Source organism: Triticum urartu, chromosome 7 (genome assembly GCF_003073215.2).
Source record: "Triticum urartu cultivar G1812 chromosome 7, Tu2.1, whole genome shotgun sequence".
Lineage (NCBI taxonomy): Eukaryota > Viridiplantae > Streptophyta > Magnoliopsida > Poales > Poaceae > Triticum > Triticum urartu.
In genome coordinates, this window is record NC_053028.1 from 544,157,360 (window position 1) to 544,229,448 (window position 72,089).

At 47.5% G+C, this 72,089-nt stretch overlaps 2 protein-coding genes across 4 annotated transcripts; one reads left to right on the forward strand and one right to left on the reverse strand.

Annotated features, from left to right (window-relative positions):
• The first annotated feature begins 33,245 nt into the window (after positions 1–33,245).
• On the forward strand, positions 33,246–35,779 carry LOC125519041 (phosphatidylcholine:diacylglycerol cholinephosphotransferase 1-like). Its single transcript, XM_048683929.1, has 3 exons — positions 33,246–33,876; positions 35,056–35,416; positions 35,649–35,779. The coding sequence occupies exons 1-3, from the start codon at positions 33,463–33,465 to the stop codon at positions 35,777–35,779; spliced, it is 906 nt and encodes a 301-aa protein (XP_048539886.1). The 5' UTR covers positions 33,246–33,462.
• LOC125521034 (phosphatidylinositol/phosphatidylcholine transfer protein SFH2-like) lies at positions 35,745–41,086 on the reverse strand. 3 transcript variants are annotated; one of them, XM_048686089.1, is made up of 11 exons: positions 40,803–41,086; positions 40,624–40,652; positions 38,383–38,466; positions 38,233–38,286; positions 38,045–38,122; positions 37,425–37,478; positions 37,138–37,197; positions 36,953–37,048; positions 36,656–36,757; positions 36,489–36,569; positions 35,745–36,366 (listed from the first exon to the last, which is right to left on the reverse strand). In XM_048686089.1, the coding sequence occupies exons 1-11, from the start codon at positions 40,855–40,857 to the stop codon at positions 36,082–36,084; spliced, it is 978 nt and encodes a 325-aa protein (XP_048542046.1). In that variant the 5' UTR covers positions 40,858–41,086; the 3' UTR covers positions 35,745–36,081. The 3 variants fall into 3 exon arrangements, with proteins under 3 accessions (XP_048542046.1, XP_048542047.1, XP_048542048.1); XM_048686090.1 differs by lacking the exons at positions 40,624–40,652; positions 40,803–41,086 and adding an exon at positions 40,172–40,210; XM_048686091.1 differs by lacking the exons at positions 40,624–40,652; positions 40,803–41,086 and adding an exon at positions 40,089–40,110.
• Positions 41,087–72,089: the final 31,003 nt, after the last annotated feature.

Below are 72,089 nucleotides of genomic sequence, written 5' to 3' on the forward strand. Positions count from 1 at the left end.
CGGCAAGTACAACGCCGAGCGGCAGCCTACACCATAGTCAACAGAGAGCTGGTCAGGCGCAGCGTCACTGGTGTCTACCAGCGCTGCGTAGAGCCAGAGCAAGGCCAAGAAATTCTCAAAGACATCCATCAAGGCGAGTGTAGCCACCATGCGTCTTCAAGAGCACTCGTCGCAAAAGCCTTTTGACACGGTTTCTTCTGGCCGACTGCCTTAGAAGAGGCCAAGGAATTGGTCCAAAAATGCAAAGGATGCCAGAAGTTCAGCTCCAAGCCGCACCAGCCGGCTTCTGCACTCAAGACCATCCCCATTGCCTGGCCTTTCGCAGTTTGGGGTCTAGACATGGTGGGACCATTCAAGACGGCACGAGGTGGCTTAACTCACTTACTTGTCGCAGTGGACAAGTTCACCAAGTGGATAGAAGCGAAGCCAATCAAGAAACTGAATGGTCCGACTGCCGTGACTTTCATCTCCGATATCACAATTCGGTACGGCATACCACACAGCATCATCACCGACAACGGCACAAATTTTCCAAAGGCGCCTTGGCCCGTTTTTGCGCAACACGGGGCATCCGACTGGACCTAGCGTCCGTCGCCCATTCACAATCAAACGGCCAGGTGGAGCGACCAAACGGCCTCATCCTGTCCGGCATCAAGCCCCGGCTGGTCGAGTCTCTGGAGCGCTCGGCTGGTTGCTGGCTCGATGAGTTGCCAACCGTCCTCTGGAGTCTGTGCACGACTCCAAACAAGTCAACCGGCTTCACACCTTTCTTCCTCGTCTACAGTGCCGAAGCCGTCATCCCAACGGACATAGAGTTCGACTCCCCGCGAGTCACCATGTACACCAAGGAGGAAGCAGAAGAAGCACGTCAAGACGGCGTCGATCTGCTAGAAGAGGGCCGGCTGTTGGCACTCAGCCGGTCCAGCATCTACCAGCAGAGCCTGCGCCGATACCACAACAGGAAGGTCAAGCCAAGATCTTTCCAAGAAGGCGACCTTGTGCTCCGGCTGATCCAGCGAACAGCCGGCCAGCACAAGCTGTCGGCACCTTGTGAAGGCCCTTTCATCATCAGCAAAGTGCTGGGCAACGACTCCTACTACCTGATTGACGCTCAGAAGCCCCGAGCACGCAATAGGGACGACTCCGACAAAGAGACAGAGCGGCCATGGAATGCAAATCTCCTCCGAAGATTTTACAGTTGATGCAGTATGTACCACGCTACCTTTTGTATTAAAGTACCAAGACTTCGGGCCCCTCGAGACGAGCTCGGGGATTGCCCTCTTTTGTCTATATGATAAAAGTTATGCCTACGAGTATGTTACTCTTTGTTATGCCGCTTGGCACCGGGCTCGACAGGTCGGCCCGGGGACTTGTCGCCTTGCACTATGAAATGCTTCCTGCAGCCGGACAAGTAGTGTGTGGCGCCTAAGCCATCTCCTGTCAGAAGCCGCAGCTCGCAGAGCGACTGTACGGTGGGCAGGAGTAAGGTAGAATGGGCATTAGCATGAAAAATGGCTAAGGACTCAAAGCATAAAACATAGCTTAAGCCGGCTTCCATCCTTCCTTTTTTCTTTTCGCAAACCGACTATTAAGCAGTCGGCTCACCGCCTTCTATTCAACTTGCTAAAAAACTCTAAAACGGCTAAGTACTTGCCTTCCCAAAGTAGCCAAGCATTTGATCCAACGGAAGTACGCACAGCGGCTGTCCGACTGGCAAGACGGGCAACTAAGGGAAAGCGGCAAAGGAAAAAAGCCAAATGAGCAATGAGCAAGAAAAAATAGAATTCGGATAAATATTTACATAGCATAGGCCCTTGGCCGAATCTTCGAGCAGAAGTTCAAAATACACCCCGCGGGTGGAATTGTGCGAACTAACAAGTTCTTCAGAGACTACTAAAGCAGATAAAATAAAGATAAGGCGACAGCCTAAGATGCGGCAGACGGATTCAGAGGGTCGGAGGAGGAGGCAGCGTCAGGCGTTGGGGTGGCCGGCTGGGCAGTCTTGGCTTGATCGCCTTCGGCGGCAGTCGGCTCGGTCGCATGCGGCTCATTGCTGGAGGCACGTCGAGCTGAGGCTGGCCGTCCGCTCCGTCTTCTGGTTCTTCCGTCTCGCTTCCGTCCTCCGCCTCGCCTTCCTCCTTGGCACTGGAACCGATCACCTCCGCCGAGTCCTCGCCGTAGTCTGGGATCATCCCAAACCACTCCGGCGGTACCTCCTCGCCGTCTTCAGACCGCTCGGGGACGAAGATGCTGGTGTCGGTGTACTCGGCGATCGCCGCAGCACGCTTGACGAGGGCGTCTTCCGCAGCTGCCAGCTCCGGCTGGGCCTCTGACCGGAGTGTGCCCAGCCGGTCTAGGTCCAGCCCCGGATACCACGCCTTGACGAACTCCAAGGCCCGGCGTGCTCCAGCTCAGGCCGAGGAACCTTTCCAGGCTTCAAGACGACCAGCCGCGACCTCCAGCCAGTCGGCAGTCCGACTGGGGGTGCGCGGAGCCTGCATGTCCGGCCACAGGGCAGCAATCACCTGGGCGCCGACACGTTGAAGCCGGCGCAGCATCCAGTGAGTCGGCCGAAGGCGAGCCTCGATGCTCAGGATATGCTCATCAAGGGTTCGGGGGGCGTCGGCGGCGATCTCTGCACCTTCCGCCCTCCGACCTTCACGGTCAGCCTCGATGGCTTGGATGGCGGCCTGCGAGTGCCCAGGGAAGAAGTCTGCCAAGACGGAAGAAACGAAGAAACAAGTCAAAAACCGGGAGTCAGCACGATTTATAATCGGCGGCTCGAAGAAACAAAGTAAAGAAGCTCACCATCAACAATGTCTTCAATCTCATGGAAGCCGGAGGCCAGCATTGCCTTGTCAGTCCAGGAGGAGCGCTCGCTCGCGAACTCGGCTAGGAGGGCGGTTTCCGCCTCTTCCGCCTCCTTCTGCGTCTTCGCAAGCAGCTCCCTCTGCTCTTCCAATTGAGTGGCCAGCAGATCGCGCTCTGTGGCGAGCTTGCTGCACTCCTCCCCCTTGGCGTGCAACACGGAGTTGGCTTCGCTCAGCTGCTGTTGAAGAACAACGTTGGCTTCTGAAGAGAAGGAAGAAAGAAGGCGTTAAGTCATTAGTAAAGAAGGTCGTCGGGGAGATCCGGCCCGACTGCTCAGCAGTCGGCCCGAATCTCGGGGACTACAGCCCGCGAGTGCGCCAGCGCGCCCCCGCAAAGAAGAAAAAGGACTCACTCCGGCTCTCCGACAAGTCGGCGGTCCGCTTGCCCATCTCTTCAACGTTGCGGTTGAAGGCAGTAACACGGAGGTTGTGGTAGTCCTGCGACAAAATATTTCAAACAAAAGTAAGTACCCGGAACTCACTAATTAGAGTTTCGGGCCGCCTTCTCAGCAGCCGACCCGAAACTCGGGGACTACACCCAGTGGGTGCGCTGGCGCGCCCCCACAGAGAGGAACAAAAACAAGAAAAAAAGAGGACCAAAGAGAAAGCATACCCGGACGGCCGCTCGCGACGCCAGGTATGCCTTGGTGCAATTCTGGATCGCGTCGCCCTCAGCTCGTAGCTTCGTCTGGACGTCCAGAAGCGCCTGGTTCAGCGGCCCCATGCCGCCTCCCCGCACCCACCCAACGGGCGCGGCGCTTGTCGCTTCGGCATCCGGGATCGCCGAGCTGGCGGTGCCGGTCTCCAGGGGGCGTGGCGCCGAGGTCGCTTTCTCAAGACGGTGGCACGTTGGTGAGCCGACTTGAAGGAGTAGCCTCGCCACGGCCTCGTCTTCAGTCAGTGGCACCGGAGGGTCCGCTGGCTATTTGCCTTGCGCGCTCCCAGACGGCGGTGGAGGCGGCGGCGAAACGATCACGTCCGGCGTGGAGGAGTCGCCGCCTTCCTTCTCCATGACGAGGTTCTCGCGGTCGGCTTCCCCAGTCTGCCCCGTGAATTCCGGAGGCGGCGGCGCAGAGTTCAGCGGGGTGACGAACACCGCCGATTGGCGGTGCGCGGCCTCCTCAGCCTGTCGCTTCGTCGCGACGACGGCTTCGGCCTCAGCCAGTTTCTTCTTGGCGGAGGCCTCCGCCTTATCGGCCTCCACCTTCTCCAGGCGGGCGGCCTCTTCCTCGTCGCGCTTCTCCTGCGCGTTCCGCTCCGTCGCCTCCCGGAGGTCAGCAGCGGGGTCAATCCGCTGAGTGGTGGCGGACGTCTCCGCTGACCCCATGACGGAGGCGGCGACGACCCTCTCAAGAGTGAGGGGAGCCCTGAAGCAAGGGAAGAAAGTAAAAGACTCAGACAAAGCCACAAAGAAAGAATAAAGCATTGAGACGGAATACTCATGCGGAGACCAGTGGCGGCTTCTTTACTTCCTTGCGGAAGCGGACGGCCTTCGCGGCCGCCTCGTCCCGCTTGGTCGCCGCAGCCGAACTCTTGGGATTCTTCGGCCGACTCCCGAACAAAGTCGGCACAGCCCTGCGCTTCTTCCCGATGCTTGGAGCACCCGGCACGGCAGAAGAGCCCGCGCCGGGATGGCTGGCTCCTGGCCGGGGGCGGGGGCGACCTCCTCATCATCGTCAGGCCAGTCCTCTAGACTGGCCCCGAGCCACAGGCCACCTCCTCCTTCGGCGTCGTCTTCCAAAGCCGCCGCCCCCAGATCGGGGTCGTCGACGTCGCTCTCCGCTCGGTCGGCAAGGAACTTGTGGGCCGGCCCCGAGGTGCCGGCTGGTAGATGGAGGAGGGGATTCTGACCAAAGCCGACTGGTCAGGTCGCACAAAACAAACTCGGCAAGAAAGAAGACAACTCGAAGAAAGAAAGGGCAACTCACTGTAGGTGGGGGGTTGGCGCGGGAGTACGGCTCCTTGCCGAACCGCCAGTCCTCCAGCAGCTTGCTATCCGAGAGGTAGTTCACCATACAGGCCACCTCCTCGTGAGGCATGTCCTTGGTGCACATCTGACTCGGGTCACGGCGCCCGCTCATTTGGCATATCATGTGGGGGCGGCCTTGGAGCGGGAGAACTCGGCGCGCCACGAAGGCGGCCGGCAGGTCCGGACCGGTCAGGCCCTCCGACTGCATCAGCACTCGGAGTCGTGCGACGGCGCCGGCTCCCGCAGGCGTCAGCAACTTGGCCCGGAACGACCAGTTAGGCAGTCTCCCAGCCAGCGGGCCGGCTTCGAAGGCCGGCAGGTTGACCTAATCGCCCCCCGCGAAGACGCTCTTCACGTAGAAGTACGATGGCTGCCACATCTTCACCGACTTTATCAGCTTGATGGTGGGGAAGGGGTTGTCGGCTCCCGATCTCCGCCCGGTGATGAACGCGCCGCATTGAGCCGGCACGCCTGCAGCCTGGGTGCCGAGCTTGGAGTAGAAGAACTCCCCCCAGAGCTCGAGGGTGGGGAGGACTCCGAGGAAGCCTTCGCACAAGGCCACGAAGGCGGACAGTAGCACCACCGTGTTGGGCGTGAGGTGGTGCGGCTAGAGGCCGTAGAACTCCAGAAAAGAGCGGAAGAAGCTGCTCGCCGGCAGCCCCAATCCGCGCAGGCAGTGCGAGTGGAAGATGACCCGCTCGCCCTCCTCCGGCGTTGGGGAAATCTCCTCCCTCGGCGCAAGACGCACCCGCATGTAATCTTCGCCGGGGAGCCGACGAGTCTTGCGAAGGAACTCGATGTGGTCATCGTGAACTTCTGAGCCGTCCCAGGTGCCGGAACGCACCGAGGGAGGCGCGGCAGCAGAAGAAGAACTCAGCATGAGCTGATCGCCGCGGCGTTCGTCAGAGCTTGGGCACATGGCGGGGCGAGGAAGAATAAGAAGGAGGAGAGCAAGGAGTAGTGGGAAGGAGGGGCGCGCGTGCTCTGCTGCGCCCCCTCCCCTCCCTACTTATAGCCTCATGGGCTGCGAAGCCGAGGGGGCGATCGTGGGATTTACTGCGCCCACGACCCCCACGTTTCCGCGACAAAGTTACTGCGCGCAGTAACTCCACGGGAATCCCAACCGTCCGCCTGGGCCACAACGGATCCGCTCGGGCGCCGAGGCACGGTAGTGGCGGGCCCCGCCTATGGGCCTGTCCCGTCACGCGCGTAGGCTGGCAGACTGGCCCGGCCACATGTTATCACGTGACAGGCCTGGAACGGGCAGCGGCCTGGAGGCTTAGCCAGCACGCTACTTGGATCCCACCGCGATGTTCGAAATATTGTGCGAGTCAGACTTGGGCGAGTCCGACTCCTTCTAGCCGGCCCGACAGAAGTCAAGCAAGATCCATGTCTCAGGCACCCAGAAAGAGAAACTGCTGAGGCTCCTCGGCCGATCGTCCGCGGCGCCTCATCAGCTTCGGGGACTACTGTCGGAGTAATGGGCCACGGGTAGGCTAACCCGAGTCCCGGAACCTTTCAAGACATCGGGGCAGGCTGCGCCCCTCAAGACCTCAGGACAAAGAGCCGCCTTCTGAGGAGTCGGCGGCAAGGCCACCGTCTAGCCACTCGCAGCCGAGTCCCAGGGACGACTTCAGGACAAACCGACTCCTGACTGACAACTTCCCAAGAAGCCGGCCTTGGGGAGTCGGCCCGCGACTCCAGCAAAACCCCATGTCCTCATCAAGAGGGACACGACAGGGGAGTGGCTACAGTGAAGACTGCTCCCACCCCTTACCAAAGGCGAGCATGGTCACAGTACGCCGTACCCACGGAGATCTCCGTGTGGCGTGGCACTGTTGCCATGCTGGCCCTGACATCAGCACCGGTGGACCGAATCCTGTGCCCACGACGGCTTGTCTGTACGACCTTTAGGCGGCGGGTCCCACCGGCCAGCGGGATCCCAGAAGACGGCAAGTGCGCCACAAGTCAGACCCGTCGGGAGTCGGCCCCTGAGAGTCGGCCGGCTCCTCCCCTGGGGCCCGCGCGCCATTAATCAGATGTGACGGAGAGTGGCAATAGTGATCGCCCGCCAGGCGGTGGGGCTGTTGCCACGACTCCATGACCAAGCCCGCGTCATCAGAAGCACGGCTACAGTAATCAACAGCCGGCAAGACCCGCCCACGGCGGACGCGGCCTGTTGGCTCCGTACCTAGCCAGTCGGCGGGCCCCAGCAGTCGGCGGAGAAGACGAAGGCCGGAGGCACTGACGGCTGGGCCCGCGTCCAGTCGGATTACCATTGTACCCCTGGGGGGTAGGCCTATATAAACCCCCCAGGGCACCCATGCAAAGGGTTGGAATCCATTAGCTCTAGACCAGATCATATAGGAGGGAGAGAGCTAGCCTTGCCCTCTCCTACCTCCAGAAAACAACTCAAGGAGCAATCATGTAAACACTTTGCCATAGTGATCATGCGGAGACCCCGTAGAGCAGCAGTAGGGGTATTATCTCCCCGGAGAGCCTTGAAGCTGGGTAAGATTGGTCGGCGTGCATGTCTATGCCTCATCCCATTTCCAGGCACCGGCGACGTTCTACTCGCCCCCACCATGATAAGCCATCCTTTGGCATATGTCGCACCCAACCCCCGACAGCTAGGCTCGTCAAGTTTATCCCGAGTATTCTGTGTGTGCAAAACTGGCTTGCACTCGTTGAAGATGGACGTAGAGCTTATCACACCTGATCATCACGTGGTGTCTGGGCACGACGAAGTGTGGCAACGGTGCATACTCAGGGAGAACACTATTATCTTGAAATTTAGTGAGAGATCATCTTATAATGCCACCATCAATCAAAGCAAGATAAGATGCATAAAAGATAAACATCACATGCAATCAATATAAGTGATATGATATGGCCATCATCATCTTGTGCTTGTGATATCCATCTCCGAAGCACCGTCATGATCACCATCATCACTGGCGCGACACCTTGATCTCCATCGTAGCATCGTTGTCGTCTCGCCAATATTATGCTTCTATGACTATCGCTACCGCTTAGTGATAAAGTAAAGCATTACAGGGTGATTGCATTGCATACAATAAAGAGACAACCATATGGCTCCTGCCAGTTGCCGATAACTCGGTTACAAAACATGATCATCTCATACAATAAAATTTAGCATCATGTCTTGACCATATCACATCACAACATGCCCTACAAAAACAAGTTAGACGTCCTCTACTTTGTTGTTGCAAGTTTTACGTGGCTGCTACGGGCTTAGCAAGAACCGTTCTTACCTATGCATCAAAACCACAACGATAGTTTGTCAGGTTGGTGCTGTTTTAACCTTTGAAAGGACCGGGCGTAGCCACACTCGGTTCAACTAAAATTGGAGAAACTGACACCCGCCAGCCACCTGTGTGCAAAGCACGTCGGTAGAACCAGTCTCGCGTAAGCGTACGCGTAATGTTGGTCCGGGCCGCTTCATCCGACAATACCGCCGAACCAAAGTGTGACATGCTAGTAAGCAGTATGACTTGTATCGTCCACAACTCACTTGTGTTCTACTCGTGCATATAACATCTACGCATAAACCTGGCTCTGATACCACTGTTGGGGAACGTAGTAATTTCAAAAAAAATCCTACGCACACGCAAGATTATGGTGATGCACATCAACGAGAGGGGAGAGTGTTGTCCACGTACCCTCGTAGACCGAAAGCAGAAGAGTTAGCACAACGCGGTTGATGTAGTCGTACGTCTTCACGATCCGACCGATCAAGTACCAAACGCATGGCACCTTCGAGTTCAGCACACGTTCAGCCCGATGACGTCCCTCGAACTCCGATCCAGCCGAGTGTTGAGGGAGAGTTTCGTCAGCACGACGTCGTGGTGACGATTTTGATGTTCTACCGACGCAGGGCTTCGCCTAAGCACCGCTGCAGTATTATTGAGGTGGACTATGGTGGAGGGGGCACCGCACACGGCTAAAAGATCAACTTGATCAATTGTTGTGTCTATGGGGTGCCCCCTTGCCCCCGTATATAAAGGAGCAAGGGGGTGTGGCCGGCCAGGGAGAGGGCGCGCCAGGAGGAGTCCTACTCCCACCGGGAGTAGGACTCCCCCATTTTCCTAGTTGGAATAGGATTCGGGAGGGGGGAAGAGGAGGGAGAGAAGGAAAGGGGGGCGTCGCCCCCCTCTCCTTGTCCTATTCGGACTAGGGGGAGGGGCGCGTGGCCCAGCCCTGGCCACCTCTCCTCTTCTTCGTAAAGGCCCACTAAGGCCCGTTTACCTCCTGGGGGGTTCCGGCAACCTCCCGGTACTCCGGTAAAATCCCGATTTCACCCGGAACACTTTCGATATCCAAACATAGGCTTCCAATATATCAATCTTCATGTCTCGACCATTTTGAGACTCCTCGTCATGTCCATGATCACATCCGGGACTCCGAACAGCCTTCGGTACATCAAAACATATAAACTCATAATACAAATCGTCACTGAAACTTTAAGCGTGCGGACCCTACGGGTTCGAGAACTATGTAGACATGACCGAGACATGTCTCCGGTCAATAACCAATAGCGGAACCTAGATGCTCATATTGGTTCCTACATATTCTACGAAGATCTTTATCAGTCAAACCACATAACAACATACGTTGTTCCCTTTGTCATCGGTATGTTACTTGCCCAAGATTCGATCGTCGGTATCTAAATACCTAGTTCAATCTCGTTACCGGCAAGTCTATTTACTCGTTTCGTAACACATCATCCCGCAACTAACTCATTAGTTGCAATGCTTGCAAGGCTTAAGTGATGTGCATTACCGAGAGGGCCCAGAGATACCTCTCCGACAATCGGAGTGACAAATCCTAATCTCGAAATACACCAACCCAAAAAGTACCTTCGGAGACACCTATAGAGCACCTTTATAATCACCTAGTTACGTTGTGACGTTTGGTAGCACACAAAGTGTTCCTCCGGTAAACGGGAGTTGCATAATCTCATAGTCATAGGAACATGTATAAGTCATGAAGAAAGCAATAACAACAAACTAAACGATCAAGTGCTATGCTAACGGAATGGGTCAAGTCAATGACATCATTCTCTAATGATGTGACCCCGTTAATCAAATGACAACTCATGTCTATGGCTAGGAAACTTAATCATCTTTGATTCAACGAGCTAGTCAAGTAGAGGCATACTAGTGACACTCTGTTTGTCTATGTATTCACACGTGTAGTATGTTTCCGGTTAATACAATTCTAGCATAAATAATAAACATTTATCATGAAATAAGGAAATAAATAATAACTTTATTATTGCCTCTAGGGCATATTTACTTCACCAGCTCCAACGTCTGTCGTCATGGATGAAGCTTTTTGCGACACCGGTTGAAGCTTTTTTCTGTTGGCAGTGGCCAGCCCCGGCGTCTGTCAACCACTATTGAAGCTTTTTGCCACGTCGATTGAAGCTTTTGGAGACAATGGTTTTAGCTTTTTGCTGTGAAAATGGCCGGCTCCAGCATATGTCCCCGTAGGTTGAAGCTTTTGTCGCGCCGGTAGTAGCTTCCTCAAATGCAGGTTGCAACACTGGTGCTGTCTCTGGGTGCTCGCTGCTCCGATGAGATTGCTCCCCGTAGCAAAAACGCGACAGCGCCGACCATAGCAGCTCGTAGTCGTCCTCAGTCGTCGCCCGCCCCAAGCTCATAAGCCATGGCCACCCTAGCCTGTGAGCTCGCGGGCCATGGCCCCCTATCATAGCAGCACGCAAGAAACCTTGAGACTCTCAGGGTGACGACGCATGTGAGCAACACGCCATGGAGGAGTTGCACATGATGTGAGAGGGGAGGAGTGCTCGCTGGGGCTATGGCAGAGGAGGTGCGGCGGAACGCTGTGGAGGAAGGAAGAGGATAAGGTTGAGAGGTGGGGCGGGGGCGTGTCGCAGAGAGGGCGCAGACGCATGTGCACGGTTGAATCACGTTTTCATCCTACATGCATCGTGCGTCAGCCCGAATCACTCGGCCGGCGTGTCGTACGCAAGCATTTCGCTTCAGTTATTGAGATGAAATCATGTTAACCTCTACTTCCATTTCTTTTGCGTTTTCCAAACCCGGAGAACCCTGAAATCACCAAGCAACTTGGTAAGTACTCATTAAATTGGTAAACACCTTTTTGTTATGTCCAAGAGGCAAACAAGGTATCTCATAGCTTAGCTAAATTCTCATGGGACTTAGAGCATCTACAACTGGGCAATTCAAACCTTTCTCAAACGGGCCTCAAACCACTGGGCTGGCCGGCACCCCTCATAAGAGCATCTCCAGCTGCGTCCCCAACAACCCTCTCCCCAGACGATTTTTTAGCGTCGGCGCCCAAAAATTGACCCAGTCGCACCCTTAGGAGCTTGTTTTTTGCCAGTTTGGGCCAAAACTAGCGCCGGCGGACCCAGGACCAGGGCGCCGGGGCAAGCGATTTTGGCGCGAACGAACTGCTGGGCCTGTAACATCCCCAGCATCACACTACAGTAATCTCCCCCTAATGAAGGCCATGTCATCAGAATATCATGCCAAAATGCCACTTTCCAAAATCTGCTTCAAATTCAAATTCAAATTGCATGTCAAATATTTGCTTCTTCTTTCATGCAAATAAAATAGTTCATCATATGGCAAATAATCCCTAGATATTTGTCATGTTGAAGCCAACATTTTTGGAATTACCAAATTACCCCTGGGAATTTATTATCTGGTCCAGCAGTATATAAGATGTCCTTTTCATTTTCTAAAAATGCTTGGACAACTCCTGAAGGCCCCAAACTTTTTATGGCAGTGCACTTTAATTCATTGAATTGTTTTGGCCATTGGCATATTTTTGCAAAGTCATTATTGGCTAAAAAGAAAAAGCAAAAGCTACTGGAAAAAAAGAGAACAAGAAAAAGAAAAGAAATGGGAGAGGAAAGAGCAACCCCCTCCCTAGACCGAACCCACCTGGGTCGGCCCACCTAACCCACCGAACCAGCCCAACCCCCCTCCCCCCCACGCTCCCTTGGTCGACTTCCTGTTCAAGCGACCGCGGGCGCGGTCGCCGCCAGACCACCTCCCGGGCTCCGACGAGGGGATAAGGCCCCGCGCCTCCCCTCCGGCTCCTTGAGTCCTTCCCCACCTACCTCCACCCACTCCCAGAATCCCCTCACCCTCTCCGCATGCGCGTTGCCTCTCCCCCTCGTTCTCCATCCACCTCCGAGCGCCATCGCCGTCGCCCTCCGTCGTTGTTGCGGCCAACGGCGGCCCCACGCCCGCTGACTCTATCGGTGAGCTCCGCCGAGGTCGACTCCATCGTCTGGTGCCCTCAGGTGGAGCTGGGAAGCACCGCTGACGTTGCACGACCTCGCCCCCTTCCGCCTCTGTCGCCGGCGAGATCCCTCGATTTCGGCTACCCCTGCAGCTACTAACCCGTCAACGGCCTGTCTTGCACCGCACGGTGAGCTCCCCTGCTTCCCCTCCTTCTCCTTTTGCTCGCACGCACCGCCCAACCGAGCTCCTGCTGTTGCCGTGCTTCGGTCGCCGCAGATGAGCTCGCCGCCGTAGCTTTCCTCGTGGTCATGGCCGTCCGAACACACCGTTCTGCTCGGGGCACCCCAATGGTGCGGCTGATGCTTTAGATTGCTCGCACGCGCGCTAGGTCATTGATTCCGCCGAGCCACCGTAGGTCACCGCCGCTGACGACGTTGCAGCTCCCTGCTCCGGCCATCTCCGGTTGGTCCAGAGGCACCACTCGATGCGCGGCAGCCTCAGCTTTCGAACGAAAGTAGAACCACGCGTTTTGGTGCACCAGGGCGAAAACCCGAGCTGCTCCAGCGTTCGGCAGCCGCGTTTTGGCTCGCCGGAGCCATCTCCGGCGCGTCTCCGGCCGACGCCGACGTGGCATAGTGGGCCCTGCCCTTAGGTCGCTGGCCAGTGGGCCCGGGTGGCCCAGTTGACCGGGTTGACCCAGTCAACTACTGACTGGGCTGCCTAGTGAGGCTGACATGTGGGACCCACTTGTTTAAAACGTTTTATACATAAATAAATCTATTAATTAGTTTTAATTGTTAGTTAGTCGCTGAAACCAGGGGCCCACCCCTCTAATTAGCCTGTTAAATTAGTTTAATCCACTGTTAAGCTAATAGAGGCTGACATGTGGGTCCGAGTGGCCCCACTGGTCAGGTTTGACCTGGTCAGCCGCTCTTTTGACTGCTGATGTCATCAACATTTCATGCTGACATCATATTCCATTTCTGTTAATTTAATTAATTCCAGAAAATGTTTAAATCTTCAGAAAATCATAGAAATTAATCCGTAACTCGGATGAAAATGTTTTCTACATGAAAGTTGCTCAGAAAAATCCAACGAATCCAAATACGCGGTCCTTTCATATGTCACATGCCCCTAGCATGCTGAACATGGAACCGTTCCCCCTCTTCCACCTGTCCAGAATTCGTCTAACACCAGGGATTCATCCTCGGATGTTTATCCCCTCCGTCTGCAACATGTAGTACTACGTTAGGACAAACCTAGCTCTGCCTATCGTCATGTAATGCTTAGTGATGCATATGTTTGCTCTGTATTTACTGTTTCTTCCCCCTCTTCTCTCTGGTAGACCCCGAGACTGATGCCGCCCCTGTGATCGACTACGTCTCTGACGAGCCTTCTTCCTTTTCAACAGAGCTTCCAGGCAAGCAAACCCTCCTTGAGCATCCCGATATTGCCCATTTCTTTCCCTCTCATGCTTGCATTATAACTGCTACTGCTTTATGTATGATCCTACTCTGATGCATAGCTTGTTTTTATTACCCGCTTTGATACCTTACCTGCTTATCCTAAACTGCTTAGTATAGGTTGGTTAGAGATCCATCAATGACCCACCTTGTCCCAGATGCCTCGCTTTATGTTCGATGACTCGATCAACGTGATCGACGTCCAAGCCCCGACACAACACATCACCCTCCCCTAGTTGTATGACTCTACAGAGTTACCATTGAGTGCCGAGTGTGGAACCTCTTACATCACTCCTGATGAGATCTCTGTAGTGTAGCTATACGGTCGAGGTCATCGAGGGTGATTTCCTCCTTAACCACTTACGTTATGGCTCTGTCGTGCAACCCCTCAAGTGTGAACCTAGAGGGTGGATCCTCTTACATTCACCTTGATGATAACATCGAGTGGAATTCACCGGGGGTGATTGTTGGGGAACGTAGCAAAAATTCAAAATTTTCTACGCATCACCAAGATCAATCTATGGAGTAATCTAGCAATGAGGGGAAGGAGAGTGCATCTACATACCCTTGTAGATCGCTAAGCGGAAGCGTTCAAGTGAACGGGGTTGATGGAGTCATACTCGTCGTGATCCAAATCACCGATGATCCCAGTGCCGAACGGACGGCACCTCCGTGTTCAACACACGTACAGCCCGATGACGTCTCCTACGCCTTGATCCAGCAAGGGGAGAAGGAGAGGTTGGGGAAGACTCCATCCAGCAGCAGCACGACGGCATGGTGGTGGTGGAGGAGCACAGGACTCCAGCAGGGCATCGCCAAGCACTACGAGAGACGAGGAGGGAGAGGGGTAGGACTGCGCCAACAGGGAGAGCAAATCACCTGTGTTGGGCAGCCCCATACCTCAAATATATATAGGGGGAGGGGAGGGGCTGCTCCCCCACCTAGGGTTCCCTCCCTAGGGGTGGCGGCAGCCCCCAGATCCCATCTGGGAGGCGGCCAAGGGGAGAGAGAGGGGGGCGCACCTAGGGTGGGCCTTAGGGCCCATCTGCGCCCAGGGTTTGCCCCCTCTCCTCTTGATGACGCCTTGGGCCTTGGTAGGAGGCGCCCCAGCCCACCTAGGGGCTGGTCCCTTCCCACTATTGGCCCATGTAGGCCTCCGGGGCTGGTGGCCCCACCTGGTGGACCCCCGGACCCCTCCGGTGGTCCCGGTACACTACTGGTGATGCCCGGAACACTTCCGGTGGCCAAAACCATACTTCCTATATATCAATCTTTACCTCCGGACCATTCCGGAACTCCTCGTGACGTCCGGGAGACTCCGAACAACATTCGGTAACCGCGTACATACTTTCCCTATAACCCTAGCGTCATCGAACCTTAAGTGTGTAGACCCTGCGGGTTCGGGAGACGTGCAGACATGACCGAGATGACTCTCCGGTTAATAACCAACAACGGGATCTGGATACCCATGTTGGCTCCCACATGTTCCACGATGATCTCATCGGATGAACCACGATGTCGAGGATTCAATCAATCCCGTATTCAATTCCCTTTGTCTATCGGTACGATACTTGCCCGAGATTCGATCGTCGGTATCCCGATACCTCGTTCAATCTCGTTACCGGCAAGTCTCTTTACTCGTTCCGTAACACATCATCCCATGATCAACTCCTTGGTCACATTGTGCACATTATGATGATGTCCTACCGAGTGGGCCCAGAGATACCTCTCTGTTTACACGGAGTGACAAATCCCAGTCTCGATTCGTGCCAACCCAACAGACACTTTCAGAGATACCTGTAGTGTACCTTTATAGCCACCCAGTTACGTTGTGATGTTTGTCACACCCAAAGCACTCCTACGGTATCCGGGAGTTGCACAATCTCATGGTCTAAGGAAATGATACTTGACATTAGAAAAGCTTTAGCATACGAACTACACGATCTTTGTGCTAGGCTTAGGATTGGGTCTTGTCCATCACATCATTCTCCTAATGATGTGATCCCATTATCAACGACATCCAATGTCCATGGTCAGGAAACCGTAACCATCTATTGATCAACGAGCTAGTCAACTAGAGGCTTACTAGGGACATGGTGTTGTCTATGTATCCACACATGTATCTGAGTTTCCTATCAATACAATTCTAGCATGGATAATAAACGATTATCATGAACAAGGAAATATAATAATATCCAATTTATTATTGCCTCTAGGGCATATTTCCAACAGTCTCCTACTTGCACTAGAGTCAATAATCTAGTTCACATCACCATGTGATTAACACTCACAGGTCACATCGCCATGTGACCAACATCCAAGAGTCTACTAGACTCAATGATCTAGTTCACATCACTATGTGATAAACACTCAAAGAGTTCTGGGTTTGATCATGTTATGCTTGTGAGAGAGGTTGTAGTCAACGGGTCTTGCCATATTCAGATCCCTATGTATTTCGCAAAACTTTATATCGTAGATGTTGCTACCACGTTCCACTTGGAGCTATTCCAAATTATTGCTTCATTATACGTATCCGGTATCTCTACTCAGAGCTATCCGGATAGGTGTTAAGCTTGCATCGACGTAACTCTTTATGTCGAACTCTTTATCACCTCCATAACCGAGAAACATTTCCTTATTCCTCTAAGGACAATCTTGACCGCTATCTGGTGGTCCAGTCCTAGATCACCTTTGTACCCTCTTGCCAGACATGTGGCAAGGCACACATCAGGTGCGGTACTCAGCATGGCATGCCGTATAGAGCCTATGACAAAAGCATAGGGGACGACCTTCGTCCTTCCTCTTTCTTCTGCCGTGGTCAAGCTTTGAGTCTTACTCAACTTCACACCTTACAACTCAGGTAAGAACCCCTTCTTTGACTGATCTATTTTGAACTCCTTCAAAAACATGTCAAGGTGTGCATTCTTTGAAAGCACCATCAGGTGTCTTGATCTATCTCTATAGATCTTGATGCCCAATATGTAAGCAGCTTTATCCAGGTTTTCCTTTGAAAAACACTCTTCAAACAACCGTTTATGCTTTCCAGAAATTCTACATTATTTCATATCAACAATATGTCATCCACATATACTTATCAAAAATGTTGTAGTGCTCCCACTCACTTTCTTGTAAATACAAGTTTCTAACAAACATTGTATAAACCTAAAAGCTTTAATCACTCCATCAAAAACATATATTCCGATTCCGAGATGCTTGCTCTAGTCCATAGAAGGATTGCTGGAGCCAGCATACCTTTTAGCATCCTTAGGATCGACAAAACCTTTTATTGTATCACATACAACTTTTCTTATGAAAACTGGTAAGAAAACTTGTTTTGACATCCATCTGTAAGATTTCATAATCGAAAAATACAGCTAATGCTAACATGATTCTGACGGACTTAAGCATCGCTACGGGTGAGAAATTCTCATCGTAGTCAACTCCTTGAACTTGTGAAAAGACACTTTCCCACAAGTCGAGCTTCATAGACGGTAACATTACCGCCTACGTCCGTCTTCTTCTTAAAGATCCATTTATCTCAATGGCTTGCTGACCATCGGGCAATTCCACCAAAGTCCATACTTTGTTCTGATATATGGATCCTATCTCGGATTTCATGGCTTCTAACCATTTGTCAGAATACGGGCCCACCATCGCTTCTCCATAGTTCTTAGGTTCATTGTTGTCTAACAACATGATATCTAAGACAGGATTACCGTACCACTCAGGAGTAGTACATATCCTTGTCGACCTACGAGGTTCGATAGCAACTTGATCCGAAGCTTCATGATCACTATCATTAACTTCCTATTCAACAGATGTGGGCGCCACAGAAAACATCTTTCTGTGTTGCATCACTTTCTATTGAAATAAAGGTTCGACAACCTCATCAAGTTCTATCTTCCTCCCACTCAATTCTTTCGAGAGAAACTCCTTCTCGAGAAAGGACCCGTTCTTAGCGACAAACAATTTGCCCTCGGATCTGAGATAGAAGGTATACCCAACTGTCACCTTTGGGTACTCTATGAAGATGTGTTTGTCCGCTTTGGGTTCGAGCTTCTCCGACTGAAGCCTTAAGCATCGCAGCCCCAAACATTAAGAAACGACAACTTTGGTTTCTTGCCAAACCAATGTTCATATGACGTTGTCTTAACGGACTTAGATGGTGTCCTATCTAAAGTGAATGCATCTGTCTCTAACGCATAACCTCAAAATTAAAACGGTAGATTGGTAAGAGACATCATAGATCGCACCATATCTCATAGGGTTCGATTACGACGTCCGGACACACCATTACCTTGTGGTGTTCCAGGTGGCTTCAACTGTGAAACAATTCCACAATGTCTTAAGTGTTTGCCAAACTCATAACTCAGAAAATCCCCTTTTGATCAGATCGTAGGAACATGATCTTATTGTTATGATGATTCTTAACTTCACTCTGAAATCGCTTGAACTTTTCAAACGTTTCAGACTTGTGCTTCATTAAGTAGATATACCTATATCTACCCAAATCGTCAGTGAAGGCGAGAAAATAGCGATATCCACCGCATGCTTCAATTCTCATTGGATCACACGCATCGGCATGCATGATTTCCAACAAGTCACTTGCTCGTTTCATTGTACCTGAAAACGGGGTCGTAGTCATCCTGCCCATGAGGCATGGCTCGCATGTGTCAAGTGATTCAAAATCAAGTGACTCCAAACATCCATCGACATGGAGTTTCTTCATGCATCTTACGCCAATATGACCTAAGTGGTAGTGCCACGAGAAAGTGGTACTATCATTATTAACTCTACATCTTTTGGCGTGAACATGTGTATTACCACGACCGAGATTCAATGAACCATTCACATAGGGTGCATGACCATTAAAGGTATCATTCATGTAAACAGAATAACCATTATTCTCCAACTTAAATGAATGACCGTATTGCACTGAACATGATCTAATCATATTCATGCTCAACGTAGACACTTGATAACATTTATCTAGGTTCAACACTAATCCCGAAGGTAGATGGAGCGTGCGATGGTGATCTCATCAACTTTGGAAACACTTCCAACACACATCGTCACCTCGCCCTTAGCCAGTCTCCGCTTAGTCCGTAGCTTTTGCTTCAAGTCACCAATAATAGTAACTGAACCGGTATCCAATACCCAGGTGCTACCAGGAGTACTAGTGAGGTACACATTAATAACACGTATATACTTTGTTGAAGTTTCCAGCCTTCTTATCTACCATGCATTTGGGGTAATTCCGCTACCAGTGACCGTTCCCCTTACAATAGAAGCACTCAGTCTCGGGTTTGGGTTCAACCTTGGGTTCCTTCACTGGAGCGGCAACTGGTTTGCCATCCATGAAGTTTCCCTTCTAGCCCTTGCCCTTCTTGAAACCAGTGGTCTTTGTTAAACCATCAACACTTGATGCTCCTTCTTGATTTCTACCTTTTTGCGGTCTTAAGCACCGCGAACAGCTCCGGGATCAACTCCATCCCTTGCATGTCATAGTTCATCACGAAGATCTAGTAGCTTAGTGATAGTGGCTAGAGAACTCTATCAATCACTATCTTATCTGGAAGTTTAACTCCCACTTGATTTAAGTGATTGCAGCACCCATACATTCTGAGCACATGCTCACTAGCTGAGCTATTCTCCTCCATCTTGTTGGCAAAAGAACTTGTCAGAGGTCTCACACCTCTCAACACGGGCATGAGCCTGAAATCCCAATTTCAGCTCTTGGAACATCTCATATGTTCTATGGCGTTCAAAATGTCATTGGAATCCCGATTCTAAGCCGTAAAGTATGGTGCACTAAACTATCAAGTAGTCATCAGGATGTGTCTGTCAGGTGTTCACAACATCCACAGACGACATTGTAGGGGTTTGCACATCGAGCGGTGCATCAAAGACGTAAGTCTTCTGTGCAGCAGTGAGGACACTCCTCGGACTACGGACCTAGTCCGCATCATTGCTTACAATATCTTTCAACTTAATCTTTCTCTAGGAACGTATTGAAACAGGGAGCTACAACGTGAGCTATTTATCTACAACATATTTGCAAAGACAATTTAGACTATGTTCATGATAATTGAGTTCATCTAATCAAATTATTTAATGAACTCACACTCAGATAGACATCCCTCTAGTCATCTAAGTGAAACATGATCCGAGTCAACTAGGCCGTGTCCGATCATCACGTGAGACGGACTAGTCAACATCGGTGAACATCTTCATGTTGATCGTATCTTCTATACGACTCATGCTCGACCTTTCGGTCTTCCGTGTTCCGAGGCCATGTCTGTACATGCTAGGCTCGTCAAGTCAACCTAAGTGTTTCGCATGTGTCCCGAGGCCATGTCTGTACATGCTAGGCTCGTCAACACCCGTTGTATTCAAACGTTAGAATCTATCACACCCGATCATCACGTGGTGCTTCGAAACAACGAACCTTCGCAACGGTGCACAGTTAGGGGGAACACTTTATTGAAATTATTACGAGGGATCATCTTATTTAAGCTACCGTCGTTCTAAGCAAATAAGATGTAAAACATGATAAACATCACATGCAATCAAATAGTGACATGATATGGCCAATATCATTTGCTCCTTTTGATCTCCATCTTTGGGGCTCCATGATCATCGTTGTCACCGGCATGACACCATGATCTCCATCATCATGATCTCCATCATCGTGTCTTCTTGAAGTTGTCTCGCCATCTATTACTTCTACTACTATGGCTAACGCTTTAGCAATAAAGTAAAGTAATTACATGACGTTTATGTTGACACGCAGGTCATAAATAAATTAAGACAACTCCTATGGCTCCTGCCGGTTGTTATACTCATCGACATGCAAGTCGTGATTCCTATTACAAGAACATGATCAATCTCATACATCACATATATCATTCATCACATCATTTTGGCCATATCACATCACAAGGCATATGCTGCAAAAACAATTTAGACGTCCTCTAATTGTTGTTGTAAGTTTTTACGTGGCTCTATAGGTTTCTAGCAAGAACGTTTCTTACCTACGTGAAAAACCACAACGTGATATGACAATTTCTATTTACCCTTCATAAGGACCCTTTTCATCGAATTCGATCCGACTAAAGTGGGAGAGACAGACACCCGCTAGCCACCTTATGCAACTAGTGCATGTCAGTCGGTGGAACCAGTCTCACGTAAGAGTACGTGTAAGGTCGGTCCGGGCCGCTTCATCCCACGATGCCGCCGAATCAAGATAAGACTAGTAACGGCAAGTAAATTGACAAAATCGACGCCCACAACTGCTTTGTGTTCTACTCGTGCATAGAAACTACGCATAGACCTAGCTCATGATGCCACTGTTGGGGAACGTAGCAGAAATTCAAATTTTTCTACGCATCACCAAGATCAATCTATGGAGTAATCTAGCAACGAGGGGAAGGAGAGTGCATCTACATACCCTTGTAGATCGCTAAGCGGAAGCGTTCAAGTGAACGGGGTTGATGGAGTCGTACTCGTCGTGATCCAATCACCGATGATCCCAGTGCCGAACGGACGGCACCTCCGTGTTCAACACACGTACAGCCCGATGACGTCTCCTACGCCTTGATCCAGCAAGGGGAGAAGGAGAGGTTAGGGAAGACTCCATCCAGCAGCAGCACGACGGCGTGGTGGTGGTGAAGGAGCACGGGACTCCAGCAGGGCTTCGCCAAGCACTACGAGAGACGAGGAGGGAGAGGGGTAGGGCTGCGCCAACAAGGAGAGCAAATCACCTGTGTTGGGCAGCCCCATACCTCAAATATATATAGGGGGAGGGGAGGGGCTGCGCCCCCACCTAGGGTTCCCTCCCTAGGGGTGGAGGCAGCCCCCAGATCCCATCTGGGAGGCGGCCAAGGGGAGAGAGAGGGGGGCGCACCTAGGGTGGGCCTTAGGGCCCATCTGCGCCTAGGGTTTGCCCCTCTCCTCTTGAGGACGCCTTGGGCCTTGGTGGGAGGCGCCCCAGCCCACCTAGGGGCTGGTCCCTTCCCACTATTGGCCCATGTAGGCCTCCGGGGCTGGTGGCCCCACCTGGTGGGCCCCCGGACCCCTCCGGTGGTCCCGGTACACTACCGGTGATGCCCGGAACACTTCCGGTGGCCAAAACCATACTTCCTATATATCAATCTTTACCTCCGGACCATTCCGGAACTCCTCGTGATGTCCGGGATCTCATCCAGGACTCCGAACAACATTCGGTAACCACGTACATACTTTCCCTATAACCCTAGCGTCATCGAACCTTAAGTGTGTAGACCCTACGGGTTCGGGAGACATGCAGACATGACCGAGATGACTCTCCGGTCAATAACCAACAGCGGGATCTAGATACCCATGTTGGCTCCCACATGTTCCACGATGATCTCATCGGATGAACCACGATATCGAGGATTCAATCAATCCCGTATTCAATTCCCTTTGTCTATCGGTACGATACTTGCCCGAGATTCGATCGTCTGTATCCCGATACCTTGTTCAATCTCGTTACCGGCAAGTCTCTTTACTCGTTCCGTAACACATCATCCCATGATCAACTCCTTAGTCACATTGTGCACATTATGATGATGTCCTACCGAGTGGGCCCAGAGATACCTCTCCGTTTACACGGAGTGACAAATCCCAGTCTCGATTCGTGCCAACCCAACAGACACTTTCGGAGATACCTGTAGTGTACCTTTATAGCCACCCAGTTACGTTGTGACATTTGGCACACCCAAAGCACTCCTACGGTATCCGGGAGTTGCACAATCTCATGGTCTAAGGAAATGATACTTGACATTAGAAAAGCTTTAGCATACAAACTACACGATCTTTGTGCTAGGCTTAGGATTGGGTCTTGTCCATCACATCATTCTCCTAATGATGTGATCCCGTTATCAACGACATCCAATGTCCATGGTCAGGAAACCGTAACCATCTATTGATCAACGAGCTAGTCAACTAGAGGCTTACTAGGGACATGGTGTTGTCTATGTATCCACACATGTATCTGAGTTTCCTATCAATACAATTCTAGCATGGATAATAAACGATTATCATGAACAAGGAAATACAATAATATCCAATTTATTATTGCCTCTAGGGCATATTTCCAACAGTGATTCCTCGGGTTTTGTCCCCTTGGTGCTAGACACACAGTTACTATGGTTACTATGACTTTACACTGAGCCATGTTACTAAAGATGGGTCGGCCCTGAGGGGTACCCGCGCGAGCTTAATAGCGAGTGATGTGGAGTCGGGTTGACCTGGAAGGTGCCCGCGAGATACTTACGAGGCGTGGTCGGGCATTCTTAGCCCTTGCCGCAAGTACTAGAGACGGGGCGATGGGGTCACATCTTTCATGAGTCTTTGCTCGTGACCGCACTGCCAACGCTATAACGGTTTGGATATTTGATCCGAGGGGCCTCTGGCCTGATAGCACTAACCATCACATGGGCATTGTATGGGCGTTCTGCATCGTATGCATCAGCCAAAGCTTATTAGACGTCAGCTACTAAGCGGCGCGCGCCGGGTTGGACTGGTAAGCTCCTACCTTTTTAAGGAGGTAGCTAGGTCTGCTCACCGGCCGCCCACGCAACGTGCAGGAGTTCCCGGGGTGATGGCCCAAGACCCCTGTGGGCATAGGTTTAGTCCAGCATGCTGGCCTCTCTATTAAGCCTAGGTCGGGTTGCGGCGTAATGTTTGGCCGAGGTCGGGCATGACCCAGGAAAGTGTGTCCAACCGGAGTTAATCAAGCATGGTGGGTAAGTTGGTGCACCCCTGCAGGGAAGAAAACATCTATCGATAGCCCATCCTACGGTAACGGACACTTGGAGTTGTATCCCGATCGATACAACTAGAACTGGATACTTGAGATGAGAAATGGATATGAGAAATGGATAGTATGGCTCTCGGATTGCTTTCTCGCAGGGAGTCGAGAAAGGATCTCTGGCCGAGGTTGATAACACTACTACTTTACATTATGTTGATCTGTACTCTTCTATATGCTGCAAGATGCTTGAAGATGCTTGAAGACGCTAGTCTTCGATAGGCTAGGCTTTCCCCTTCTCTTCTGGCATTCTGCAGTTTAGTCCACAGATACAGCCCATTTCCTTTGATACAGATGCATACTTAGTTTAGATCTGATGTAAGTCTTGCGAGTACTTTGATGAGTACTCACGGTTCCTTTGCTACCTCTTTTTCTCCCATACCCGATTATTGCGACCAGATGATGGATCCCAGGAGTCAAACGACGCCACTGATGACGACTACTACCCCGAGGGTGCCTACTACTACGTGAAGACCACCGACAACTAGGAGTAGTTAGGAGGCTCCCAGGCAGGAGGCCTTGCCTTTTCGATCGATGTTGTTTTTGTGCTAGCCTTCTTAAGGAAAACTTGTTTAACTCATGTCTGTACTCAGATATTGTTGCTTCCGTTGACTCTTGTGTATTCGACCTTATGTATTCGATCCCTCGAGGCCCCTGGCTTGTAATATAAAGCTTGTATTATTTTAATTTGTGTCTAGAGTTGTGTTGTGATATCTTCCCGTGAGTCCTTGATCTTGATCGTACACATTTGCGTGTATGATTAGTGTACGATTGAATCGGCGGCGTCACAGGTTGGTATCAGAGCCGACTGCCTGTAGGTAGCCCCCTTTTCCAACTGCTTGGTCGAAGTCGAGTCTAGTCACTACAAAAAACTTTTACTAACATGGCTGTGTGGCCTACGGGCCCACGTCACCATTGGGTGGTATTAGGATCTTTTACTCCTCGTCTATAATCTGGGACTCTGATCTCTCTTCCATTCGGGTTAAATTTTTACTAACTTGACATTAGGTTCTCGTAACCACTTCATCCCGGAGAGCCCCTTCACCACAGATGACCGACTGTTTCATCAGAAGACTCGGAAGATACTCCTCGATGAGTCCCGAGACCCTGTGCCCACTTCTTTGCAGTTCCCTACCACCGATATATCCTCATGGATAACTACATACACTTGCCATTCATAAAATCATTCCTTGTTGATCTTGTTATTACAAGATGCCCTGAACTGCTCTCCTTTTCCCGAGAATCCTTTGAGCTTACTGCCTTGCAGTTCCTTGTCACCTGAATACCCCCACGGATAACTTTGTGCACCTATTGAGTATCCGCTCATCCTCAGTTGATTCATGTACTTCAACAAAGTATTTGCAATACCATTTGTTCTTGTGAAGATCCTCAACAGCCTATTGTTCTTGAATTTCTTACTTGCTTGCATTATGGTTAAAACCATAAGTCTAGTAATCTTATTGTCAGCCTTTGTCATTATCATTTTGAGTCCGTTGATACAATATGTTGCGAATGCTCGCAATCCTCAATCAGATCCTAGAATTCATCCTTCCGGCTCAGACGCCATTTTAACATGAGCTGGATCTCGACCAATCAAATCGCCATCGATTGTACCACTAAGGCTATTCTACCTATCCATCCCTAATCAGAGCATTGCTTCTGATCCCCTGTCTTGGAATTCTTAATTCCTTTGCAATTGAGCTTTGAGTTAGTCAGTTGTTTCTATAATCCGATCTCCTTGCATTCTTTCTTCCTCTGGTTGAGTACTGATGCTCACATCAGATCCCTTGTGGACCACCAGACCCCCTTTTTCGGATTTTATCTGACAACGTCCTTCATATTCAATAAGCTTGTGAGCCTTTCCTCGAATACATAATGCTTTTGGTAACTTGTATCCTCCGCTTTCTCAAGCATTCTCTACTACCGAGCTTGTGTTATTTATTCTTGAAAGTTATGATATATGTTCCTAAGATGCCCCGATGGGTTGAACCTATGCCTTCCCTAATCTGTGTGAACTCAAAAGTTATGTGGGTTATACTCTACTGGCTTTTCGTCAGATAAAATTTCAATACTACAGCTTCATTAAGAGAGAGAAGTAAAATGAAAGGTTATGCATTGTAGAAGTGGGAGTCGACCCTGAACCTTTGGGTTCATGCCCACAGACACGGTGTGAAACTTATCATGAAAGCCTCTTGCAAGGATATTTAATCCTTTGAATAATTCTTCCGGTATCGTGAATTGGATCCCTTGTAGTTATGGTCCCGACCATATTTCCTCCTTGATCCCATTTACTGGGTAAGTTAAAATTTCTTATCCTCTGCAAATCATTCCCCCCGTCCAACCTCTACTCTGATTTACCTTCTGACATTACACTTAGTACTTGATACGGGGAAGCTTTATACCCCATCACATCATTCCTAGCCTGATCGACTATATTTTTATCATGTCAACTTTTAACTGTGCTACCTGGTCCTTATGCTCGGAGCAACTTCCGACGATGAGCTAAGCTTACGTCAATCTTCCTCATCTTATCATTTCGCCTTGAACAACAAGCTTAATTTCGAGTTTGTGTCGTATCGATGGTTCCAATAACCTTTCGCTTCATCATTCCTTTGACTGGATGTCATCACCGATCGATTACATCTTCATGAAATCTTGCGACAAATGTGTCATGATCATCATCAACATTCTGAGCTTTTCCAGGACATCAATCGAATTCATGATGAGAAATACAATCCTTCCCCTCAATGATTTATGTTATCATCGACAACATTCTTGCCTTCCCCAACACAAAATTGTTCATATAATTTTGGAAATACATCCTTTTTGGCATGTCGATGGATTGTGGCTGGGCCCGTCGGCCACACCCTCATCTTTTCCCTGCTAAAATTGTATGACTTATTTTCTAAGTTGTTTCTGATGGATCCTTGGTGTATCCAAAGTCCAACCTTTGCTTGAAACCATGTCAATGCTATCTCGAAGCATGTCTGTGGTAATCGATCTCCAATAAGAACATTTGAAGCACGATACTAGATTTTCTTTATCAATTATCCAAACACCGTTCTATGGGTAATGTCAAGAAATTTATTTCCCCTTACCTAAACGATTTTATACTTCTATCCTGTCATGGATATCATGCTCTGCTTGTCCTTGGGAAGGATATACCCTTGAAATATGTGTTTAAAACACATTTTCCTTTCCATTGTTCTGTTTAATCTGACAGTTACATTTTCCTTTCCATTGGTTTGTTTAAACCTTATTGTGATCTATATTATATAAGCAGTAGTATTCCCTGCTTATGTAAACACCTCGTTGTATCACTCTGTTAGTAAGACCCTGTTACTATTGTTGATGACATTCCAGTAGCCACCGATGGAAGAGAACTTTGCCTAATGGCCCGCCTCGTTCAACGAGCAGGAAAATGGTTCTCTTCATCCCTCGCCCTTGGTACCGACGTTGTTGCCGACATAACTGACAGGATACCCTCTGACATGCCTTGCTATCGTGACCGTGCGAGATGTCATCGCTCCTTCTATTTTAACCCACATGGTGGGCCCATAACCCAGAGTTCCACAGGATCGGAACGTGACTCTCCTGTATATCCTTTATGCTGAAGTATCTTATGCTCTTGGCTTTGTGTGTTATCACGAGCCACCCTCCGAGAGATGATCTATTCCCGATGCTCTGAACCCTTCTCACACTTTGTTCAAGTATCGATCGTTTGTCCATTCGCTTGAAACTTCTTATTGTACCTTCATATTTTGCTCTCGACGTTTTCTTAAATTTCAACTCGAGAGATACTTCTGTCACATTCCCTGAATTGTTCACCAGATAATTAACCCTATAAGGGTCAGTTCTCCCGAAGTTACTCTTTACTTCCGCACTTAAATCTCGGGACGAGATTTCTTGTAGTGGAGGAGATTTGTAACATCCCCAGCATCGCACTACAGTAATCTCCCCCTAATGAAGGTCATGTCATTAGAATATCATGCCAAAATGCCACTTGTCCAAAATCTGCTTCAAATTCAAATTCAAATTGCATGTCAAATATTTGCTTTTTCTTTCATGCAAATAAAATAGTTCATCCTATGGCAAATAATCCCTAGATATTTGTCATGTTGAAGCCAACATTTTTGGAATTCCCAAATTGCCCCAAGGGAATTTATTATCTGGTCCAGCAGTATATAAGATGTCCTTTTCATTTTCTAAAAATGCTTGGACAACTCCTAAAGGCCCCAATTTTTTTGTGGCAATGCACTTTAATTCATTGGAATTGTTTTGGCCATTGGCATATTTTTGCAAAGTCATTATTGGCTAAAAAGAAAAAGAAAAAGCTGCTGGAAAAAAGAGAAAAAGAAAAAGAAAAGAAACGGGAGAGGAAAGAGCAACCCCCCTGGACCGAACCCACCTGGGCCGGCCCACATAACCCACCGAACCAGCCCAGCCCCCCCCCCTACGCTCCCCCGGTCGACTTCCTGTTCGAGCGACCGCGGGCGCGGTCGCCGCCGGACCACGTCGCCGACTCCGGCGAGGGGATAAGGCCCCGCGCCTCCCCTTCGGCTCCTTGAGTCCTTCCCCACCTACCTCCACCCACTCCCAGAATCCCCTCACCCTCTCCGCATGCGTGTTGCCTCTCCCCCTTGTTCTCCATCCACCTTCGAGCGCCATCGCCGCCGCCCTCCGTCGTTGTTGCGGCCACCGGCGGCCCCGCGCCCGCTGACTCTATCGGCGAGCTCCACCGGGGTCGACTCCGTCGTCTGGTGCCCTCAGGTGGAGCTGGGAAGCACCGCTGACGTCGCATGACCTCGCCCCCTTCCGCCTCTGTCGCTGACGAGATCCCTCGATTTCGGCTACCCCTGCAGCTACTAACCCGTCAACGGCCTGTCTTGCGCCGCACGATGAGCTCCCCTGCTTCCCCTCCTTCTCCTTTTTCTCGCACACGCCGCCCAACCGAGCTCCTGCTGTTGCCGTGCTTCGGTCGCCGCAGATGAGCTCGCCGCCGTAGCTTTCCTCGTGGTCATGGCCGTCCGAGCACACCGTTGTGCTTGGGGCACCCCAATGGTGCGGCCGGTGCTTTAGATCGCTCGCACGCGCGCTAGGTCTTCGATTCCGCCGAGCCACCGTAGGTCACCACCGCCGGCGATGTTGCAGCTCCCTGCTCCGGCCATCTCCGGTCGGTCTAGAGGCACCACTCGATGCGCGACAGCCTCAGCTTTTGAACACAAGTAGAACCACGCGTTTTGGTGCACCAGGGCGAAAACCTGAGCTGCTCCAGCGTTCAGCCGCCGCGTTTTGGCTCGCCGGAGCCATCTCCGGTGCGTCTCTGGCCGACGCCGATGTGGCACAGTGGGCCCCGCCCCTAGGTCGCTGAGCAGTGGGCCCGGGTGGCCCAGTTGACCGGGTTGACCCAGTCAACTACTGACTGGGCTGCCCAGTGAGGCTGACATGTGGCCCCACTTGTTTAAAACATTTTATACATAAATAAATCTGTTAATTAGTTTTAATTGTTAGTTAGTCGCTGACACCAGGGGCCCACCCCTCTAATTAGCCTGTTAAATTAGTTTAATCCATTGTTAAGCTAACAAAGGCTGACATGTGGGTCCGAGTGGCCCCACTGGTCAGGTTTGACCTAGTCAGCCGCTCTTTTGACTGCTGATGTCATCAACATTTCATGCTGACATCATATTCCATTTCTGTTAATTTAATTAATTCCGGAAAATGTTTAAATCTTTAGAAAATCATAGAAATTAATCCATAACTCGGATGAAAATGTTTTCTACATGAAAGTTGCTCAGAAAAATCCAACGAATCCAAATACGCGCTCCTTTCATCTGTCACATGCCCCTAGCATGTTGAACATGGAACCGTTCCCCCTCTTCCACCTATCCGGAATTCGTCTAACGCCGGGGATTCATCCTCGGATGTTTATCCCCTCCGTCTGCAACGTGTAGTACTATGTTAGGACAAACCTAGCTCTGCCTATCATCATGTAATGCTTAGTGATGCATCTGTTTGCTCTGTATTTACTGTTCTTCCCCCTCTTCTCTCCGGTAGACCCCGAGACCGATGCCGCCCCTGTGATCGACTACGTCTCTGACGAGCCTTCTTCCTTTTCAACAGAGCTTCTAGGCAAGCAAACCCTCCTTGAGCATTCCGATATCGCCCATTTCTTTCCCTCTCATGCTTGCATTAGAACTGCTACTGCTTTCTGTATGATCCTACTCTGATGCATAGCTTGTTTTTGTTACCTGCTTTCATACCTTACCTGCTTATCCTAAACTGCTTAGTATAGGTTGGTTAGAGATCCATCAGTGACCCCACCTTGTCCCAGATGCCTCGCTTTATGTTCGATGACTCGATCAATGTGATCGACGTCCAGGCTCCGACACCACACATCATCCTCCCTTAGTTGTACAACTCTGTAGAGTTACCATCGAGTGCCGAGGGTGGAACCACTTACATCACTCCTGATGAGATCTCTATAGTGTAGCTATATGGTCGAGGTCATCGAGGGTGATTTCCACCTTAACCACTTCCGTTACGGCTCTGTCGTGCAACCCCTCAAGTGTGAACCTCGAGGGTGGATCCTCTTACGTTCAACCTGATGATAACATCGAGTGGAATTCATCGGGGGTGATTCCTCGGGTTTCCCCCCTTGGTGTTAGACACACAGTTACTATGGTTACTATGACTTTACACTGAGCCATATTACTAAAGACGGGTCGGCCCTGAGGGGTACCCGTGCGAGCTTAATGGCAAGTGATGTGGAGTCGGGTTGACCTGGAAGGTGCCCGCGAGATACTTACGAGGCGTGGCCGAGCATTCTTAGCCCTTGCCACAAGTACTCGAGACGGGGCGACGGGGTCACATCTTTCGTGAGTCTCTGCTCATGACCGCACTGCCAATGCAATAATGGTTTGGATATTTGATCCGAGGGGCCTCTGGCCTGATAGCACTAACCATCACGTGGGCATTGTATGGGCGTTCTGCATCGTATGCATCAGCCGAAGCTTATTAGACGTCAGTGACTGAGCGGCGTGCGCCAGGTTGGACTGGTAAGCTCCTGGCTTTTTAAGGAGGTAGCTAGGTCTGCTCACCGGCCGCCCATGCAACGTGTAGGAGTTCCCGGGGTGATGGCCAAGACCCCTGGGGCATAGGTTTAGTCCGGCATGCTGGCCTCTCTATTAAGCCTAGGTCGGGTTGCGGCGTATTGTTTGGCCGAGGCCAGGCATGACCCAGGAAAGTGTGTCCGGTCGGAGTTAATCAAGCGTGGTGGGTAAGTTGGTGCACCCCTGCAGGGAAGAAAACATCTATCAATAGCCTATCCTACGGTAACGGACACTTGGAGTTGTATCCCGATCGATACAACTAGAACTGGATACTTGAGATGAGAAATGGATATGCGAAATGGATAGTATGGCTCTGGGATTGCTTTCTCGCAAGGAGTCGAGAAAGGATCTCTAGCCGAGGTTGATAACACTACTACTTTACATTATGTTGATCTGTACTCTTCTATATGCTGCAAGATGCTTGAAGATGCCTGAAGATGCTAGTCTTCGATAGGCTAGGTTTTCCCCTTCTCTTTTGGCATTCTGCAGTTTAGTCCACAGATACAACCCATTTTCTTTGATACAGATGCATACTTAGTTTAGATCTGATGTAAGTCTTGCGAATACTTTGGATGAGTACTCACGGTTCCTTTGCTACCTCTTTTTCTCCCATACTCGATTATTGCGACCAGATGACGGATCCCAGGAGCCAGGCGACACCACTGATGACTACTACTACCCCGAGGGTGCCTACTACTACGTGAAGACCGCCGACGACCAGGAGTAGTTAGGAGGCTCCCAGGCAGGAGGCCTTGCCTTTTCGATTGATGTTGTTTTTGTGCTAGCCTTCTTAAGGCAAACTTGTTTAACTCATGTCCGTACTCAGATATTGTTGCTTCCGCTGACTCTTGTGTATTCGGGCTTATGTATTCGAGCCCTCGAGGCCCCTAGCTTGTAATATAAAGCTTGTATTATTTTAATTTATGTCTAGAGTTGTGTTGTGATATCTTCCCGTGAGTCCTTGATCTTGATCGTACACATTTACGTGTATGATTAGTGTACGATTGAATCGGGGGCGTCATAGGCCCGCCGAGTCAGCGACCCCCGTCTCGGTTTCCCGCGGGAAATCAATGCCAAGGCTGCCGCCAGTCAGCCTTCCATTGATTCCTCACGGGCGGCGCAACGACGCCCCTCCCGCCACGCATACACACGGCGCCCACCCCCGGCCGCTATAAAGCAGCGCCTCCCCTCGCCTGTGGCCACACCCCGCCCACAGCCGCCGAGCTCTTCCTCTCTCTCCCCGTGCGTAACCGTCGCCGATGCTCCTCCCCTCTCTCCCCATGCCCAGCCGCCAGAATGGGCGAGAGGTTCCCTAGCGATGGGGCGACGGCCAATGCCTTCGGCAGCCACTCGTTCCACAAGTGGGAAGCCCACTTGGTGTTCTAGGCCAACATCCCGACGCCTCCCTACATGCGCGCCCCGGGGCGGTGGAAGCTCAGCGCCGGTGGCGTCCCCATCCCCTCGCTGCCCGACGTCACCACGCATGCCGACTACTTCGCCGACGAGGTCGACCGCGTGCGGGCGTCGCTGACGGAGGAGTAGCGGGCCCTCCCGCAGTACGCCGCCGGCAACCACAAGGTGTGGGCAGCTTACTTCCAGCGCCGGCAGGTGCAGCGGCTGGCCTCCACCAACAACGCGTCAGGGGTGCGAGGGACCAAGAACAGCGACGACCGCCGCCTGTGGTGTGGCACCCCCGGCCGCATGCTCCACGCCGTCATCCAGCATCTCGAGGGCGGCAACGAGCCGCCGTTGACGTACCCTGCCGCCCCGGTCCCCCGCCGGAGCGGCGGCCAATCGATGCCGAGGAGGGCTAGCTCCTCCTCTTCCTCCTCCCGCTCCTTCTCTCACTCCTCCGGGTCGACGGCGTTGTTCAGCGTCAAGGCCGAGGCCGAGCCCGAGCCCGCAACGACGCCGCTCGACCGGCGCACCCGCAGCGCAGGCATCGTCATCAATGAGGGCGGGCGTGCCTTCTCCTCGGCTCCTCCCCGCGTCGTCAAGCCGAAGACGGAGTCGGGTCTCGCCGCCGTGAAGACGAAGCCATGGCTCGCTGCCGTGAAGACGGAGCTCGACGACACGTCGGCCTTGAAGTGGGCGCGGACGGAGCTGGAGCGCCAACGCCTTGCCCTAGAGCAGTTCGCCGCTCGGCGCCGTGGCCGCGACGAGGGAGGCGTCATTGTCCTCGACGACAACAGCGACGACGACACGCCTCCACCGGTCCGCCGGGGCGACCCCGGGCAAGGGTCCAGCAAGGGCGGCCGCGTGAAGGAGGAGAAGGACGACGAGGACAACGACGGCGACGGCGACGGTGGCGACTTCGCCTCTCTCAGCGTGTTATTCGGCCCGTAGTCGCGGCCTCTTGTGTATTTTTTTCTAAGTATTTTATCTATGTAAAAAACTATTTCAGTTCGCCGGAGTATACTGTTTCGCCGAATATTTTGTCCTGTTACCGAATTTTAGTCGAATTAATATTCAAAAAAGTTTAAAACAGGCGCCTGGGGCCGACCTGAGGGCGTCGGCTGGGAACCCGATCACCCTGTGGCCGATTTTAGCGCCGGTTCGTCCCCGGACGACGATTTTTGGAGCCACCTAGGCCAACGGCTGGAGATGCTTTAACTCCGGACTTATTCGCAGGCTCTAAAATGACAAATATTTAGGAAGGGAGAGAGTACTACCCATTGTGGCTAGTATTAAACCGCCGGGCCTCTGCATTAAACACCCGCCTCTCTCTCTTTCCTCGGGACCTCCGCCACGCGCCGCAGCCGTCGGAGAGAAAAAAACGCTTACAAAAGCACCGCGAATCTCAAGGTGGGAAATCCACCAATCCAATCGGACGAAAGAAAAGAGAAAATTCCCACCACCGACCGCGTCACTCATGCGCGCGCACGCGCACCCGCGCTGAAAACGGCCCACCGCCCACGCGCCCCGCGGCCAGCCGACGCGTCCTCGCGCGCATGCCGCCGCCCAGCCTGACCGCCGCGAACGACCGGGTCGCCGCCGCCGCCTCCGCCGCGAACGGCCACGCGGGGCCGGACGCGCGCCGCCGCGCGGGCAAGGGCAAGAAGGTCCACCCGCTGCCGGCCGACGGCGCCGCGATGGGGGACGGCGCTGGCGGCGAGAGGCTGGCGGGCGGGAGGAGGCCGATGGACTGGCTGTCGCCTGCCGGGGTGGCCGGCATCCTGCGGCGGCACCCGCTGCCGGCGCTGTTCGCGTGCGGGCTGCTGCTCTTCATGGGCGTGGAGTACACCATCCCCATGGTCCCCGCCGCCGCGCCGCCGCTCGACCTCGGCTTCCACGCCACCGCCGCCATGCACGCCGGGATCGCCGCCCGGCCCTGGCTCAACTCGCTCCTCGCCGCGCTCAACACGGTGAGCGCACTTCCCTGCCATGCCTAGATCCGATCGGCGAATGAACCTAGCTCCTGCCGATCTGCCCATCTGCTCCACCAGCAATTTTTTTCCCCTTTTGCTTTTTGACCTCTTGATGTCATCGACCAAACGTGAAGGCAACCAGCGCTTTCGGTTGAGCAGAACAGGCTACATTGTAGCCACGCCCACCAGAAAGTGGAAACTGAAGAGGCTCACGAATTTCACGTAACCATTTGTCTTTTCGTGCAGAGTTTGCTCTCCTTTTCGTATTTTGTAGATGCAATTTGTCTCACATTTTACACGAACATACCATTGCCACCTCCTGCATCTAGATTTTCCGTAGAACTTTCACACCCGCTGTCGGCGGAGCAGTTTAATCCCAGTTTGAACTAGTACACTCCTATTTATACAATTGATAAAAAAATTAATACGCATCGGTGGCAGTTGCACATCAACATCTCTTGCTTTAATTATAGGAATGATGATGTCTAGGCTCTGGTATTGTGACAACAAGTGAATCTTTGTGAATTGTTTCCTCGCTCCGGGTGGTGAGGGAAGCAAAACTAGCTGGTAGCCATAAAGCAAAGGACCAAGAAACTGATGAGGGCATGTACAATGGTGGCATCACTATACTGGTGCCCCATGCTCCACCTAGATAAAAGGTTACTGAAGCTACTGTTTAGTTCTACCTTCATCCAACGGAAGCAGTAGTAGTGTTCTCAGGTTTGGTAGCTTTTTCTCTGTACAAAAAGGTAGCAAGGTACTGTTGAGCTCAGCAATGGTGTTTTCCAACGCTTTCCCATTGGCTGCCTTGCACTTTTTTCACGGGAGAACCAGCCTCCTCTGCAGGATCCCGTCTAGCGCTGCAAGCAGCATCTTTTTCTCAGGTTCAACTATCCAAGCCGACTTGGCAGCTGGGGCACCGGTCCATCCTGGAGCGTTGGCCTTGCCCTGAATGGTGTTGGGTGAGCTAGCTCACCCTAAAACCACTACCATCCAACTTTTCGGATAAGATCAAGAATATCATCGTCATGCATTCTCCACATACCCATGGATTTCCTGATAAGATACTGCATCTGGCTAGATAGCTACCCGGTCCCCGCTCCAATTGCCACTAGTTGCTAGTGTTGCCATGACGGAATCCATGCTGAATGTGACATGCGACCCTCTCATGTGCAGGTGTTCGTCGCGATGCAGGCCGCATACATCCTGTGGGCCGTCCTCGCCGAGCAGCGGCCGCGTGCCGCCATCGCCACGCTCATGATGTTCACCTGCCGTGGCCTGCTCGGGTGCTCCACGCAGCTGCCCCTGCCGGCGGAGTTCCTGGGCTCCGGGATGGACTTCCCCATGGGGAACGTGTCCTTTTTCCTCTTCTATTCTGGGCACGTCGCCGGAGCGGTGATCGCGTCCATCGACATGCGCCGCGTGGGACGGCGCAGGCTGGCGGTGCTCTACGACACGCTCAACCTGCTGCAGTTCGTCAGGCTGCTTGCGTGCAGAGGGCATTACACCATTGACCTGGCCGTCGGTGTCGGCGCTGGTCCCAGTCACGACGTTGTAAAACGACGGCCAGTGAATTGTAATACGACTCACTATAGGGCGAATTCGAGCTCGGTACCCGGGGATCCTCTAGAGTCGACCTGCAGGCATGCAAGCTTACATCATAGGGCTATCAATGGCCGTGGAATTGCAGTGGACTGGACGATCCAAGTCATTTTTTAGAATGCTACTTGCTGATATGTAATTGTGTAACTGTGTTTGTCCTTTGTAAGTTAAGTTGCAACATCTTCTGAAATGCAAGTATCAGAAGCTTAAAGTACATCACAAGACAGGAATCAGCACAGGAACCAAGCTGGGAAGTGGCAACAGATGGCAAAGGTCAAGATGCACCATTTATTTCTGATTGAAGGATGGTACTCTCAAGATTATTTTTGCATCCATGTTACAGGATGATTTACTCCTAGCTTAGAGGACATACATATGACAGTACATTGCCAAAGTATACAACAGGTGAATAGGTGGTTATTTCTATCTAGTATACATCGGTTGCTTCTTCTACCTCAGTCTTGCACCATGGAACTGGTCACCCCACAAACAACAGCAGGCTGGTCAAGCAAACATCGCAAACACCGAAATGGATCATCAGTTTCATCACAGCAACACACATCTGTCGTGCCACACCGCTGACATCTTACACGGACACCGTTATTTTTGGTCGCCATCGGCAGACCCATTCTGTTCACCGAGCTTGTGAAACTCGGCCTGGATGACCTCCACAATCATGGCGTCATCGGGGTCTTGATCGGGGATGTCTACGTGCAAAGAACCCTGCTTGATGAGTTCCTGATTCAGCGCCTGCTGCTCGATGTAATGGTAGAGCTCTTGGTGGAAAGGGTGGTCGAGCGAGAAGCAGTCATCGATGCTGCTCAACGAAGCTTTTGATGAACCCTCGCGTCGACAGAAATGGGGGATGGAGGAATGGTCCATAATCTGCATAGTCCAAATAAATGGTCCATGGAGGTCTCATTCTCTTATCTCTCTTGCTTAATTAGAGTGCAGTAATGTCTTGATGAGCAACGAGTGATGAAAATAGCACTAGCAAGTAATCTTACCTTTAGGAGCTCATCTTTCCCACGACCACTCAAAACATGAACCTTCTTTCTTGTCCTCTCTTGCAGTAGAGGTTTCACAACCTAGTAACAAAATTAAATTACTATTGGGTCTTCAAAACAAAAATTACTAAATTACTGGTACAATGAAAAATCTTAGGCATCAATACCTTCCAACACGCTGAGAATATATATGGAGCATTCACAATATAATAGGTCTCGGCCTTTTCAGGGTAATTCAGTTCATCGACAGCAGATATTGCAGTCAAAATCTGCAATCCAACAACAGATAGCATCATAAATATGGACTAGCGTACACAACATGCAGATCTTATGCAAATATTTAGCTTTCTAAAAAAATGGTTCTTGTCCCTGTCACCTTTGGATGTCATAAACACCCATGTATTTTCCACTTCTGTATGTAGCCATAAAAGCGTAAAAATATGACATGTTCATGCAGGTCATACCTTCAATAGGCTCAGTGCTGACAACTTCAGACCAGTCATATCAAGAACCTTTATACAGGTGGTTATAGGTCGTCTAAACTTCTTCGTCGCCATGGGCTATGGAACATAAGCAAGGAAAGCAGGTGTTATTCAATCTCAAATGAACTAGATGATCTTGGCCATGTAAAGATTAGTTGCACACTCACCAGAATAATACGATCACGGTACTCATTGATCTGAATATGAGATTGCACATAGTAATGGACCTGAAAATGCAACATACTATCATTCTAAAGCACATAAAGAACGACAGATTGAATCTTCATGCCTATAATCCAGTAGAAATACATTTCCAATTCCATTAATATTGCAATTTGATAATTATCTTTAATTGACATGGATGCAAGCTGACAAACTAAACACTCATCAGAACTGTATTCACAGGGAGAAAGTGAAAACATCTGATTTGCAAAAGAAGTATATGGTCAATTACCGAAGCTTTGTCATATGTGCTCTGTCCAACACCAAAGGCAAACACTGGGACGCCCTGGCAAATGCAAAGGAAAATTAGAGTATTAAATAATTTGAAGGTTATCTATAGTACAATTAATTATGGTCTGAACACGATTACTTGTATCTCATAAAGACCCACAATTACCAAGGTAGTGTTTTCATAGAGACCTATAGTTTCAGAATGCAAAATCGTGTCATCAGGGGTTTAAGACGCCAATCTCCCAAACATTTTCTGATCAAAGAAGTTCAAATCTGGACCCTTTCTCAAATTTGTTACCGCTGATTGTTCGATATACATATCCTTTACTAGTGCAATAGACATATCTTATGTTTTTGAAGGTGAACGTATCTTATGCTATCCGTCAGAAACTTATCTGCAACGGATAATTCAAGGGTATAGCAGTATCAAAAGACAGCCATATAAATAAGTAGTGGTGCACAGCATTGGAAGTAGGGACCAAATAGCTACATCAGGTTTAGCTATGTCGAACGTTGCATGTTAGGAAACACATTATGATGAAACAAGTTCTAGAAAAGTGAAAGGATAGGACCCAACAATGGAAGGAAATAAAAGATAATTGGCTTAAGAAAGCTATATACCTCCTTTGAGTATCCCGATAACCCAACAAGCTGTGATTCTCGTATCGATCTATACAAGTCTACTGGGGTTATAGGTTTCTGCAATTGTCCAACACATGCAGATGATCAATAACAAGAAAAAGTAAACAGAAAAATCGACTTAACTGGCTTAAGACAGGCAAGAGTGTCTCAGAAGAATGGTTGCTCACCTCCAGTATACTGTCAATTTCATTTTGTATCCTCCAATTCAAACAATCCACAAGCTAGCAAAAACAAAACATACTTAATCAGTGAAGTTATCCATGGAACATTTACTTCAGCATTAATCACGTAGGGGAAAATATAAGCCAAGACCTTACCATTTTATGAGCATTAGTTACATGCCACTCTCTAGCTTTAAGGAAGCGCACTAGTGTCTCTGATGGACATCCCTGGTGCACATTCTGGAAAGAGAAATTCGTGTAATTGAGAACTCAACTCCCATCAAAAGCTACTTTACGATCTGTAATAGTAACAAAATCTTTGGAAAACTGAAAGAGCTGAAATGCACCAAATATGGTTTATAGTTCTCCCCAATATGGCTGTATGTAACACTCAGAATATTTTGAAATCTTTAAAGTATGGTATTCTTACACCAACTGTAGTTCTGGTAGTTTTGCCATGAAGCTAAGAGGTGCAGGTGGTATTTTCTTTGAAGGAGCTGTGGGTATTGCTCTTTTTGGCCTCTTTCTTTTCCTTAGTGTTGTGGTGCGCGATGGCTGTTTGCATCCTCAACACTATGTTCATCATGTTGTTGCAGAGGTCAGGTTTACTTTATTTGTATCAGCTGGATGCATTAATAAAATTGTCCGCTTTGGAAAAAAAAAAGTGGTTCCTCCAGTCCTCCCGATATGGTAGTATGTAACACTGAGCTTAATTTGAAATCCAAAACATTGTGTTATTTTCATATTGTTGTAAGCACTTGTAGTCATTATTAGTGTTTACATATGATAGTATCCCGATAATAGCAGGATCACATCAAGTGTTCCTAAAATTAGAAGGGGAACTTTGCAAACAGAGTAAGCAGACATGATCAGATGCTAGTTCAATCATAGAAGACGGGATTCCAGATGTAAGTGGCAGGTATATGCTTATCTTGACTTTCTTTTATCCTTTTTTCCATGGCAGAATCTTATGCTATAAAAGTCAGGTTTTGTTATGGCAGAAGGAATATAGAATCTTAGCCCTTAAAAGTCGGGTTTCGTTATCAGTGAAAGAATCAATATTCGTTTCCCATACAAGCCCCAGAAATAGACTATGCATAGTGCGCATTCATGGTACGATGAGCAATTATAGATCTTCCACAAGTATGAAAATATAAACATAACGAATTCGCATGCATTGGCTACTTTGAAAAGCCAGATATATTCTCTGAGACCGGAATTGGCTCATTTCCCCTATAAAAGAACTTGGGTGCTTATATTACTTGGTAGTAGTTCCATGTGCTAGTACTTTGCCTGCCTAATGGAGAATTTCAGCACAATAATTATGCTGCAAGTAGCACTGTCCATCTTGATTCCAGCTCCACTAGATAAGAGATTCTGCTCCGGAATAAGTTGACATCTCCTACTGATCAGCACTCAGGGCGTGCAAAAGCCTTGGTCTCAGGGAGCATTTCAGTAACCACAAAGCATAGAAAATGCAAGCAATTTTCTGGGATAGGATGTGTAGCAACCTGAGACCAGTGCCACCATACTAGCAGACTAAAAAGCGCGGAAATGAAATTATGCCGGAGAACTTGGAGCCTCTGCTAGAGGAATCTGTACTGGCCAGATCCCAGACGGCAAGGAAATTTTAGTGAGGAATACACTGTTACCAACTAATTGGGAGACTCGATGCCCCCAACAAAAGATCAGGAGGCTTCGAGTGCGAACACCTCACCGTCCACTAGTTGACTCAGTGGAGGTGAGATCAGAACAATTCCATGAGAGATGAGACACACCCCTCACTTCATTGTCCAACCACTCAAAATTACCCCCCGGAGAAATCCCAAACGTGTGGCCTACACCAAAGAACAAAAGAATACCTTGCATCCACAGGCAAGCAATAGCGCGGCAACTCTCCCTACCGAAAATCTATCATATCATATCATGTATACCATATACATACAGATTGCTTATAGCAGTAGCTCATCGATATTCAGTAAACCACCCTTGATCCAGCATGTTATCAACTAAATGCTCTGTTCCAACTTGCAAACAAAAGTGGCCAGCAGACTTGGAGATTAGATAGTGACTGATATCAACCAACCATCTATCGCCAAACAAGTGGTCCTTGTTTTTGACCTTCCCCTACTTTTCGGCAAGATGAGAAATTGTTTTTTGTTCAATATAAACAATGTAATAAGTAATATTATGATGCAGAGGCCGGCGATAATGAAAGTTTCCGTCATCTAAAAATCCATCTTCCCTGATCCATTTGAACCGAGATTGGGTTTGCAGACCTCTGAGCTGAACTAAGTGATTGTCTACACTCTACAGTCCAAGTGAAGCAGAAAACAGAGTACTGCAAAGGCATGCATACAAAAGCTGGAGAACAGAGAGGAGGAAGATCCAGCATACCTGGAACGTCTTCTTCAGCGGCTCCTCGACTGCAGAAAACCCAGAACAAGAGGCACACGTCAGTCAGCATTCAGCAGTCAGCACCGAGCAAACGCATGGTGTGTGTACCAAAACTCGAAACGTGGAAATGTAAGGACCGGGGGAGAAGAGAAGGGGTGAAGGGCCGCTCTTGCGCTAACCTTGGTCGAGGAGGTGGGCGAGCTGCTGGACGGCGTCGTCGCAGGCGGCCCCCATTGCGCGCGCTCGAGGAGGCGGGAGGGGAGCCGAGCGGAGCGGGGCGGCCGATTCTACGGGGTTCTGGCGCGGATTCAGGCTTCAGAGGGAAAGACGTTCAGGTTCAGGGGGCGGTGGACGAGGGGGAGGAGACGGTCTCCTCCGAGTCGTCGGTCGACCGGCTCTCGTCTTGGTCGGTGGGTCGGTTTGTCGTTGCGGGACGACTTTGGGTTGGGAGTCCGTCCACTTCAGCCGCTGCTATTATAGGCGCGCAATCCGGCGGGGATGCAGTTTTCTTTTCGTTTCTTGTTCTTTTGGGCATGCAGTTTTTTTCCTTTTTGCAGGGATTTTGGGCATGCAGTTCAGTTGGGTACGGATTCTGTCACCTCTCGCGAGTCGGATACACATCCAATTCAGAGTACTACCATACTTTTTTTAACACAGTACAGACGCAAGCGCTCATACATACGCGCATATACTCATCCTTATAGAGGCACACATGCACATCTATGAGCACCTCCAAGAGATTGAGGCGGCATATCGTCTTGAGATTTATGAAGTGTGCATCGCCAGAAATCCCGAAATAAATTCAGAAATAATGCGAGAATCAGGACTTAAACCTGATGGGTTGAAAATACCACTGTCTCTCTAACCATCCAACCACAGGTTGGTTCGCACTAGACTTTATATTTTGGTACGTATAGGCCAATGTGTTTTCTAATAAACGTAAATAATACACATAGGCCGATGTTTTCTTTTACGGGTAAAAAACTTTATTTCTCAAATTTATTGTCCACAAGAAGCTGAGAAAAAAATCGGATCACACTCGAACGGGTGGATGGTATTTTCTTTTGTCTGTTTGAAGAGCTGGTCGGCAAACGACTCGGAGGAGACCATCTCCTCCCCCTTCTCCACCACCCCCTAAACCTGAACGTCTTTCCTTTCCACGTTACTATTGTTTCTTTCTCCTTCTTCATATTGACCTTCTCTATCTTTGCCAATAAATGATGAGCTACAAAAGGACTCGTTTTTTCGTGTCACAGCTGATTACTCTTTTTTTCCTTTTTAAAGAATGACATTCTATGTCCAATATCTCGATCGAAGTACGGAGGTCAGAATAAATAAAATAATGATCAATGGAGTTGTTCGCCCCTCTGAAACCACATCTTAGCGTCCTAGAGCCAAGCTCCAACTTCCGGAGTAATATAGGTCCAAGTGTTATATTTGTCTTAATGTTATATCTTATTTCTTATTGCCGCATGCGCCTATGCTTGTAATGACTCATGTAAGACTAACAAGCCTCTCTCTAATTGCTACTCCCTCTGCCCGATGAAGAGTATACATCTAGTCATTTTAGGACACATTATGGAGTGAAGTAAAAAATGCATTTGAAAGGTGCAAGCCACCATCTCTCTTCTCTTTAATTACCCAACCCCAATGAGCTAAGTGTATTTAGAAATTAAAAAGACCATGTGTAGATTGTTATTGGTCTTGATTACCGTCTAATTAGAGAGAAGTATTTATTTTCTACTTTAAAATGCATTGGAAAGATAGAAGTACACTCTTTTATGGACAAATTTTGAAACCAAATGTATACTTTTCACCGAACAGAGGGAGTATATAACAAACGGTGGGGAATCCCCACCCTCCCCTCCCGCACATCCCCCATCCTAAAAAAAGTCATATTACTTTTGTTGCATGTCCTTTTGGGCCTATTCATGGTGTGGAAATTCCTTTATATAAAACAAAAAAGAACATGATTAAAATGTCATGTACTACCGAATCTTGTAGGTCAAGAAATTTATTCTACAAGCCAGAGTCCTTTCATATAATAAAAAGTGTTCACAAGGCGATTATTTAGATTGGTGACATGAGTCATACATCTACTTATCCAACACAGTCCGTTGGTTCGGTGTAACAAACTCTGCTATTCCGAACTCCTCTTAAGTCTATTTTTTCTCAACCAGGCTTGGCCCTTTCATTAATTCCTTAATGGAAATACAATATCGTTTTGGTTCCAAACTTGTAGCAACATAATAAAAGGAGGTGGGAAAGAAGGAAGCGAGTTGGGCAGATTAGTGGGAAACCCGCTTTAAGTGTACGGGGAGAAAAACTTTACATTGTCAAAAAAGCAAGTTGGGTTAACTCTGTTTTGATTGAGATAGATGTTTGTGAGCTTTGTATCTCTCCCTGAAGTGATGTGCCGCTTCGCTTCCTCAACAAGGCTTCCAAAAAAAATCGTCATGTCTCTTTCTGTTGCGGAAAGCACGGTTAGAGCCACATGACAGTCATGTTCTAGGACCTGTCATGTTGTTGTCCGTTGAAGTGCCAATCAATGCAACCTCCTAAATACAACCCGAGAGTATTGACACTGTAGTTTTAGAACCCGGCTTTTATAACTTCTTGAAATTTCATCAAAGATCATACAGCTGAGAACTAGCGACCCCCATAGTTTGGAAAAAGTGAAGATAGCTTGAATGAGCTCGACGATCGATGCATGCAAATCGTCAAACGGGATTGCTAAATCGCAGTCGACTGAGACTTAATCAAGTCTTAGTTGATGCTATATTCGTGAGATCTTATGTAGAGATTCGTGTCAATTTTTCTTTTAATTTTTTCCCCTTTTCTCTTTTAGTTATGTCATTTGACTGAGACCTAACTAAACCCAATCAAAACTGTCAACTACCTATCTTTGCATGTAACCATGTCACATGCTAATTAACTTAAAATCCGACATTAACGAGTGAGTGTACATAAGAACCAAAAAGTTGCGGGTTAGGTGGCTCGCGTGCAACTCATGCTGGGCAAACTAAGCAAATCTCGTGGAATCGAGCAAGTAACGCCATCGTATTGAATTGCGTAAAGCTAGCACGCAAGAAATTAAAGAAACCGCCCGTGTCCATTACTATTTTTTGCATTGGTTGACAGCGGCGGTCAGGTGCAAAAGTTGCCGCTCCATGGATCGTAGCTACAACCTTATTAGGGTGGTGCGCCACTACGGAAGATACTATGCTAGTATATGTGGATCGTGTGGACGCGAGTCTGCTTTATGGGAGATAGAATAGGGCTGCGTGAATATATGCCAACACATATATTCATCGCCCCATCATCCTCTTCTTTCCATGTGTTCCACACTGTTGACTCGTTGGTAGAACCGATGCCCACGACCTCGTCGGTCTTGGCGTCTTGCCGTGTCGTGGCGATGGAGCGTCACTATATTAAGTTGAGTATGGCGTGGGCAGTGGAGGAGCAGGAATCTTAGCGTGTGGGGTTAGAGATAACCTCCAATTGGTACCATCATTATGGGGTTTAGCAATTTTAGCATCTGAGCACGTGGAGCTGCCTTGGGGTTGTTGCGGTGCTCGTCGGTGCTGGCCTGGTGCTGTTGTCGTGGTGTTTGAGTTTGAATCAAGCGAAGTTGCATCGGCAGTTTGGCACACAAAGGTGATACAATGGCATTGTGAATGTAGTGTAGTTCTAGGCTTCATGCGAATGAAGGATGTGAAGCAACTGCCGATGTGTGTTTAGTGCGGAGGAGGCACAAGTGCTACTGTAGCAAGTTTGGAGTGGAGACACAGCTTCACACCCTATATGGCACAAAAGATGATATCACTCGAGCTGTAGTCCAAATTACCTATGAATCATACTATAAATCGCATACCAAGAAAAACATGCATTATTGATCTCTAATCCCTCGTCACCGCATGTTCATCCTTTTTTTTGGCACAGAGAGCGTAGTAGTGGAGCGTCACAGTACACCAAGTCATTTTCCGGCTTATCCGAATAAGAGCAATTCCAATAGTTCTCCTAAAAAATCTTCCTGCAAAACCATTTTTTGGCTTCCCCTAACGTTTAGGAATAGTTGGCTGGGAGTAATTTTTGTCAATTCCCATAAACTTCATCCTCTAAATCTATTTTCTATTTCATTGTTTGTTAAACAAAACAAGCTAAATGTCCTAAGGCCCGCCAGCCGGTGATACGAGTTAAGGCCACCGACGGGCAGTGACGCGGGTGGGTCGTGGCCGTTGGCGACATGAGCGGCAGGTGGTGGTGCGACTGGCGGCGTTTTCGGCGTCCCGACGTGGCAGTGCAACGGTGTCCCGGCATAGCGGCATTCCGGCGAGGTTTCGTTGGGGCGGCGGCGTTTCAAGAACATCGCACGGTAGTTTCAGGCAGTTGCAACCCCGCCAAAAAGATAATCTTTCAAGGAGAAAATGCCACTTTTACGGGATTATCTAAAGTTTAGGCCAGTTTACGAAATTTGTTGGAGAGATTTTTTTGCCCCAACTTCTTGTAAATGACAGTTATTTTAGAGATAAAGGAACTATTGGAGTCTTTTTTAGTGGTAAACTACACTTTATTGAAGGAAATATGTCCTAGAGGCAATAATAAAATTATTATTTTATATTTCCTTATTCATAATAAATGTTTATTATTCATGCTAGAAATTATATTGACCAAAAACCTTAATACATGTGTGCATACATAGACAAACACTGAGTCCCTAGTGAGCCTCTACTTGATTAGCTCGTTGATCAAAGATGGTTAAGGTTTCCTAACCATGGACATGAATTGTCATTGATAACAGGATCGCATCATTAGGAGAACTAGATAATTCCCCCGCGCGTTGCTGCGGGAATTCTTAGTCCTACGCACATGGTAATGCATAAATGGAATAACTTTGTTTGAATAATATGGATATGATCTTAAGATGATTTTTTTGGAATGAACACAATAATAGCAATATAATTATAAAGATAGCAAGTATAGTGTTATGCATAAGTAATCTCGTATCATTTACATTAATAATTTTGTACACTAAGAACTGGATTCTCAAATGGAGATGCGACAAAAGGAATTGCCATTTTGATATACTTATTGTGTATTCTATGTGAGTCTTGTTGTAAATATATCTTGTGCATGTTATTAGATCACACACTGAGATTGGACAGAGATCAGTAACATTGTGCATGTAGAATAAAGAGATGGAAGTTCACAATTGACAGATCCAATAAATATTGCAGCTGAGAGAAAATAGAAGAAGGTGCCTGCAATAAATAACGATGTAGATGAAAGCAACATATCAATCAGCTTCTACTTGAGCAGGTTAAGGAAGGTACCCTATACATGGAGACAAGAAGGCAAAGGGAATTGCAAGCTTTCCCTTTTAATAAAGTGTGGCATTAAGACAATCAGCAAGAGCACCATTGAAATCTAAGTGTGTTGGAATAGCACCACTTGAGCTATCAAATGCTTAATATAAAAAAATAATTGCACAGCTGCTAGTTTGATTCACGGCATTAAAACTTGTGTTAAGCAATTCAGTAAGCATCTCTCAACAAAGCATAGTAGTAAAGGAGCAGAGATACTTAATTAATTAACTTAAAAGGTGGGTTCCTTCAGAAACAATGACATAAAATTCATTTGCAGAAGGAAAACTATGTCTGCAAAATATAGATGTTCTAGGACTAAACGTTACAATGGCCATGGGAAATAAATAGCAGGAATTCTAGCCCTTGAAGCATGGAACAAACAGAATAGGCGCTGATGGTACCCGGCGAAAATTTCACTTCTTTGGAAGGATTTTTTTAGGGGTTTCTGAAAGGTATACACCGCAGTATTATTGGACTTGTATTAAGGTAGTACTCCTGCAATAGTACAATACGCAAAGGACGACGAAGCCGCAGACGAAGAAGAAGAACACCTGCAACCAACCCTGGTCACAGAGAGACACCATCGCTCGACGCTCTGTGCGCCGCAGTTGTTGTCCGTCCTTGAAGACGAAATCTTGAAGGCGATAAACACACATCGGCCGAAGACACGCCCCATGCCTCGTCGAGATCGCGCCGGAATACCCGACCTAAATAGGTCGAGGCCTGATTCCATCGAGATCGAGCCACATGTTTGAGTGGTGACCAGGTCGTGTATTGCAGAGCTGGATTCCGGCGGCGGCGGGCCGGCGGTCGAAGATGAGATGCGCAGACGAAGCGCTGCTTTGTTATTAGGGAAAATGTGGTGGGAGCCTGGGAGGTGGAGGATACGATGCATCTGGTTTTTCAGAGTGGCTCATCTGTTACAGAAAATGGAGGCGATGACCACTGTATGTATCGCAAGGAGAAGCACTATTGGGATCATGTGGAGTTCAAGCTAATTTATAGGGAGGGCAAAAGGAGATGCATGGAAAGGGAGAGGACGACTCATTTTTTTCTTGATCGCCTAGATCAGTTCCCGTCCAGTCGTTTCTGGTGGATTTATGATGGGCTGCTTTATTGCCAGTTCGCTAGTGGCAGAAAACAGAACGATTGGAAACGTATGGGCTGCCATGTATGCTAGACTTATGGGCTGCCACTTTGCTAGCAATAGAAAACTGAACGCGCAGAAAAATAAACCACAGGACAAAAATCGAATGGCCACTTTTTTAGAGGAAGGTTGTAGAGAGGCGATGACATGGCAGAATAGCTGAGGTTGATAGGTTGATGAGGTGGATAGGATGCATGTCAAGAGAATTAAGTTAGTGGGGATGAACTATTTAGGTATTATAGATTATAGATGATGTGATGGACCTCATCTGTTAGCTTAGCATATTGATCGTTCAGTTTTATTGCTATTACTTTCTTCATGTCAAATACATATTCCTCGACTATGAGATTATGCAACTCCCAGATACCGGGGGAATATCTTGTGTGCTATCAAACGTCACAACGTAACTGGGTGATTATAAAGGTGCTCTACAGGTATCTCCCAAGGTGTTTGTTGGGTTGGCATAGATCGAGATTAGGATTTGTCACTCTGAGTATCAGAGAGGTATCTCTGGGCCCTTTCAGTAATACACATCATAAGAAGCCTTGCAAGCAAAGTGACCAATGAGTTAGTTACAAGATGATGTATTACGGAACGAGTAAAGAGACTTGCCGGTAACGTGATTGAACTAGGCATGAAGATACCGACGATCGAATCTCGGGCAAATAACATACCGATGACAAAGGGAATAACGTATGTTGTCATAACGGTTCTACCGATAAAGATCTTGATAGAATATGTAGGAGCCAATATGAGCATTCAGATTCCTCTATTGGTTATTGACCGGAGAGGTGTCTCGGTCATGTCTACATAGTTCTCGAACCCGTAGGGTCCGCACGCTTAACATTCGATGATGATTTTGTATTATATGAGTTATGTGATTTGGTGACCGAATGTTTTTTGGAGTCCCGGATGAGATCATAGACATGGCAAGAAGTCTCGAAATGGTCTAGAGGTAAATATTGATATATAGGACGATAGTATTCGGACACCGGAAGTGTTCTGGAGGGTATCGGGTACATATCGGGTCATCGGAAGGGGTTCCGAGTATCCCCGACAAAAGATATGGGCCTAATGGGCCAAGAGGAGAAACACAGCAGCTAGAAGGGGCTGCTGCGCCCCCCATATGGGCCGCACCAGAGGAGAAGGAAAGAGGGGAAGAGAGAAGGAGGGGGAGGGATTCGGCCTCCCCCTTCCTTCCCTCCTCCCTCCTCCTTCCTTTCCCCTCCAAAACTTATGGAAGGGGGGAGGCCGAACTAGGGAGGCTACCAAGTAGGATTCCTCCTACTTGGGGCACCCCCTTGCTGCTCCCCTCCCTCTCCCACCTATATATACATAGGGAGGGGGCGCCTAGAACATACAACAACATCTGTTAGCCGTGTGCGGCGCCTCTCTCCACAGATTACATCCTCGGTTATATTCTCGCGGTGCTTAGTCGAAGCCCTGCGTGGATCACTTCACCATCACCACGTCGTCATGCTGACGGAACTCATCTACTTCCTCGACATTTTGCTGGATCAAGAGTTTGAGGGACGTCATCGAGCTGAACATGTGCAGAACTCGGAGGTGTCGAACGTTCAGTACTTGATCGGTCGGAGCGAGAAGAAATTCGACTACATCAACCGCGTTGTCAAACGCTTCCGCTTTCGGTCTACGAGGGTAGGTAGACACACTCCCCCCTTTCGTTGCTATGTATCTCCTAGATAGATCTTGCGTGAGCGTAGGATTTTTTTTAAAAATTGCATGCTACGTTCCCCAACAGTGGCATGCGAGCCAGGTCTATGCGTAGATGATATGCACGAGTAGAAGAAAAAGAGTTGTGGGCCATGATCGTCATACTGCCTACCACCAATGTCTTATTTTGATTCGGCGGTATTGTTGGATGAAGTGGCCCGGACCAATCTTACATGACCACGTTCATGAGACCGGTTCCACCGACAGGCATGCAACTAGTTTTGCATAAAGGTGGCTGGCGGGTGTCTGTTTCTCCTACTTTAGTTGAATTGAATTTGACTACGATCGGTCTTTGTTGAAGGTTAAAACAACAAACTTGATAAATCACCGTTGTGGTTTTGATGCGTAGGTAAGAACTGTTCTTGCTAGAAGCCCGTAGCAGCCACGTAAAACCTGCAACAACAAAGTAGAGGACGTCTAACTTGTTTTTGCAGGGCATGTTATGATGTGATATGGTCAAGACATGATGTGATATACGTTATTGTCACTGGTACGCGTCGGTGCTATACAAACGGTTTTTAACCCCTTTCCGCGACGGCATTTGGAACTGTCGCCAAGTGAGTGTGGGCGATAGGGGGTCCTTCCCACACGACCCAGAAACCGTCGGGGATAGGCCCTCCCGGGACACAGGCTGGGGCAATATGAGCTCATGTGCGATCGGGCAAGGCATCAAAACCCAATCATTTCTGTTCGTATGTACATCCCACACGATGAATCCCAGAAAAACATTTCCGTTCATATATATATATATATATCACACACAGTCAATCCAAGGAATACGTTTTCGTTCTTATGTACATCCCACACAGTCAATCCAGGAAAAACGTTTTCGTTCGTCTGTGATAGGTGTAACTATCACACACGCTCTGCCTTGGTTAACCATTTGCTTTTATCAACTACATCACACACGATTTGATGAAGAAAACTATGTGGCATTGGGCTATCCGTCACAAGCGCTTTTACTGCTAGAATCGTTTGCAAAGTTCCATGACACATTTAGCAGGTTTATTAGTTTACAAGTAATAATTCCAGTATTACGGAAATTCATATTTCATATCGAACAACTGTTTGCCAATTTTATATCAGGCACATAAATATATTTTAACATCACAATACGATAGCTACCTGAAAACAACACAGTACAACATATATAGCTAGTTCAACTTCATAAAAACAATATTATAATAATATATTCATTTCCCTAATCGAGATCATCCAGGCTCGTCTTATCCACATCCGCTTTCAGTTCAGTAAGAACCTGTTTTGCACTGGCTAACTTGGAAAGTGCCTCCTCCTTCGCCAACACCATCTTAGCAAAGTCTGATTTAAAAAATCTGAGCTCATTCTCCACCTTCCTCTTTTTATCCCGCATCTTCAAATATTCTTCAGCGTTGACAACACTTTCTCTAAGCCTACCTCTGTTATCTTCCTCATACATGCTCCAGAGTTTTGCTAGGCACATCTTCAAAGACTCTGGCCACTCTTGATCAACCCACTCCAAGTAAGAACACTTCCGTTTATCCTATAATATTTAAAACTAGATCAGTAACAATTGTACGGGAAATGGGTTTATAGCAACATAGAAAATCACCAATGCTTATTTTGAAAAACTGAAGAAACATGTTAATTATTACATATCTTCTCAAAAAGATCGATGTGCAAATGAATTAATTGCTACTGAGACAACAAACAAATTCTGAAACATCAGAAGCTATAATTAACTACAACAACGCTACAAGTTCTTACTCATGTACAATATATAACAAATTGAATATTTTATGAGAAAGATAAATATAACTGCAACAACATAGCGACAATGTTTGAATGACAGTAAATTGATACTAACAAGTGTGTACATGCACAAATTTAGTAACAAAGAACTAATAGCACTAAGTACATCCACTATGTATGCCAAAACTGGTGTAAAGACAACTATTGCTACATCATGCACCGGTGCCCTGCACTGGCGAGCCGATGCAGTGGAACAAAATCAGGGACCCGGACTCCGGAGCACCTAGTTGCTCCGATGCCCAGTTCCTTCATACCATAAAGACTTAGTATTTTACTGCTTGGCTGCTCGGATGTGTGGACCAAAGTTGAATGCACAAACTGCTGGTGCCAAATAATTTTCTAATGGCACCGCTGATGAGATGGCAACAATTTTAGATACTAGATACAAATTGTGACACTGTCTTAGGATGCATTTGGTTGAAGGTGTGGTATGAATGGGTTGGGACCGTGACAGTGTATGAATCACATCTAACAAATGATTTGTAACAAAGAAAGAGGGACTAACCTTCTCTACACATGCCAGAAACTTCCTCCCACTGTCCACGGATTCAAACGCAACTAGCTTCACGCATGGAGATTGATGGTGACAACGAGAAGATAGATCTTCAGCCACCGCACTCCATTCGTTGCCACTGATGGTCCTAGGGAGCTACAAGAGGAAGAAATGACTCAAATCGACCGCTGGGTAAAAATCCTTCATTCCAAGTCATATCCCGATAGAGAGAGAAGAGAGGCATACCCGGGTTGTCATGGTTTTGTCACGGTAGATGTCCTCGTGAAAGGACTTAGTCGTGGAGCCATCGCTACGGGTTAGCTTAAAGGGGTTAAACCGGACAAGGGACATGAGGGTTTTTATACTAGTTCATCCCCTTCGATGAAGGTAAAAGCCTACGTCTAGTTGTGTTGATATTGCTAGGGTTTCGATGACCATGGAGCGAATCCACTTTGCCTGTCTCTCGAGTTGTTGTGTGTTGTCTCTCCCCTAAACCGCTGTCGGGTCGTCCCTTTATATACATAGGTTGACGCCCGCCGGTTTACAGAGTCCCGAGGCCAGATCATAAACATATCCGGCTCGGTCTCTATTCCTTCTAACTTACAATACAAGTTACATAAAAGAGTCGGTTTACATCTACAGGCCTTAACCCGCCTTTGGGCTTTGGGCCTTCGTAAAGCGCCATCATCCTTATGTCTTCATGGGCTTCTAATCTTCATAAAGTTAACCCGGCTACTCCTGGCTAGTTTACATCCAGTAGTAATATCCCCAACAATAGGCCCCAGATTGATTTGAACTTGTTCATGTCAATCTTCAACACTTAGAAAAATTCTTGCCCTGACACCTTCGCATGGATCTGGTAAACCGCCGTGATGCCATCCTTTAGATCCGCAGTAAACTGCCATGATGTCACCTATTCATTAAAGCCGAAGATGCCCTTCATTAATGAGTATCCAACCATCGAGGCGACATCCTTATTAACTATCCATTTTAAGCTCCTCGATTTACGCACTTGTTGCTTATCTGTTCGCCTTATAAATAAGACCGAAGGTCATTCTCTTTTCCCCCTTTGTCTCTTTGCTTCTTCTTCCTCCTCGCGACGCCCCTGCACCCGAGCGTCGCCGCCGTCATCGAACTCCGCCTCTGCCTCTCCGTTGGGCGCTGCATCAACTTGGTTGCATCAGAAAGATGCGGCGCATCACTGCTACCTCAACCGCTGCTGTAAGTTTCCCCTCTTTTCTCTGTAGATCCGTTAGGGTTCATGCGGATTCCTGTTGCTCTCCTCGTGTTCTTCGTCATCCCATAGACGGTAGACCTTGATCTTGATGTGTTCCGCATAGTAGCTATGAAACTCCTTATCTCAACCATTTGATCCAATCTTTAAGTACATCGTAACTTGATCTGGACCTTTCGTGAACTACTTCAGGACCAAGCTTTTAAGTCTCAATATTTTTCCTTTTCCTAGCTTACGGTGGATCCAAAATTTCAATACAGTCTTGTGAAACCTGTTTTACCTTACTTAGTCATTCTTGCCTTAGATCTGTACCTTCTATATCACATAGACGGTTTACCCTTGTAGAGAGTAATCTATTATATACCATTAGTCCCCTTGTAAACCGGCAATCCCTTTATCTCCGTTGTCATACTCCGGTTTAATAGCATGTGTATACCTCTGTTTCTTCTTATCGCTTTGTCATTCATAATTGTATCAGTCTCTGGTTTACAAATTTCACATACTTGGATTCCTTTGTCCTATTGTACCTTATGCATTACTATGAATGAATTGTAAACCGACATTTCTTTCCAGCTTTTCACTTGCAATGGCCAAGCAGTTTTATTCCTGCAACTGGGCTCCCTCCCGGGTTACCGAGGAGCAACTAAATGGAATGGTCAAGATTGGTACCTTACCAAAGAAGAATGCGATCCGGTGGCGAGTTCCTGGACCGGAAAATCCTCCCACCCCTAAGCAGGGTGAGGTAGTGGTGTTTGTTGATCACACAGGCCATGGTTTCAAAACGCCCGGATCAAAGCTTTTCCGGGATGTACTTGCCAGCTTTCAACTCCACCCTCAAGATATTGGACTCAACTCGGTATCCAATATATGCAACTTTCAAGTTTTCTGTGAAGTGTACCTACAAGAAGAGCCAACTGTTGAGCTGTTCCGGGATTTCTTTCATCTGAACCGGCGCACTGAATTTGTAGACAGACCCAATCCTGAACTTGGTGGCGTCTCCATTCAGAAAAGAAAATAGGTTGAATTTCCTCATGCCAAGCTGCACAGTCACCCCAAAGAGTGGAATCAAACTTGGTTCTACTGTCAAGACACCTCCCCTGAAGATGAGAATCCTCTGCCGGGTTACCGTGTCCAGCGGCTTGCCAATACTCACCCACTTCCACAACGACTAAGTGCCCAGGAACGGGCCCCGTATGCACCTCAACTCGCCAAGCTGAGAGCCTTCTTGGCCAACGGTTTAACAGGTGTAGACTTTGTCCGTTGCTGGATATCCTGGAGTATCTTGCCGCTAAGTCGCCGCTCCCGCTTAATGTGTGAGTATACTGGTGAAGTAGAAGACTCCCAACATCATGTCAATATTCAGCTAACAGATGAAGAAGTCACTGAAGCTGTCAAGAAAATATTGAACGAATCGGAAGCTGTCTGTCGCCAAACTGGATTAGCCCCTTTTTACACGCAAAACAAACCGCCTGCTGTAAGTATTGTTCTTCCGCTTTACACTTGATATCTTTAGACTGTGCAATCTCTGAATACCCTTCTGCTTATTTTTAAACAAGGTGATGATCCGTTCTGGAAGAAAAAGCCTCAAGAGAAAGCGGCAAAGCCTTCCCGTCCTAAAACAAAAGCCGTCAAGAAAACCACAAAACGGAAGGCACCTGAACGCATCAGCATGGAACTGGATGACGACCCGGATGAACCAGAAGTTGAGGTAGAACTTGATTCACTTGGTTCACTTTTCATGCATCTCATTGACAATGATACTTATCAGGAGAACGTTGAAGGCAGCAAAGCTGACGATGCAGAGATAATTATCCTTTCCTCCGATTCAGAATCTCTGCCAACACAAAAAATCCATCAAGCGGTCCGGAAAGTAAGCTTTTCTCATCCCCTTGCTCACTTGGATCCAACATTTATTTTGAAGAAGCAGCAGCACGAGGCTCGCCGCACAACCCGACACAGCGGCCAAAAGGTCACTTCGACGGGTTTACCAGACACCCCGGTTCGAAAGCGCTGATCTGAGGTCTCATCCACTTCTGACACTTCTTATCCCAAGGCAGGCTATTTACGGCAACCTCTTAATCCGTATGATTCGAATTATCAGGTGACACCTCCTTCATCTTCTGGCGAGTCAACAGCAACACAACTCCCTCCTCTCATAACCGTGGCTGGGTAAGTATTTCAATCCAATCTTTTAATGTTTCACACTCTATATGCTATATTAACCTTTGTACCTTGTTTTATTTAGAGCCAAAGCCAGACCTAGTAAGAAGGCTCGGGTGAATAACCCGCCCGAAGATCATGTGGTTGTTGAACCGGAGCAGACTGCAGAATCGGAGGGTCCAAATACTGAAGCCACATTTGACGAACCACCCCCTCCAGATCATAATGTTGATAAACCAGCAGAAGTTGAAATTGCTGTACCAGATGGTGAACCGGCCAGTCCAATCCGGGCTACTGACAGACCTTCAAGTCCAGTAAGGACTACTGACATTCCATCAACTCCAGAAAAGGCTGCTGGAGACAAAGAAGGCGAGGTTATCATTACCGGTATGAGCCACACCTCTCCTGGCCATCCTGTTATATTGGCGAAACATAGTGCCAAGGAAGAGCGTGCTGCCATGGAAAAAGGCAAATGGAGCACCGACTTGTCAAGCTATGCCCATCTCAGCGCTCAAGAACTCCACTCCGGTTTTCTAAACCGTCTGCACTCAAACCATGATTATGAAGCCGGTTTGGTGAACCTGATGAAGGAGCGCTATGAGGTATTTTCATCACTTTTCCTTTCTTAAATCCAAAGTACAAGTACCAACCCAAGTAGCCTCCAATGGCCGGTTTATGATGGCAATCATAAACCGGGACTTTATAATACCTTAACTCTTGCAAACTTGTCCTCCATATACCAACTGATCGTTTGAAGTAAACCAGACGTGATCATTGTATTCCTGTAGTTTTCGCCTATGTAGTTCTCAAGGGACAGTTTATATTTCCAAGGTGAATCGGGTCTTTAATCCATGCATCCATTTGAACAGATGTACATTAGCCCCAAGTGTCAAGGATAATGCTTGCATTATACTTGAGACTTGCAAAGAAAATTTTGATGATAGAGCAAATAGGAATTAGCCCCCAAGTACAAAGTGCATAACTTGTTATGCGCTTGGTACTTCAAATATACATATCTCATTGTTGATATATCTTGTCGTTGCAGGCCGAGCTGAGTAAAAGGGATGCTCAAACCGCTGACCTTCAGGAGAACGTCAGATCTCAGCAAGCAGAGGCTTCCAAGGCTAAGGAGGAGTTGACAAATGCCTTAGCATCCATGGAAAGGCTGAAAGAAACCTTTAACAAAGAGCGTGCAGACTGGGAGACGGAAAAGGCCGATTTAACAAAGAAGGCCGAAGACGCAGAAGAAGCCCTGAAACCGGTGGTTGAAGAACTGACCGGGTTAAACGGCAGATTAACACCATGACCTCTGCTGTCTTTGGTAAGTATCTGCATATGAAGTTTTTCCAATCCATAACATCTTATCAAAAACCGGTTTACTGATGCTTTACCATGACAAGGACCCGCATTACTCATCTGGGCTCCGATATGTGGATGAAGCTTAAAGCTGCCTATACTTTGATAGAACAACTGTATTCTGGATCCCAGCGAGCTATTTGCACTACAGCTTATAACAAGCCTCCACCAACACTGATCAAAGAAACCATCGAAAAGCTGGCCATGCTACCTGCCCGGTTGGATGAACTGAAGAGATCAACCGCAAGGTCAGGTGCGCTGACCTCGCTAATCCGGGCCAAGGCGTGGATTCCAGATCTTGAACCGGCAGATATCAGCCAAGGCTACCCCAGCGTGAAGGAAGATGGCACCAACTTCAACAACGATGATCTTCGAAGGCTGACAAAGGAGATGCGGCCTATAGCCAGCAAATTGGCGGATGACACAGATCTATCTCATTTTCAACCGGTTTACGACGCTGAAGGGAAAAGACAGCCCGCGCTGATTCATAATGTAGAGGATCTTGTGCTGCCAATTCGTAAGCATAATTATGCTCCTGACATTGACCCTTCCAACCTTGTCCATGAAGAAGCCATTTTTCAAGCCTTAACTAGAATCGATTGGTCAACGATTGATTTCTAGCGACTGGGTAGGGATGAGGAGAATGCGACTGCGCAAGATGACCCTCAATCTTCAAACTGTCCAGAGGAGGAGTCATAAACCGGAGGCTGGTTTACCAGTTGCAGTCTACCACCTGAATTAAAACAATTGTTCAATTTGGGCTGTTTAAAGCGCCTTGTAATAGGATAGCGTGAACACTTGATCTGTCATGCCATCGAGCATGTTTGCCTCGCTTGATACGGAAAACTTGCCATGCCTTTGTGATTTATATGCACAACCCGTTATGGCTTTCATTTATCTTACTCCTGTGATGTATCTTGTTTGGTTGTCCAGCCGTTGGTATAGTAAGGGTGAAAACACCAATTTGGAGTATTGATGACTCCTTTTCCTCTTGGCGGTTCATAGAAAAACCATACCGGGTTATGATAACCACCGGTTTGTTCGAATAATGCGGGTGACCTTGAGTCAAAACCAGACCGGAGCAACTTATTACCGGTTTATAACTGATCATGTACTGACAACTGAGCGTTGAAAGCCATGTCGGGTTGTAATAAACACTGGTTTATCAGAAAGTATTCATAAATCCCTTATCAAAAGATGTTTAAAAACAGCAAAGCCAAAAAAATACGCAAGGCTTTTCATGGGCTGCCAGGCCCTAAATCGAGGCTTTTCATGGGCTGCCAGGCCACTGAGTTAAACCATTTTTCAAAGCCTTTTAAGATGGACCTCAATCTTTAACCAATTGTTTGCACACGAACACGTCACCATGTACCCTCGACGCCGGGGGTGATGCACCGCAGCTCGCGTCGAAGGAGATGTGACCGGCATCGCGATACGCAGGACAGCCGACAGATGCTTTTGTAGACCCGAAGCCCCGCTTGCCCGGGAGGGACCCCGTCAGGGCTCGCGGTGGCTATGGGCTGCTCCAGGTCGATTCGCTCGCCCCTAGAGCCTCGTGGATCCGCAGCCCTCCAGCATGAAGAACTAGCGAAGAACGAGAAGAAAGATACAAAGGAGAGATAAAAAGTAGATGAACACGAAAAAGTAGTACATGTGTTTGTTCGATTGGTGTTGTTTCAATCGCCCGTCACCCCATCATATATAAGAGGCGGCTGGACTTCCCGTACAAGCAAAAGATTCATCTAGGCTTTCCTTACAACAAAACTACATCAATTCACGTCCAAAACCCTAGTCAAATTCGGATTGATTTATCCGAACTTTCCAAAACTATTCGGTTTAAACTAGCTGTACCTTGCGGGTATTTTTTGTGGTGGAAAACGACCTTGGATGGAAATGAGTCCAAAAGCAATCTTGACCGTTTCGACGAGACGAACAACTTTCATGTTGACCGTTTTTTCATCAGAGGTCATCTCGAGGGTCAAATCGCTCGTGCAAGACAGCTAATTATTCACGCAGCACATCAGACATACCCACATATGTGTCTGGTTCCGGGCTTCATATTCTTGCTCACTGGAGAGTCGCGCTGTGCGGGCTCTAACTTTTGCATATGACCTCGGATTGAGACGATCTTTATATCAAAATCGGTAGTTTTGACGAGACGAAGACAATTCATGTAGATCAGTTTTCAATATGGGGCAGTCTTGGGGGTGTAATCAGCCGAAAAGTGTCCTGGATACAAAATCTCAGTACTTCGAACACAACTTCGGCCTTAGAGATGAGATCGGATGGCTATGACCCAAATATCAAAGTTTATCCTTTTGATGATACGAAACTTTCTCACTTTGAGAACGTTTTCATTTGAGGCCATATTTATTAAGTTCTCGACTGTGTCAAAATCTGGTGTCAACACATGCCCCCCTGTTTTTCGGCAAACTTGTGTGCCGAAAAATAACTTGCACGATGATTTTTCTAAGGACGATGTCAACACTCCATCGGCCATTTTGCATGTTCTTAGGACGATAAGTATATATCGGCCATTGCTTGTTTGAACCTCTTGAGGCAAACTTGGGTGAAAACTTCTCAGCTTCTATAACAATTCGGTGATAAGGTTCCATAGACCAAAACCATCCTCCGAACCATATTGTTCTCCCTTTTGCTAGGATTTTGCAGATAATCAAGAATGAACTTCCTCCAATCCTTACTTCGCCTGCATAAAAGTTTCATTAGTGGCTGAAGCGGTGGGCTTCGGTTCGGCCTTACCTATATTGACAAGACCTAGCATCGGCTATTGATAGAAATGTAATACACCATGGTTAACATAGTAGCCATATGCTTGCTGTGCCAACTCTTTCGAATTGTCATGTCTAGATATATGAACAATTTTAAAGCAACCCAAGGTAAATCTTACATCTAGACATACCAAAAGATAAACTATAAGTGATTCATCAAAACGTTGATAACCCTTGGATATTTGTTGCACTACTAATAACGAATCACCGGAAGCCTCAATATGTATAACACCTATAGCAAGACAAAGCTCCAATCCGAATAACAATGCATATTCGGCTTTGATCATTGTGCAAAAATATTTTAAGCGGCATGAGGCTTCACAAAATAGCTTCATATGGAGATAAATAAACAACACCAACACCTTGGCCATTGTTACAAATTTAACCATCAATATATAGTCTCCATGGTACTAGAGAGACCAAGCTAAAAACAATATTATGCATGATGTCAATATGATGCTCAATAAAAAAATCAACCATGATTTGGCCTTACGTAAATTCTGAAAACTAATAAGCCAAAGCACACCCAATGAAAACATAAGTTCACTTTGCAATTTTGATGAATTGGTCTATGCATAATATCTTCAATGGCATCAATTTAACAAATTCCTTTGCAAGGACTTATCTCAATCTCTACTCAAACTAAGGACGATGTTAGAATACCACACCGGCCATTCTTAGATATTCTTAGGGCGATATATAAGTATCGGCCATTCCCATGAGGTCCATGTAGAATTCACCCACCAAAGTATGTATAGCCGTTTCAGCCCTTTTGTATTAGCAACAAAAACGTAACTAACCAAATGTATAGTGATTTGGTAATACCCTGTCATGATATAGAAAATTATGTTGCATCCATGGAACAAAATAAATCCATGGGGGGTAATTGATCATACCTATGGATGAATTCGATGGCAAAGGCATCAATGGCATGGTTGAAGAAAATGAATGATGTGCTAACCGAAGATTTTGATGTTGTGATGCACACCTTCGGCTTATACACTACAAAAAAATACACTTCTGTGATGATACGTGTTTGTCACAATAGGTCGCGTTTTCTGTCATGCATGTACATCCATGACAAATTTATGACAGAATCAAGATAGTCATACCTGTGCTGTCGTAGAAGTGTTCCATGACATTGCCAAAATTATCATCACGGAAGTGTCCACTTCCATGACGATAAATCACGCGTCACAGAAGTTCTTTTGTCAAGGGTGACCGACACGTGGCATCCACCGTAACGGAACGCTGTTAAGCTATCGGGTCGGGTTTTGGATACGATAACCCGTTAACAGCCCCGACCAATGGGAAATTTCCACGTGTAAAATTCTTATTGGCCGGACGAAACACGTGTCAACTCGTCAGTGGGTCAGATAGGCGCCTATGATATGTCGACACGTGCCACGGCCCACCACTGGCCCATTTAGCTTACAAAGCTGGCCCGTTTGACTTGGTCAAAAGTTAACGGGCTGGCCCATGAAAAGCCTGTTAACGGTCTATTCACAAATAGCCCATTTTACGGCCCGTTAACTCACGGCCCGTTAGGCCCTAATGGAAATCGGCCCAACAACGTCATGTGGGCCGTCGAATATAACACCAGCCCATTTCACTTTCGGCCCATGTATGGCCCATGATGTCTTTCGACCCATATGAGGCCTTCGTATCTTTCGGCCCTTTACAGGGCCACGGTGACTCTAGCCCATAATGAACAGTAATTTTCTTTATACCCGTTAACGACCCATGATTTACATGGGCCATTTCCAGCCCGTGTTAGTTTTCGGCCTCTTGACGGCCCATACGTTCTTGGGCTCCTTTTCGGCCCTCGATTACTTCCGGCCTGTTACTGGCATGTTCCCCTAATGGGCCAAATTCGGCCCATGGCAAGAGTCGGCCCGTTACTGGGTTGTTCCCCTAATGGGCCAAATTCGGCCCATGGCAAGAGTCGGCCCGTTACTGGCCTGTTACCCTAATGGGACAAATTCGGCCCATGGCAAGAGTCGGCCCGTTTCTGGCCTGTTAACCCGTTGCGCCGTTTCCAGCCCGTCCTATATTCTGGCCCATTAACGACCCGTTATGCCTGTGACAGAATTAAGCCTTTGCTGTCCTATGGCCTCTTACCGTGCTGGGCCGATACCAATTACACCCGATTACGACCCAGGTAGACCCATTTATCCGACGGCCCGAGGCCCACCGATTAAAGGCCCATTTATCGACGGCCCGTAGGAGACCCATGGATCCTACGGCCCGTATATGGCCCATGGTAGTTGCGGCCACTAGCAAACCAGGGAAAAAGAAGACTAGGAAATAAATAAGGCCAAAACTAACGCTAGGCTATTAAGGCGATTGCACAGATTACATCCACTCGGCATCAAAGATCGCCACCAGTGCAAATATAGGGAACACCCTACACTATACAAAAATGGCTTGCTGTTTTCTTCAGCCGGTGGCTGCACGTTAAGAATAAATTTTGTATCGCACCAAAACAAATTACAACTATATAACAAAAGGAAGGCTGGCATAAAACTTAACAGTCTAGCAGATAAATGCACCACGAGAAGTTCAGAAGCTCAGTTCATTTGACCTGACTATTACGTTTTCATGCTGTATTGTCTGATGGAGCACCATAACCCTCGCCTTCATTTCCCCTAGGATCCTGAACAACATAGCAAATGTCTGATAGTCTGGTTTCAAAACCATGCATATCTTGACGACATTGAGCAATGTTTCTCCTTGTTTCACAAAGGGTCTCTGTTAGGGAATGGACTTGTGTCTGGAGCGTAGATACAACATTGCTTTGAGCTTGCATATCTTGATCATGAGGCAGTTTGGACGATATTGCCTTAACAACCAACCCAGTATTACCCAGGAACATGCTTTTGGCATTGTTAGTGGACAGGTACTGACCCACTGTAGCAAGAGCTGACATTGCGGTTATAGTTGCCTCGCCACCTTCATAAGGTGGCGGTTCCACCATTTTTTCCATAGCTCGCTAAAAAGTTGAGGTTTTACATTAGTAGTACCAGAACAGAAGATATTAAGGAGGCAGCAAAACCAAACAAAATAGCCTTGTTCTATATACAGAACTTATTCTAGTGAATCCATGTAAAATAATAGTTGTATTTTATTGCAAAGTACATAATAAAACCAGGTTCCAAACATATGACCATGTACCATCGCTAATGTATTGTCTATTTCTTCACATTGTATTGAGGGCTAAGGATAAAGAGACGAAGTTTATAATACGGTAAGCATAGTATGACATCATTCATATCACAAAACAACTAAGAACAGACAAACATGCAATTGTAACATTGTGTGGGCAAGTCCAGCACGGAACTAGATTACAGGTCAAGATCAAAGGAACATCACTCCTCTCTTTTAAACCTTGTAAGGTGCAATGATACGCTAAGACAATTGTGTATAAAATTGAAAAGAGTAATAGACATTGGCTGCAAACCATGCAGTTCAAGGCACAAGTCAGAGTAAGTAGTAGTTAAAAGGCATGAGGATTAAGGACTTACAACAACGGCTTTGACTGGTGTAGTCATGCCCTTCTTCTTGCTGGTGTGACAGTCCTTGAAGATTTCCACATCATTTGGTTCAGGTACTTTTTGGTCCTTGCGGGCTTTCCTCTGCATTTGGAACAAGTCAATATAGATCTAATAATATGGTACAACGAAAAGAGTGAAACAACAGCTGATTACAAGAGCCTCACAATGTGCAATATAGCTACGAGATCCTGTCGTCTGTTGGAATTTCACTTTCATACGGTTGGCCTTGTTCTTTGAACAGTTCACCTACAAGAAGATAGATTTGTGTGGCACATGCGTAAATAGGACTTCAACATGTGATCTGATGACATATATATAATGTACCTGATACTTCGGATCGGACCAGTGTTTAACGAGGCCTCTCCAGTCTTCATCAGATATATTTTCCACTTGAGATGTTTGGGCAAGTTCACTGTTAGCCTTGCCTTCAAAGTGAGTTTTCCTCAAGTTATACTGATACTGTCGCAGAGCAGACTTGAAAACATGGGTGCAAGCTTGTCTGGTTGCATCATCTTGGCTATCCAACTTGAATCTCATCTGTTGAAAATTATGGGAGTCTCATTATCAGCAACCTAGAAAGTATTGGACAGAGCAAGACGATATTACTAGTTTCCATACATAACCATATTTACAGATAAATGGTCGAGGAAGGTGTTGAACTAGGTTTCGTGTTTGTCATTCCTGTACTGAATCCATGTTGGGAGGATACGTACATGACACCTAACAACAACTGCTGCCTCTGATACTAACTTGGCTGTCTCTGTAGCATCACGTGGCCTTTTTAAACCTGCCTCAAAACGGATCTCCATTCTTCCTCCTCTAGATTTAGTTAACCTATCGAGCATTATCCCTGATGTTTGTTTCCTCTTGCGCCTAGGTGCTAGTCCAACAACAAACATAGGAAGTGTTAGTGTACATCAAACTGTGAGACTACATATAAAGAAGCATGCAACTATAACTTGACTGCAGCAACTACCTTCTTGTTGTTGAAGCTCACAAGGTTCATCTGATATTGCCAACTCGTCTTGTGTCAAGAGTGCTTGGGAAGTAGTGTCAGGTGGCAAGGGAGCTTGGGACCGTGCTGCTAGCTCAGTTGACGCACGAGTAAGTCGTGCAGCTGGTAGTACTGTGGTAGGTGTTGCAAGAACTAGGGCTGTCTCTGCTTGTTTGGTGGCAGCTATTTGTTTCTGTTTGGCTTTTTTTGCAACTCGTGTAGCATGGGATGCTGTGTTTGTAGAATTTTCCGTTGGACTTTAACCTTCTATTGCACCATCAGTACCAGCAGAATCTGCAGGGTTCATCCGCTTCTCATTCCCTGCCATTCTATGTTTCTTCCTCTTTCTCTGTGCCATGTTAAGTCAAGCCGACAAGAAAAACGAATAACAATTTAGTTCTTCAGAACAAATTGATGCGTGATGCAGATGAACTAAACTTTGATGTTAGACAACCACATGATAGGAGGATGTAATATGTATGAAAACAGGACGGAAGAGATAACCAGAACTATGATGTGTAAACTAAGAAGAAGACATTTCACCAAATTAGAAGCAATGCAATGGAAGTTAGACACCATATGGAAGATGCTACAAATATCGCTCTGCCAAGTTAACAGTGTCTCATCATAAATGGCGTTTAAACAAATGTGAAGCAGTACAATAAATAAATCATATGCAAGATGCAAACAACATCACACTACCATGTTAGAGGTCTCTCGTCATTAGTGCAATTGCATATTCACAGCATTGCATATTCACAGCTTATGATGTGTAAACTAAGGAGAAGGCATTTCAACAAATTAGAAGCAATGAAAGCTAGACACCATATGAAAGATGCAACGAATATCACTCTACTAAGTTAAAACTGTCTCGTCATAAGTGCCATTTCAACAAATTAGTAGTACAAGCTAGAAAAGAATGTGAGATGTAACCTATATCACACTTCGAAGTCAAAAGTGTCTTATGATAAGTGATTGTTGCAGGTTACACAACAGTAGTAATTTGATGTAAGAACATGGTGTGATAGACAGATATTGTATGTTCTAGAAACAGGAACACGTGTCTTATTCAAGTATAATGTGTAAGGTAAGCAGATGGAATTCAACAAAATTAGAAGCAATATAAGCTAGACATCACACATAACATGCAACCACATATAACAGTGCCAAGTTAGAGGGAGCACCGGTGATGCTGCACTAGGGGAGACGTGCTCATCATAAACACAGCTTTGTTGAGTGTCTATGCATGTGTTGTCTTGGAAATCATCTTGGGGGTGTGGAGGAGTAGAAACTGTAGAGGCCCTCCGTTCGGAAGGAGCACCTTTATCCGCTGCCTTGCTAACTTCCTTCCGCTTTATTGATTTTGAATTGTCAAGTAAAACCGACAAGAAAAAGCAATAAAATTCTCTCTTCAGAACTCATTCATGCATGATACTGACAATCACTACTTTGATGTAAGGCAAACACATGATACCAGGATGGAATATGTACGAAAAACAGGACGGCATGGCATGTTCACAACTGTTTGTGTAAACTAAGCAGAAACCATTCCAGCAAATAAGAAGCAATGCAAGCTAGACACCACATGAAAGATGCAACCAATATGACTCTGCCAAGTTAAAAGTGTCCCATCATAAATGGAATTTCAACAAATTAGAAGCAGCGCATGCTATAAATCATATGAAAGATGCAACTAATATCGCACTGCATATACTAAAGGTGTCTCGTCATGTTGATTGATGCGGGATACAAAAAAACAATAGTTTTATGTAAGGACATGCTTAATAGACAGATGTACTATGTACTAAATACAGGAAGGCATGTCACATTAACATGTATAATGTATAAGCTAAGCATACTAGCACATGCAGTTTAACCAGATTGGAAGAATTACAATCTAGACACCATATGCAACATGCAACCACATATCACGCTGCCAAGTTAGAGTAAGCACCTGCGATGCTAGTGTAGGGGAAATGCTGTAATCAACTACAGGGCTACGTTCACTATCTTCATCTAGCATTTCTGTTTCTTGAGAATCATGTCGAGAGGCTGACGCTGCATTCTTTAAATGAGGAGTAGTCCCCTTGCCTGCCTTCCTCGTCATAAGTGATTGAGGGATAGACAAGAACATTAGTTTGATGTAAGAACATGGTTAATACACAGATGTACTAGTATGTACCAAAAACAGAAAGGCATGTCATATTCAAAGGTATAATGTGTAAGCTAAGCAGATGCAATTTAACCAAATTGGAAGCAATACAAGCTAGACATCCGGGTGGAGTGGTGAGCATGATCATCTAGGACCTGAGAGCCTGGTGGGAGGCGGGCTGCTTCGCCACCATCGCAGCTTTTTAGTTGGCTTCCAGGTGATGCCTATCTTTGCTGGGCTTGTCACTGGCTCGGCCAGTGCCCTGACTAGCTATTTGTCTTCTGGTGCTCACGGGATGGTGGTTCATGTAAAAAATATCTTTCCTTATCTTACCGACTTCGGCCTTTCGAATACAAGCTAGACACCATATGCAACATGCAACCACATATGACACCGTGAAGTTAAAGCAAGCACCTGGGTTGGTGGTTCACGGCGAGCGAGATCATCAACTCCAGAGCTATGTTCCTCGTCTCCATTTGCTGACACTACACCCTTTAAAGCCTTGAAACATTTTTGGCCTAGCTGCGTACCACGCTGGAGCGACTTCTCTCTATTCTTTTCTGCTTCTGTCAAGGCAGGGTCTGAAATACCCTTGCATAAAAACACAATAGTGAGAGTAAGGGTGAAGTGTGTGCAGAACTAGTGCACTGTAAAAGTAGCAGATAGCAGGTGGCTGAAAAATAAATGACAGGAGACATATGATAGCTCTACAACATTGCATGGCAAACAAAATTAGATTCTACTCTGTACGATTTTGTAATATATGAGCACAGGAAATGCAGGTACTCCTCCAGCACAATACCACATGTGGTCATATCTAATATAACAGTCGACTGAAAATAAATAGGTCAGTCGATTTTTTTAATGAACCGTCCGATCTATAAGGAACGGGCAGATGACCTTCGTCTACCTCCCACCAGTCACTGTTGATGATCTTTCTCGAACCGCCAGCGACCACCGGCCCAGACCCCTGCCTCCACCGCCCCGCCCTCCCATCGACCTCACACCACCGCCGTGCTTGGCAGCACCCCCAGGCCATCCGTTTAATCCCGTCCGACCTCCAGATCGGGCGCCAGTAGCTCTAGGCCGCACACGCCCCTAAGATAAACGCCAAGGCGCTGCTTCCCCAGCGTAATAGGCGTACTAGTGCCTGTTACGCCGGGGAATGCTTCCGTTAATTGGGAATCAACTAGCCAGAAATTGAAATTCAGGGGTGTGACGGACCTCTAGCTAAGGTGAAATAGTATATGAGGAGAAACCTTGTGCATCGCGAGTTACTAGGAACACCTAGCATCAAAAAGAAGTGGTCAACTAGTGTCTTCTGTGGGATGAATACCATGCAAGCAGAGACGTAAGATTTTCACGAATAAGGGAAGAGGAGTACCTTTTTCGGTTGCCGGTGTGGTCACCTCCACATGTCGCGGCGATCTTCTTCTTTTTACCGGGGAAACCGATGTTCTGTAGGGTGCAGGCTTTGACGAACCCATGGCCAAATTGTTGATTGTGTTGCCGTGGCCGTATGTCGGAGGAGGGGAAGCAGATCCGAGGCGGCGAAGGATGGCGTAGCAGGAACAGCTCCGGTGCGGTGGAGGGTGGCGAAGTTGGAGCGGCAGCGGTGAGGCGCAGGACGGCGTGGTTGAACTAGCTCGGGTACGGACGGCTCGGCCTCGGCTTCAACTACTAGCCATGGAGGGCATTGCGGTTGAAGTTGCGGTGGACGACGACGTCGGGGTATCGGCTCCGGCGTGATGGAGGAGGGCGGCGGTTGATGGGTGGGATGGGGTGGCGGACGGAGGACGCCGGGGTTTCGCGGCTGGTGGAGAGGTAGTTTTGGCGTGCACGGAGTACGAATGTGGAATAGGACGGGTGGCGGTAGGGGGGGGGGAGGGGGGAACCATGTTTCGGTCTGGGACACGCTTGTTTTTGGCTTTTTTGAACAGAAGATGGGATGCGCTTGTTTGAAATTTGGGGCAAGTACAAACTTTGCCCCCTCTTAAATTTCGGACCTACTGCGGGTCGGGGGTAGGATGGTAATCCCAGGTGTCCCAAATAGTGGGCGGGAGCGATTTTGGCCGCGCGCATGTGTGCTTAGGCAGCCATTGTGTATGAATGTTTTTCGGATGCGGTTGCGTGGCGTCTAGATGAAGCTACAAACCTACCCCGTTTTAGTTCTTTGGACGTCGGGCCGGTAGGTTTCACGGGTCGGAGTTATTAGAAAAGTAATTTCCTTGTACTACCAAACATTGGTCTCACGTGGTTTTGGGAGAGTAAAGGCTCTTTTGGCGATTCGTTCGAAATTTTGAAACACAAGCATTCACGTTTAGAGTACTCTTGAACTATGAGGATTGACCTAAATAGACAATGTTATATTTGACCTTGTATGTTTGAAAACCTCTTTAAATTATCCGCTTATTTTGAAATTTTGACACTTGAAAATCCTATAACTATGATTATTTTGGAATGGAGGAGCTAAATTTGAATCTATTTTGTACACGACTACATATGCTATTATGTACAAAATCAGAGCAAAGATTGGTGCCCCCATAATTTAGGTATGGTTTACAAATGCCATGATATCAAATTCAAATAATTGAATGGACTTCATGTTGAATTCAATTTTTTAAACCACCTTAAGTTGAATTCAAATGTATGCTAGTTCATAGGTAGCTATTTATAATGTCCATTGTGTAACTTTCGTATGTATAATGTGCTTTACACACACAACATGAACTATACTCACATTTATATTCGATTGCTAAAGCGATGCATTGTCTGGAGTTCAAAATACTAACTATGTGGATCAATTGTGTCGAATAATAACATAGACATGCTCAAATTCGATAGAATCTAGATGTCTGATGGATCAATGACCGCTCCTTACGCGAATTGCAAATATCATGATCCCATCCTAATATTTGGATACAATTTATATCTTTAATCAATGTGTAGAGCAGTCTTTTACGTGTAGTTTCACTCTCCATCGGTGGTCTCTCACACATGCTCACACACTCTCTCCCGAGGTGTCTTTCTCGCACACATGCTCTAGATATAACCCTCCCTCTCGTAACAATTTACAACTGTTTTGACTAACCTTTATCACAAGCACTCTTCCTCTTGCAAACATACACACGCACAATCCTCATCGACCCTTTCTATATACATGGACCTGCCTACGTGTCTCATGTACGCACATTATCTTTACGCCTATCTCTCACGCATTGTCTCACACCTTCCTAATCAATGAGTATGATTCTAGCAGAGCATTCGGTAGGATGCCCCTTAAAGTTAGGTTGGATGAATAGTAATATCAGAGATAAAGGGGTTACCTTAGTCCGAGAACCTAGGGTTACAAATCCTAGCCGGCTTTGTCAGTGGACATAGAGTCCTTCACAATTCTGCTATCTTTGTCTTGTATGACTAGTCATCCATGGGTCTTCCTAAATGCGTCACGGGCCGACCAATGTGGCGCAGGACAGAACTCACGCGGTGACACACACTCTGCCCCCACGTCTCATTATCTTCTCACACCCACACATACCAACACAAACACCACACACACAGAAAATTTCTCCTGGTGCCTCTATTCCCTCCCCCTTGCATATACACACTCAAGGGAATGGAATCTCTTGTCGTGACGTCATATTCGTCTCTCTCTCTAGACCACTCTCATTTCTCGTGCTATCTCTCCCACGCCCCCCTGTCGGCCCCTCTATCCATGCCTCTCTCGAATACGTCATACACACGCGTACCTCTCTAGGCCCCGCCAAATGCATCAACTACACATTCACACATGTTACATCACGTACCCCATTGATCTAAAAAGCCCTCTCTTCACGTTTATTTCGCATACAACATTCCTTTTGAATAAAGTGTGGCCAAAAAATTATTTTAGAGTTTCTACATATATACAACATTACAAAGTTATATGGAGGAGTACGAATGCTAATTTGCATTGCATGGTGCCCACAATGATATTTATTCCGCACTGTGAATTTGTATATTTTTATACTATATACAAAGTTAGTCATAATAAAGAGAAACGAAGAGCATCTCTCTCTCCATCGCATACCCCCCTGTATGCCCCTTTCACGTATGCACACAAAACTATCTCCAGGTCCTCTAAAAGTAAGCCCCTAGAAAATTCACGCATGTTTCATCTTTCTCTCGCGATATATGCAATGACGATCATTGTATTTGAAGCGAAAGCACGATACATACATTGGACTTCAGAATCCACTCATTACGGTCACCATTCACGTTTAGTGGTTATTATACAGTCACGGACTCACGGTACAACTCTGTATTTGCTCATGACATGACTAGTTGACCAATTAAACGCTCCACGTGGTACCTCTAGTGTTGCATCACATTATCTCACTACCATCGTGCCCACCTGTCGACTTGTATCTACTCTACATCTACACTCTTATAAAATACATAAAATACACTCTTATAAAAAAACAGAGTTGGTGATGATGGTGTGCCTGCCATCCTGCAATATAGGCCGTCCGATTTATATCTGACGGATAGGAAAGAAACTATGGCAATTTTGCAAAAAGTTACCCACACACCTCTCCACATTTGCAAATAAGGTCTTCCCTCGTTCATCCTTTTCTCTCACAAGATAAACAAGTCATACAAATGCATCTTGATGTTAGGTGCAATGCACGAGCATCTTGCTAGTAAGAATGAAAACAAACGACAAAAAAATATTTGGACGGTGGTTCGAAGTCATGACCGCGGGCACAGCGGACAAGGTGGCCTTGTATTGGTATGCTGAGCCGTCTATTTTAACCACAGAAGCTGGTGTGGTGATCAGTGGTGGAGGCCCCCGGTGGGCAAGGTATGGCGTCTGCCATACCTTAACTGGGTGCAAAACTTCTTTTATATGTATGCATCTCGTCTCGCTGGATGCTGGCTAAGCTAATTCGCTGGCTACGCTAATTATAGTCGCTAGGAAAATCGCTAAAGATGCTGAGAAAAGGCCCGTTCGGGACTGGTTAATGGGCCATTGAGGCAGTTGGGCCACAAGCGGTTGAGCCAGCGCCCAACAACACAATGAACGACGCATCGCACCTCGCATGCACAGGTACCTCGAAAAAAACTCGATGCACAGGACGCACACGCCCCACTCGGCCACTCCCAAACCTAGCGTGGCAGCGGCGGTTGGCCAGGAGAATGCGGACCGACAGATGATGCGACGGTCCATGAAGGCTGGGACATCGAGCAAGCGGGCGGACGGGCGCTGCCACGCAGGGCGCATTGCCCAGCGAGCGACGGCTGAGGGTGGGGGCTAGCGGGCGACAGCAGCGAGCGATGGCGCAGGGGCAGCCGGGCAGCGAGCTTCGTATCCTTCATGGCCAGTGCAGCATCGCGTTCGTCAAAAGACTCATGAGGCAGATTGGCAGAAGATGGAGAGGAAAGGGAAGGGGCTTGCCCACCGGAGGGCTTAATGACTTATGGTGTTTACATTGAGCGAGGGATCTTCAAAAGTATTGATCTTGGTAAAATTAAGAAAGATTATCAGACGGAGGGTAGAGCACTGCCATTGCCTGGGTCTTCTAGAGGCCATCGGAAGCTTCATTATCAGTATGTTTTAGGTTGGTTTCTATTGAAACAAGTCTACATTTTCATTGTATTTAGTTATTGGTTTGTAGTGTGCATTATTAGTGTGTATCGAATCTTTTGGTTTGCATCAAACAAAATCTTTGTTTAAGACTTCGCCATACCTTAAATTTTTTTCGTCCTCCGCCTCTGGTGGTGATTATACACACACGCACACATGCACACGAACTGCATCCACGCAACACATGCACCCATGCACGCACGCAACACTCACATGTACACACGCAACCACGCACACACGCAACACTCACACACACGCACGCACGCATGCATGCACACACCAGTACACCACACGACCAACACACACTCTCACGCTCAAGTGCTCAACCTACACGTGCATGCACACACATCAGACCCTGACAGACACATACACAACCAGGTGATTCCCGCGCATGGGTTGGAGCCTTGTCGCGCCTGCATAAATTTGTGTTTATCTGACCTTTTGCCTATGCGAACTGACAGGTGGGACCCACAAGGAACGTGGTCAATTTAACTAGTCAACATGGTGCCACACAGACTATTTGGCCGGTCAACAGAGTGCAATCCGATGCTGAACTGTGAGCAAGTGACCGTATAATCACCGCAAACCGTATATAGTGACCGTAATCAGCTTATTCTGAAGTTCGGTGACCGTATTACGCTTTTTTCTCTGTAGGCCCTCCAAAACTACATCTCTACACGTTCTCGCATGTTACATCTAACAAATATGCAATACAGCACTACTACTACACTCTAACACAATAAATCATATGTGTTTTTAGTTTTACTAGATATCATATTGTTACTTATAATTATTCACTTTGCATACATTAAAATTGTCTTTGAAATGCATGGCCAGTATCATCTACCGCGCGGGAAAAATCCTGCCCTTTCCTGTTTAATCGGGTTTGTATCGATGGATCGTGCGAAACAACAAAACTATAGTACTATACAGTACAAGTGACAGTTCACTAGGCCGTCGTGTCGTCTACTCCTGCGTCGTAAGAGTGGAGCGCTCGCTTTCATAAATCTTCTAGCCACTTTCGCCAACATGTGGGACATCAAGCTACCGGGTCCACGTGCCATATCGGA

Bases quoted from the DNA above. Each gene is read 5' to 3' on its own strand.
- LOC125519041 (XM_048683929.1), top strand. From the start codon at position 33,463: ATGCCGCCGCCCAGCCTGACCGCCGCGAACGACCGGGTCGCCGCCGCC. The intron at 33,877-35,055 runs GTGAGCGCACTT...TCTCATGTGCAG, and splicing joins TCCTCGCCGCGCTCAACACG to GTGTTCGTCGCGATGCAGGC. The intron at 35,417-35,648 runs GTCCCAGTCACG...GTCCTTTGTAAG, and splicing joins GGCCGTCGGTGTCGGCGCTG to TTAAGTTGCAACATCTTCTG.
- LOC125521034 (XM_048686089.1), bottom strand. From the start codon at position 40,857: ATGGGGGCCGCCTGCGACGACGCCGTCCAGCAGCTCGCCCACCTCCTC. The intron at 38,467-40,623 runs GTATGCTGGATC...TTCTCTTTCCAG, and splicing joins CGCTGAAGAAGACGTTCCAG to AATGTGCACCAGGGATGTCC. The intron at 36,570-36,655 runs GTATTGATGCCT...TTTTGTTACTAG, and splicing joins TATTCTCAGCGTGTTGGAAG to GTTGTGAAACCTCTACTGCA.